This window comes from Monodelphis domestica, chromosome 2 (genome assembly GCF_027887165.1).
Source record: "Monodelphis domestica isolate mMonDom1 chromosome 2, mMonDom1.pri, whole genome shotgun sequence".
In the NCBI taxonomy this organism is placed as follows: domain Eukaryota; kingdom Metazoa; phylum Chordata; class Mammalia; order Didelphimorphia; family Didelphidae; genus Monodelphis; species Monodelphis domestica.
Window position 1 is genome coordinate 492,328,267 of NC_077228.1, and position 72,089 is coordinate 492,400,355.

Genomic DNA, 72,089 nt, shown 5'->3' on the forward strand with positions numbered 1-72,089 from the left:
TCACTTTGACACATGAGTGGAGGATGGACTAGAGGTAGGGAGACCCAGAAGCAGGCTATTGCAATAGTCCAGATGGGAAGTGATGGGGATCAGTACCAGAGTGGTAGCCACATCAGAGGAAAGATGTTACTTAAAATCAACAGGATATGGTGAGAGAAAATGAGGCATCTTCAAAAACATTTAGGTTTCTAGCATGGGTGACTGACAGGTTGGTGGTACCCTCAATTGTCATCTAGAATCTAGGAAGAGGAGAAAGTTTGGAGGGAAAGATGATAGTTTTAGAAATGTTGAATTTAAGATGTCTATTGGACACCCATTTCAAGATGTCTAATAGGCAGTTAAAGATGCTGAACTGGAGGTCAGCAAAGAAGCTAGAGGCTGAATAAATAAATAGAGAAGCATCAGTATAGAGATGATGATTAAATCTAAAGGAGCTTCCCTGGTCACCTGATTTGATATAGTCTCTTCCTCACTTCCCTATAAAAGACGTCCTGTCCTTCCTTCTGTTCTTTTCTGTGCATTAAACATGCTTCAAAGGGAAATCAAAGCTATTAATGATCACATTAAAAAATGTTTTAAATTCCTCTTGATTAGAGAAGAACAACTTTGAGGTACCACCTCACACTTATCGGATTGACCAATATGACAGTAAAAAAAATGATAAATGTTGGAGGACATGAGGCAAAATTGGTACACTAATGCATTGCTAGTGGAGCTGTTAACTGATCTAAAGGTTCTAGAGGGTGATTTGGACAATACCTAAAGGGCTATAAAGCAATGCATCTCCTCTGATCCAGTAATACCACTAGTAGGTCTGTATCCCAAAGAGATCAAAAAGAGGGGAAAAAAACCTACTTGTACAAAAATATTTATAGCTGCTCTTTTTGTGGTGGCAAAGAATTGGAAATTGAAGGGATGTCCATCAATTGAGAAATGGCTGAACAAATTGAAGTATATGATGGTGATGAAATATTATTGTGCTGTAAGAAGTGATGAACAGGATGATTTCAGAAAGAGCTGGAAAGACCTTCATGGACGGATGCAGAGTGAAATAGACCAAATGAGAAAAACATTGCACACAGTAACAACAATATTATGGAATGATCAACTGTGATAGACTTCGATACTCTCAGCAATACAAAGATCCAGGACAATTCTGAGGGACTTGGGACAAAGAATGCTATCTACCTCTAGTGAAAGAACTATTGGAATCAGAATGCAGATGAAACTATACAAATTTTCAATTATTTATTTGGGTCTATGTTTGGAGGTTTTGGTTTTACAATATTACTCACAAAAATGAGCAATATGAAAAAATTATATTAAAAAAATTATAAAAATGCCTAAAGGGGCAGGTAGGTGGCTCAGAGGACAGAGAATCAGGCCTAGAGATCAAATCTAGCCTCAGACACTTCCTAGCAATGGGATCCTGAGTAAGTCATTTAACCCCAGTTGCTTAGCCCTTACCATTCTTCTGCCTTAGAACAGATATGTAGTATTGATTATAAGATAGGAGGCAAGGGCTTTTTTTTTTTTAAATGCTTCAATAACTCCTTTTTTTCCTTGCCAACCCAATTGAAAATTTCCTCTCCTTGTCACTTCCCCCCAGTGAAAAGGAAAAATACAATCCTTTATAAAAAAATATACAGAGCAAAGCAAAACAAATTCACACATTGGGAGTATCCAAAAATAGATGTCTCATTCTTTACCCTCAATCTATTGCCTCTCTCAGGAAGTCGGCAGCCTATTTCATCATTTGCCCTCTGGAATTGTAGTTAGTCGTGGCAATGGTCAGAATTCTTAGATCTTTCAAAGTTGTTTTTCTTTTAAAACGTTATTATATTAATTGTTCTCCTGGCTCTGTTCCCTTCAAGCAGCTGCATCAGTTTCATATGAGTCTTTCCAGGTACTCTGATACTATCCAAAGGCAGGATCTCTAACAACAACCACATTTTTTGTGGTAGACTAGAAAAAAACAGCTGGATATATAGTAGGAAAACTGGGAGAGAGCAACATTACAGAAGCCCAAATGAGAAAAGCATATCGAGGAGGAATGGGTTTCCAAAGTAGTTGTTTAATGAATGTTTTAATTTAATCAGATTTGTTTGATTGAATTAAGTTGGCCAACAATGTCAAATATTTCGGGAAGGTTAAGGAGGATGGGGACCAAAAAAATTCCTTGAATCTGGCAGTAAGAAAATCATTAGTCATGACCTTGGAAAAAGGCTGCTTCAGTAGAGTGCTGGAGACAGAATCCAGACTGCAAAAGGTTGAGGAGTGGGTGGTGAGGAACTGCAGACACAGATGTGAAATATTCTTCCTGAAGTTTGGGAGTGAATGAGGAGGGAGGACGATACTTGAAAAGATTGCAGAGCCAAAAGAAAGTTTTTTCTTTCTTTTAACAAAGAACTAAACATATTTGAGTTGAGAGAAGGTCTATAGAAAGGGGATGATTGATGGAACAAGGTCTGAAGAAATGGGAGAGGTTGAAATAAGCAGAAGTATTAACCCTGATAAAGAGGAAGGCCACCTCCTCCTTAGTTGGGGGGATGTATAAGAACCAAAATGATTTTCCTAAAGTACTTGTAGACATTGAAATCTCCAACTCCCTGCTGGAGAACTTCCAATGACTTCCCATTACATCCAGGAACAAACATAAGCAATCCTTTGTCTCATGTTTAAAGCTCTTCACAACCTGCTCTTTTGCTACTTTTCTACTTTTCTTTCATTCTACACCACAGTTGCTAGTGCCATCCCTTCTTCCATCAACATTCTATTTATTTACTCTTTTATGTTCTGACCAATATAGGTTGTCTCCTCCAGGAGAATATGAACCTCTTGAGGACAGACTTTTTTCTTTTCCTTATTCCTTTCCTTTCCTTTTTCCTTTCCTTTCTTTTTACCTTTCCTTCCCTTCCCTTTCCTTTTTCCTTTCCTTTCCTTTTCCCTTTCCTTTCCTTCCCATTTCGTATCCCCAGGCTTAGCACAGTGTCTCCTAAACATAGTAAGGGCTTAATAAATGCTAGTGATTAATTGATTGGGGGCCATTATACTGGAACATAGTTAAGGTAGGTGAGTTGACAGCATTTATTCTCCTTCACCCTCTAAGCTTAGCCCCTAGTTACCAAGAATGGTTAAGACAAGAATCACCAGATGCTTTTCACCCTAGAGGAGCTTTCTCCTCCCCAAGTATGACCAACTGGTGGCTTCAGTCTTTCCTCAATTGAATTTGTCCTTAAAAAAGGATCTGAGGGTGTTTTTCCTGTTGCTCACATGTTTTGCGAAACTTGCCTTGACATGAAAAATGCTAGTTAAGATGAGAGAAGTGTTTGAGGAAACAAAAGTCTTTTTCTATCCATGCCATTACTAAAGTAGGGCTCTTGGGAAGAAAAAGAGAAGAGGAAGGGAAAAACTTTTGAACTTGAGAAAAAGGCTAAGTTTTGTAACAGGCATGGAAGTGAATCTGATAGAAAGTTCACCAGAGACAAATAACAGGTTAGCTTGCAGCTAAGGAGAGTCTGCTTTAATAGATCCTGAACTTCAAATCATGCTTTATGCAAGTGTCACCCGGTGGCAAGTCACAGTAACTTTTCTGCTCCTCAGATTTCTCATCTATAAAATGAGGGGGTCTAGACTCCAGGTGAGTGCCAGCTTTTAAAACATGATCTCAGGTTAGGTTGGCACTGTAAGACTTTGTGATTTATTCCATAAAAGTTTGATCACTCATAAAATATTTATTAAGCTCTTATGATGTGCCACTGTGCTAAGGACTGGAAAATACAAAGAAAGGTAAAAACAGAACAAAACATCATAGTCTCTGCTTTCAATTAAGTTCAGGGGAAGAAAGCATGTAGGAGGTGAAACATATGTGTTTGCATGTATATATGTGCATATGCATGAGTGTATGTACACACTAAGTGGGTGGGAGAGTGCTTCAGAGAAAGAACACGGTTTTTAAGGTCCCCATTAGATTCTGTGATTCATTCAGCAATCATACCTGTCTACTCACCCACCCTCCATTCTGTAGAAGGCACTCTGATTTTTCTTGGTTTCTATTCCTCTGAAAGGGTAGTAGGTCTATTTTTAGGGGTAAGACGTGTAGGGGCTGCCACAGTCGGGCACAGGAGGTCCCTCCGGATTCCAGCCCATCAGCACTCACAGCATACTTGCAAACGGCAAAGAAGACGTGAATGTCAGAAGGAAGAAGCCCGGAAACAATCCTGCCTCTGAGGTATAAAGGTGAGGACCCAGGAGATTCCCAACACTGATTAATCCCTCAAGTTCATTGCTTTAAAAAAAAAAAATTCTGCACGAAAGCCCCTGTGGGTCCTAAGGAAGGATTTCTGCGACTTGTAATAGAAAATAAAAAACTTGAACTCTAGTAATCAAACCTAAAAATAGCCCCACACCCAATTCCCAAATGCTACTCCCATCTTCCAGTCCCTTAAGAAAAAAAAAGATCCCTCCTGCACACTGCGACAAGCCCCGCAGCTTGACCCCCTCTAAGGTGCGCGGCCCTCCTGCGGAGAAGGGCTCAGGGAGTGGCTGGGGGTTGATGCATCCATCCCTGGGTCGTGCCGCAGAGGCGCGGACCCGAGCGCTGCGCTCCGCTCTAGAAGCGTGCGCGGGCGATGCCCCCGGGAGAAGGGGGATGCGGGGGCGTGGGGGGCTGCGGGCAGGAAGTCCCCGGGAACTACAAATTGAGGCATGCTGGGAGCATTCCCACGCCCCTCCCAGGAAATGTCCTTTGTCCAGCCGAACAGGAAGCCCCAGTGAGGAGCCAGCCCGCGGCGGCCGCTGCAGCCGCAGCACAAGGGCAGGATCGCCGCCGGGGCTGCCGGCACGGACGGGCTGCTGAGCCTGAGCCTCCTCCTCCCCGCCTCCTTCTTCCGCCGCTTTCCGCGCAGGTAAGTGCCTCACGGTCCCCGTGCCCAAGTGGGAGCCTTAGGAGCCCGCCACCCGCGGTGGGCACCGCAGCGATCCTGGTGAGGAGGGGGCGCGCGGAGGCTCCCGGCTTGCAGGGTACGGGAGGCGGGGCTGGGCTGAGCTAGGTTTGGGGGAGGGGACGAGCCCAGGAGAGATAGGGGGAGGAGAAGGGGGCACCGTGCCGCGGACCACCGAAGGGGGCATCCGAGACCCTCGGAAGAACCGAGCCCGGGGAGGAGCTTGGAGAATAAGGTGAAGGGCTTTGTGTGCGCGTAGCTGGAGATGGTTACTGGTTACGCTGCCCTTGCCTCACCTCCAGCGGGGCCGGGGACTGCGCTGAGGGCGCGAGCACCCAGGGAAAGGAAAGGTGGCTGCATTGCGGGGGGTCTTTTCTCAGTCCCACCCTCCCTGCGCTCTCCCCTTCGCCCTGCCGTGTTGCTTCGGCCACTTCCTCTATGTCTGCCTGTCTTTTCATTGTATTCTCCGCGTAGCACGGTACCTGGCACTCGGGAGACGCTTAATGAATACTAGCTGATTGTGGGTCTGGGGGAACCGTACGGTGGGCATCGGAACCTGGGCTGGGACTGGGGCCGAGGGGAGGGGCTGTCCCTCATTGCTGTCTTCCAGGTGGGCTTCTTCCCTCCCCGACAGTCGAGCGTGAGCCCTGGGCCAGAGTAGGGATCTTCACCTTGGAAGGAAGCTAGGGCTGGGGAGTTGGGAACTATGGGGGGAGGCCAGGGAAGGAGGCATTAACTTCTGCCCAACTCAACAAACGTTAACAAGTGAGTGTCTCCTCGGTGCCCCGGGACGATGAAGGAAGATGGGCGCAGCGACAGAGGACGCATTTTCCTTCCTTTTCCGCCCATGGTTTTATCTTAACCAACCTTTTGGAGAATTCTCTGCAGTTTTCCTTTAACTTATTCTCTAGATCTATGTTTTTTAAAAATTTATTTCGTTATCCTCGTTCGGGAAAATAAAGTCAGTGAGTGGAAGATTTAGGGAATGGAGGAGAGAAAGTTCTCTCCTCTTTTCCACTCCCAGTCCTTATTCATGGTCCTGATGGAAAAATAAAAGGTTCTGTACTGTGATTTGGGAAACATAGATGCTGTCCGACGTCTTGCCTCTGGGTTGAAAATGGATTTCAGGGAAATGCAGGATTTCTGAAGTTCTCCCTTTGCTGGGTTGGAGAGGAGTGCTATTTAGTCTAGAGAAGAGATTCTGTAGAGGTGAAAGAGGAGTAACTTCTTGGCTCATTTGGAGAGGATCTCTATTTCAAGATGAAAAAAAAATCAGGCTTATTCCTGCTCTATAGGAAAAGAGTTGCAAAAGGTAACCAAAAGTTCAGAGGGAAAAAATCCAATATGAAATTAATGGCCTCCGTTGTCTATGCAGAAATGCAGAAATAGTGAGTGATAAGCAAAATGAAGTAGGCTAATGCAAGAAGGTAAGGAGACTGAAAAACTTGAGGATGGGTTGTTCTGGGTGTGTGAATGAGAAACTGGAATGGAAGACTGGATGATAAAGGAAATTAATTACTGCCTAAGCTATATGATGTAAAATCCCCCAACAACAAACCTTTATTAAGGGCCTTACTCTGTACCAGGTATTTTGCCAAGTACAGGGAATACAAGAAGGCAAAAAAGTCTTAAAGAACTCAGTCTAATGGAGGAGACAATGTGCCAATAGCCAGGTATAAATAAATTCTATACAGGGAACCAACAGAGGGAAAGCCCTAGCATTAAGGGGGACGGGAAAAGTCTTGTCCAAAGATAGGATTTTAGCTGAGACTAAAGTCAGGGAAGCCAGGAGGTAGAGTTGAGGGGGAAAATGCCCCAGGGATAGTAAACTGCCAGAGGAAATGCCCAGTCTTAAAATAGTGGCTTGTAGGAGGAACAGCAAGGATGCCAGTGTTCCTAGATCACAGAGAAGATGGGGGGTGGATAAGGTGTTAGAACACTGGGAAGGTAGGAGGAGACCAAGTGAAGGACTTGGAATGCCACAAATGATTTGTTCTGGAGATAATAGGAAACCTCTGAAGTTTATTGAATGAAGGCAACTCATGGTCATAGCTGGATAGAATCTTAGAGGTCAGCTAGGCTAGAGACTATATTTGGCCATCAGATTAAGATGTGATTGGGAAGGGGGCAGTTAACATGGCTCAGGGGATGGAAAACCAGGCCTGGAGATCGGGAGGTCCTAGGTTCAAATTTGACCTCAGACACTTCCTAGCTAAAGGAGCAAGTCAATTTACTCCCATTACTTAGCCCTTCCTAACCTTAGCCATTCCGTCTTAGAACAAGTATTGATTCTAAGATAAAAGGTAAGAATTTGTTATTTTAAAAAGATGTAATCAGGAAATATTTAACAAGATAGATAAAAATACAGTGAAACATAGATAATATTAATATGTGGTTTTTTAAGTCAGTATGCAGCCTTCTGGGTTCCTTAGGTATGATTTTGCAAATGTAATTTTTGTCTCCAGCTAGGATTGCTTTCTTGTAAATAGTTAATATCCTTCAGGGTTTTCTACTCCCTATAGTAAAGGTTTTTTTTTTTTTAATTGAAAGTGCTGACTTGAAGATTTTTCTAATGTTTGAGGGATTATAAGCTTCTAGGGACAGGGACCTTGTCCATGACTTAGATTCTAGATGGACTATTCTGTAATACTTGATATTTGTTCTTGAGGATTCACTAGGTAAGGGTAGGGGGTGAGGTGAGGAGAATGGAATTTTTTTTTCCCAAAAGCCATTAGATGATAAGCAGAAAAGAACCCTGCTCTCTTTCACCTTCCCCCTATCCACAGGATAAATCACAGGTTGTTGGGGGGCAGAGGATAGGGAAGTCACCAAGACTTTCTTTATTTTCAGATACTTTTCTTTGTCTTTAAAGATCTTCTAACCTTCTATGAATTACAGGAATCTTCCTACCTTCAGCCCCTTTCTCCACCCCAATAATAATTAGCATCCCTTGGTGGGGAAAGTAAATCCATGATCTGCCAGCATTTATCCTCTACTAAGTTTGTCATTTGAACCATTCCTTAGTAGGATGGGAAGATAATCATTTCCTTTCTGGAGCCGGAGTTATTTTTAGCAACAAATGAGGGACTTCCATTTCCCCCAACACCCCCTCAGTCTAGCTGGTAGTTGTATGAGAAACTCTACTGACCCTTTGTAACTGTAAGGGATGGGCAGCTGTCTGGTGCTGTCAGGAAACAGAAAGCAGTAGGTGGCCTTAAATCCTTGGGATTGGGAGTGAGAGACATGATCAGGCTGGAAAAAAAACAGATGGTTCCGTTAAAAGCTGCTACGGATGACATCCGTCGATGCTGTATGACTAAAACTGGTAGAATTTCATCTTTTCCACCATTTCCCTTTTCCCCCTTAAAAAATATTTCTTAAGAATCTCAAATGTATAAGAAAAGGGAATAAATCCTGGCAAGAGAAAACTAGCTGGACAGACAAGTTGAAGTGAATTATGGTTCTCTCTCCTTCCCCACTGTTCTGAGGAAATTACTTGTATTTAATGTTTAGATAGATTTCCTACTTCCCTACAATAGACCATAAGCTCTCTGAGGTCAGAGATTGTGTTCTCATCCTTTGAAAAATTTGGTCAACTTTGGCAATCTTAAAACTGCAAGGTGGGACTTGAAAGTTAGACTCAGATTTAGCAACTACTAGGTGATAAAGTGAGTGATAAAATTGGTGAGGAAGACTTGAGTATTAAATGAATCCCCTGGGCAAGTCACTTCACCCTGTTTGCCTCAGTTTCCTTATCTGTAAAATGAGCTGGAGAAGGAAATGGCAAACCACTGGTATCTTTGTCCAGAAAACTGAAAATGGTGGCATAGAGTCATCTGAACTACAACAAAGCTGTGACTCTGGGCAGGTCACAACCTATTTCTGTCTCCTTATCTGGAAAAAGAGGAGAATAGAGAGCACTTGCCCCAAAGGATCCCATCAATTACTTGAGGACCTGGGCAGTTTTTACTTTTTATTTATATTCTTAGTGTAGCCACAGTCCTTAAGTACTTATTGATTGATTGACTGACTAATTGGCAAAAGGTTTCATAAACCTTGAAAACCTCTAGGAATAGCTGTTATTAGAGCTGGATAAGACTTTCAGCAAACATCTTTTACCTTTTTCCTTTTTTTTTTTTGCCAATGACACTGAAGCCCCCGAGACTGGAGTAACTTGCCCCTGGTCACAGAAATAGTAGAACTGCAATTCTTTGGATCTGGGTTCTTTTGTCTTCAAACTGGTTACTCTTTCCACCATTCCATGAGGAAGAACAAAGCTATTATCTTTCTCTTCTTATTCCCAGAGCTTTGGTTTTATTCTGAGCTAGAAAGCCAACTCTGTGGTGATTCCAAGAAGGCATTTTGGTGAATGCATTCTAATTGCTGGCCCTTTGAACATTCATTTTTGCTTCTCTGTAAAATTAAGAGCTAGGACTAGATGATCCTCAAAAGTGCTTTTTTTTTTTTTAGCTCTTTAATAATGTGAGAATCAGACAAATGCCTTCCTAATTGAGAGTAAACTGCAGTAGGCTTTTAGCATGATGTTGGAATGTCAATCAGGACCCCTGGTAATCTGGTGTGAATATTTAGGAAATGCAATCATTTTACATCCAGCCAGTGAAAAAATGTGTTCTGTGGTGTCTGGTGCAACTCACACAAAGGTAGTAGGGGAGCCAAGCCTTTTTTGGGCTCGGAATTCAGGTGAATTGGAATTTCTAGCTTCTTTTCTTTTCTATCTACCTGGTTTCCCAAGTGGGCCAGGCTAGTCCTTTCTGGAAATCACCCTGAATTATTCCACCAAGGTTTTATCTCTTGAATAACATGATCAGGGAGCTTTAATGGGAAGTTTCTGTAATCTAGATAGGGCTTTCATGTAGTTCTTTTTCACAAATTGCAGTTATATTCTTCTGCCATTTATTCCAGGAAAGTCCTCTTTGAATTGTGCCTGACAAGGAGGGGAGGCTTTTCTCTGACCCTTCAAGTGTGGGGGTTTTAAACAACAGGGATGGGGAGAGCCTGAGAGAGGAAGGGGAACATCATGATGTTTTTCTCTGTGAGCAATAGTGAGAAAGGCAGCTTCTCTGGCTTTTGTCCTGGCTTTAATTGCGGTCATGTCATGGCAGAGGGCTTTGGGGGAATGGTACAAAGATCTGTGCTTGCTTTGGACCTTCAATCAATTAACCAATCAACCATCAAGCAAGGAAAGAAATAGGCTCTACTGGCAAGGAGTGTAGGGGCAAAACATGCTTTCAGACTGCCAAGAGCTGCTAAGCCTTCTCTTTCTCCCTGCTGGCCCCAGCAGTCCTGATGGCCATTGTCAGTGCCATGTGGCCCTGAGCAGTGCTGACCTTTGAAGAGAAGAAAGGGGGATTCAAGGAGGCCTGCCCACAGGGCAGTGTGTTTCTTGAGCCACTGAACTACAGTAAAGTGGGGGGGGGGTGGTTACTAGTGGTACCCAAGACTTTAGATGTCCTTAAGTCACAGAATCTATTTTTATTGGGGATTAGGGCAGGCTCTGAGTATGTTTCAGACTTTAGTATTTGAAAGGGAGAGAATTTACTATTTTGGTAGTAATTCTATTTATTTATTTACATAGTCTTCAAAAAGTATCTATAAGATTAAATGAAGATATAAAGAACAAAAACCATCCTTTCTGGGATTTTAAGAGTACTCTCCATATTTCAGGTGTTTTGTGAATTTTTCTTGCTTATGATTTAAGGACAGAGGAGGTGGGGGGAGTGGGAAAATGGGAAAAAAAGACAAATTTTTCCCCTTTTGTATGTTTTTCACACATTGGTAGTTTACATGAATTTAATTGAGCAACTATTTTTGAGGGGGATAGTCAGTTAAAATGAACTAACATGCTAATATTTAAACATTTTTACTGAACTTGTACCTTTTTCCCTCAGAGATGGAAAGTGTTTTTTCCTTTTTAAAAAATTATTTTTATTTATTTTATTAAATATTTTCCAATTATAGGTTTTACATTTTTTAACAATCATTTAAAATTTTTTGAGTTAGAAATTCTCTTTCTTCTTCTGACATACCCCCTCAGAAGGCAAGCAATTCACTATCAATTATACATGTGAAGTCATGCAAAACTTTTCCATATTAGCCATGTTGCATAAGAAATATGGACTTAATGGTAAAAATAAAGTTTTATGTCTTACCTTTTTTTAATTTGAAACATTTTATTTAACTAATTAATTTGGAATATTTTTCCTTGGTTGCAAGATTCATGTTCTTTCCCTCCCCTTCCTCTACCCCCTCCTGTAGCGGACATGCAATTCCATTGGGTTTTACATGTGTTATTGATCAAGACTTATTTCTATATTATAAAGAAAGGTTTTCAAAGGATGCAGCATTCATCATTTCTCTGGAGGTGGATAGCATTTTTTTATTATAAATCCTTCAGAATTGTCTTGGATTATTGTATTCCTGAGAATAAAGCCATTCACAATTAATTATCATAAAATATTCCTTTTTCTTTGTAGTGTTCTCCTAGTTCTGCTCACTTCAATTTGCAACAGTTCATATAAGTCTTTCTAGGTTTTTCTGAAATCAGTCCTGATTATTTCTTTTAGCACAATAGTATTTCATCACAATCATGTAACTTGTTCAGTCATTCCTCAAATTATTCCTTCAATTTTTTCCATTTCTTTGCACCACAGAAAAAGCTGCGATAACTATTTTTGTACAAATAATTAGAATTTCTCTATCTCTTGCTGCTTGGTTTTGTTGATAATATTTAGAAATACTGATGATTTATGTGGGTTTATTTCATATCCTGCATCTTTGTTGAAGTTAATTGTTTCAGCTAGTTTTTTAGTTGATTCTCTAGGGTTCTTTAAGCATATTGTCATAGCACATGCAGAGAGTGATAGTTTTGTTTCTTTGTGACCTTTTTTATTCTTTCAATTTCTTTTTCTTATAGCTAACATTTCTAATACAATATGGAATAATTGTGATGATAACGGGCATCCTTACTTCACTCCTGACATTATTGGGAAGGCTTCAAGTTTATCCTCATTACAGATAATACTTGCTGATGGTTTTAGAGAGATACTATTTACCATTTTAAGAAAGAATCTACTGATTCCTATGCTTTCTAGTGTTTTTAATAGGAATGGGTATTATGTTTTGTCAAAAGTATTTTTGTATCTATTGAGATAACCATGTGGGATTTGTTATTTTTTGTTACTGATATGGTCAATGATGCTGATAAGTTTTCCTAATATTGAACCAGTCATCCATTCCCAGTATAAATCCCACCTGGATGTAGCATATGCTCTTCCTGATAATACTGCTGTAATCTCCTTGCTAGTATTTTATTTACAAATTTTGCACAGATATTCGTTGAGAAAATTGTTCTGCCATTTTCTTTGTTCTTGTTCTCCTTGGTTTAGTTATCAAAACCATATTTGTGCCACAAAAGGAATTTGGCAGGATTTTTCTTTTCCCAGTTTTTTCAAATATCTTATATATTATCGGGTGTAATTATACCTTAAATGTTAGGTAGAATTCACTTGTAAATCCATCTGTTCCTGTGGATTTTTTCTTAGGGAGTTCATTGATGGCTTATTCAATTTCTTTTCCCAAGATGGAGTTATTTATTCTATTTCCTCTTGTTAATGAGAAGCTTATATTTTTGCAAATATTCACCTACTTCACTTAGATTGCCAGTTCTACAGGCATATAATTGGTCAAAATAACTCCTTATAATTGATTTAATTTCATCATCATTTGGTGGCACATTCGGCCTTTTCATTTTTGGTACTTAAAAATTTGATTTTTATTTTTTTAAATCAAGTTTAACCATTTAATTGGTTTTTTCATAAAATCTGTTCCTAGTTTTTGAATTTATACTGTTAAAACTATTTTCTGTATTTCATTTCAGCAAGCATCTATTACATTCCTTCATTAATAGAGAGCATTGTGTGCTAGACTCTGAAGGAATGAAAAACATTTATTAAATGCTTACCAAGTACCAAGTACTATATGTCCCTTTAATGAATTTATAGTCTAGTAGTAGGAGACCACACAGAGGGGAGTGGTGGTCAGGGAACCAGCACAGATCCCTGAGACACTTTGATGGAGACCTTCTTCCAAGTTGATATTGAACATTAATAGACTAAAGTCAACCAACCAATCAATCAGCCAGTATTTATTAAATATATACCATGTGCCTGGGCTCTAGGAATCTAAGTGCAGAAAAAGTTAACAGTTTCTACTGTTAAGGATCGTACATTCTAATGGAGGAAGACACCCAAGGATCCACCTAATTGTACTGTAATCTAACCCATATTTCTCCATATTTTCCCAAAGAATAGCTTGGAGACTTATAAAATGCTTTCCCAAAAATCTAAAGAAACCACATCTAGAGAATTCCTCGTATCTACAAGTTTAGTTATCTTCTTAAACAAGGAAATGAGGCATGACCTCAATGAAGCCATGTTGGCTATTGGCAATCATTGTTTATTTTTCTAGATGATGATTTCTCATAGTCAAACTCACCAACCTGTAACGGAAAGATTTCATTCTCTGCTGTTTTTTAGAAAATTGGGAGATAGTTCCTTTTCTCCACTTTTTAGTAATGCTCTCATTTTCTACAAGCTTTCAGATTCTCAGGAGAGTGGTTCAGCTGTCACTTTCCGTACCCTGACCTGGAGTCCAACAAAGTCAAGGGACTTGAACTTACCAAGAATAGCCAGGGTTTTCTCTCTCTCTTACCTATTTTGGGTCTCAGCTCTCTCTTGGCTATTTTAATTTCCAGGCCGTCCAGTCCCAAGATCATTCTCCTTGATATACTATGTAAGCAGATTAAAATTTGAGCTGCTCTTCCTTCTAGTGACATGGTCCCATCCACTTGGAACAGATGGAACAGATGGAGCAGCTCCATCTTTTCTTAGATTTTTATCTACCAATATAAGTCAATTTGCTCTATATCTAATTAATATACTATGTATTATATGATTATATTATTATGTAATATATATTTTGTGTATGTGTGGAGAGAGAATGGATGGTTTTGTTGCAATATTGTGCCCAATTTTTATCAAATTTGTTCTCTAAGCTCCTTTTACTTATTAAATCTTCTTTCTGTGTCTTCAAAACATGAGTTGGTTGATGGAGCCACCTTGCTCCTTTTGACTACTTGCCTTTATTCTTCATCAGAATTCTCCTTTTATATTTTCTGAATATTATTCTTGAGGGTTTCTCATCCCTCTTGAGCTGTTTCCCCTGTTGAATCTTATTCTATGGCATCTTATCTCTCTCTGAACCATTTAAAATCTACTCCCCTATGAACTGTGGGAGTAGAAACACAGAAGGAAAATATATGATTTATCACTTGTTTATATGGGTATAGGATTTGGGGTTTTGGTTTTTTAAAAGATTACTCTATTACAGAAATGAATAACATGGAAATGGGTATCAAGTGATAACACATGTTTAACCCAGTGGAATTGCTTGTTAGCTATGGGAGTGGAGATGGAAGAGGGGAGGGAGAGAAAATGAATCATGTAACCATGGAAAAATATTTTAAAATAAATAAAAATTTAAAAGGATAATAATAAAAAAATAAAATCTACTCTCCTTAACTCATAGGCTATGCCAGACCATGTGTAGTTTTCCACTCCTGTCACAAATTCTAAGATAATTACTTTTCTCCAAAGTTCCTACCGTTTCTTTCTGGGTTTATCCAAATCAAGTTTAGAATAGCAGTTTCCCTCTGTCTTTTTTTTTTAACCTCTTACTTTCTATCTTAGTAACAACTCTAAGGCAGAAGGGATTATGGAATTAACTGACTTATTCAGGATCACACTGCTTAGGGAAGTATCTGAGACCAGATTTGAATCCTGGACTTCTAGACTCCAAGCCTGCCACTCTATCCACTGTGCTGCCTCACTGACCCTTCTCTGTCATTTTAAGAGTGAAAGAATCATCAAGGAAAAATGATTTCTTCATCTACATCTATTTCTGGCAAAAAGAGCACCAGCAGATACATGGTGGGAAAAAATGAAGAAAAGATAGATAACCTTCAGTACACCAAGTTCTCTTGGGTCCCTCCTGTTTCCTGCAGGAAGGAGCAGGTGCTTGGGCATTTGTACTGGGGGAAGGGCCTTGGAGAAGCTGGCGGGTCTTGTTGGAGGGAGCAGGACTGAGTCAGGATAGCAAGGAGGGAGAAGAAATCTTGAAGGGCCATCTCCGGTGGAAGTGCCAGCTAGCAAACCTTTCCTCGGTTCCCCATCTCTGATTTATCCTGTCTATGTCTGCCTTGTACATTTCATTTACATGTTGTCCCATTGTAGGAAGACCTTTTAAAGAGCAAAGACAGTCCACTGCTCCTTTTTTGGTGTCTTCCCTTAGTGCAATCTGGCACATAGTAGGCTTTTTGAATCAATACTGAGGATTGGTTCCAATGCAGAAGATTGGTAAGGGCTAGGCAATTGGGTGCTAAGTGACTTGTTTAGGATCACACAGCTAGGAAATGTCTGAGGTCACATTTGAACCCAAGATCTTCAGTCTCCAAGCCTGGCTCTCTATATTCACTGCATAATTGGCTCCTAAATCCTCTTTGTCTGACTTCTTGACAATGTCATTATCTTAATGTGCCATTAACAGCATTCTTGGGAACAAATGGCATCTTGTATCTTTTCCCTGTATAGAATATCATCTCCTTTTAGGGCAGGAACACTTTGATTTATTTAGTTAGTTTTAAGACCTTATATTCTCAGTTCCTCAAAAACACAGCCCAGGATGGGTGCTATCTGTGGGTGCACACCACCCCCAATATCCAACCCAGAGCCTTGCCTAGAGCACCTGCATAATAGATGCTAAATTAAGTGAACTGGCTGACTCCAGACTATAGGATTCCCCTGACATCCTGCTCAGCTCACTTTCCAAAATAGCAAACACAAGCCACTAGGAGAGCATTCTTGGCTGCAGAATTAAATTTGGGGGATCCATTTCCACCATACCTTTAGTTCATTTGTTCTGTTAGTTATTCATTATAAAATATTTTATTATAATTATAAATGAATATATATTTAGTAAATGAACATGAATATAGTAATGTGGCCCAGAGGCAAAGGAGAATGTGCTAAGTGACCTGAGGAATAGAGAGGGAGAGATTCATTCCTAAGCTGCTTCTTCCTAGCCCGGAAAGACCAAACTTTCTATAAGGGTTCTACCACCCTGCAGTAATGTGATTTCTGATTCTGTCTAAGTCCTTCTTTTCAGAAGATTAGGAGGATTCTGGGTGGCGGGTGGCACACTTGTTCCAGGACATCATGACTTCTTTATCCCCTCTCTTCCTACTCTTCCAAAAAAGGGGAGGACAGAAAAGGTTGAGACCCCCTGGATTATATTTAAAATGTGGCAGCCCAGAGGTTAGAGGAGATGATACAAAAGGAATCTTTGGAAGAAAGATTTCCAAAATCCATCCAAAATGGCACAGAGTAGGGTGGCTCGGTGGTACTGTAGAGTGTTGGGCCTGGAGTCAGGAAGACTCGTCATCTTATGTGAGTTCAAATTGGGCCTCAGACACTTCCTAACTATGTGTCCCTGGGCAAGTCACTTTATCCTGTTTGCCTCAGTTTCTTCATCTGTAAAATGAACTGGAGAAGAAAATGGCAAACTGCTCCAGTATCTTTGTTCAAAAAAGCCTCATGAAGAATCAGACACAACTGAAAAGTGAGTGAACAACAACAAAAAAACTAATGAACCCAAGATGTGTTTCATACAAGGAATCTTTACTAAGAGACTAATATATCTCCCTGTTGAAAGAGAATAATAATAATCCCTCACATATATAGTACTTTATGGTTTGCAGAGTATCTGATCAGTACTCTATGAGAATTGCACCCTACATGTGCAAATGTTGTTATTGGCCTTTTTTTTTAAACCTTCCCCTTCCATATTGGAATCAGTACTGTGTAAAAGAAGAGAGCAATGAGGGCTAGGTAAGGGGAGGTTAAGTAACTTGCCCACGGTCATACAGTTAGGAAATGTCTGAGGCAGACTGGAACCCAAGACCTCCCATCTCCAAGCCTGATATCCACTGAGCCATCTAGCTGCCCATGTTAGCTCTTTAAAGATGAAGAAACTGGAGCCTGGAGATGTCACATGACTATTTTCTGTGTTCCATGTTCCTTTTCTGGCCCCTGTAACTTTTTAGAACCATGCCTAGAATCAGTCCCCAAAAGTATTTGTTACATACCTCCCAAATATCATGCCATGTCCTGAAAGATGGCGGTAGAAAAGAAGGTGAAAACAGTCCCTGATCTCAAGGAATTCACATTTTAGTGGGGAAAAACTTGTCAGTCCCTTGGATTATAAAAGATCCGGATGGAGGAGATGGGAGGTAGTCTGAGGGGCAGGCACCAGCTCAGTGCCTCTATTCTTCACCTCTTTGGCCTGGAAAGCCCAGTTTCCTTAAAGACCTTCTTCAAGTGTCATTTCCAACAATGTGATGATATTGTTTGGTGGTTTCCGGTTGTTTTTCTTTTTTCTTTTTCATTTTATATGAAATCATAATTTTCAAAATACATTTTCAGAAATTAAAACATCTAAACCATCTTCTTCCCTCCCCCCACTGTGAGATGGTAAGCAAATTGATCTGGGCAGTACGTATATTGTCATGCAAAACATACTTCCACACTGGTCATTGTTGTAAGAGTGAGCGCACTCATACAAAACCAAATAAAACCATAAATACACTGATGTGAAAAATAATATGCTTTGATCTCCATCCATTAGACTCAATAATTCTTTCCCTAGAGAGTGGTTTTCAAGGTATCTGACCCTACTGTGACCCCCTTTTAGAGTTTTCTCAGCCAAGACACTGGAATGGCTTGCCATTTCCTTACAGATGAGGAAACTGAGACAAACGAGGTTAGGTGACTTGCCCAAGGTAAGCTAGTTAGTATAGGAGTCCACATTTGAAATCCAGACCTGACTCCAGAGCTGGCAATGGTTCTACTAATTCCCCTGACTGTCTGCCCTTTATCCCCCTGTTTTTTTTTTTTTATGTACTCCTCTAGGGCTCTCTCCTCTTGCTTGGGCCCCATAAACTCCTTGAAGACAGGGAAAGACCATTTTTTGTGTCTGTATTTGTACCTTCAGTGCCTGGCACATAGTAAGAGATACATAAATGGTCTTAATCATCATCATTCTAGGCCTCTTGACTTTTAAGTGGCCATCTGTGCTATCATACTTCCTCTCATTGTTTTGTGCGACAAAACAGTGAATTCCACTGGAAAATGGAGATAATAACAGCACCTTACCTTGCAGGGTTGTTAGGAGAATCAAAGGAGAAAACATTGTAGTCCCACTCCTAGTCAGCATTATAGAAATGCTTCTCCCCCCCCCCCCAAAGAAGAGTTGAATTCTTTCCATCATTGTGTGCCCCTTGGTAAGGTACTGGACATGTATCAACCTCTCACCTTAACCCTGAAATGGGGAGGATAGTACCACATTCTCATCAGCTTGAATGAAGTTTTGTGTGAGTGAAATTGGTCAGTAGCATCAGCTCCTCTGAAAGGGGCTCCGTATGAGTAAAGACATTTGACTTAGTTGATGCATTTATAGTTGTTCTTTTCTGTTTCTTCTTTGTAATGTGGAAATTACATCATCACAAATGACTATTGCAATGAGAGAGACAGACAGACAGACAGACAGACAGCGAGCACAAAACAGTGCTATACTCCCTTTTCCCCATCACCCACTTTCCATTGCTTTGGGATATCATTTTAGGGGGAGATCTATTAGTAATATTTCTATATGGACTCTTCTATCAATTTGTTAGTTTGATTGTGCCACAAATACAGCATTAATGCCATGGCAATAAAAGTTTAAAATGGAATTAAATGGAAATCTTCATTTTGAGATGAAAAAATCTGGAAAGGGAACTTTAGAGATCATCATGTCCCATCCACCTCATTTTATAGGTGAGGGAAACTGAGCCCCAGAGAGGAGTGGTTTTGCTTAACATTATTATATATCTACTGATCCTCAGAACTTAAACATAGAGAAGAAAATTCAAGAAATTGGTGACAATAACATTTTTTAAAATTCTAGTTTTCTGACAGTGGTATACTCTTGACCATACTATCTATAGAGAGGGATCACTTACCCATTGCTGGAATGCATTGGGCTGGAACATATTTGCCATTCTTCTTCAATAAGACTCTGTAGTTATTTTAAGCAGGGAATTGGAAGAGCACTTTCTCCAATTGAAATTAGTGAGGAAGCTAGGTTAGTCAAATATATTTATATATATATATATATATATATATATATATGAATCATCTCCTCTGTTTCCCTTATTTATTCTCCTCCAATATCATAAGAAAACAAGTTGCACATGTATTTCTATCCTACCCTCCTTGATGATGTTTCTTCTCCTATCCTCCCTCCCCAACTCCTGAAAATTGTCTGTGGAAGCCAATCATTACAATGGAAATCTCGTCCCAGAATAATTGACACCAGAAGAGATTTGATTCCCAAATTATTCCAAAACAAGGTGGTTTATTAAGGATTATTCAAAGAAACCTCCTTGGTAACAATCTTCATGACCCCATTTAGGGGTTTTCTTGACAAAAGGTACTGGAGTGATTTTCATTTCCTTCTCCATCTCATTTTACAGATAAGGAAACTGAGGAAAATAGGGTGAGGTGACTTGTCTAGGATCACACAGCTAGTAAGAATCTGAGACCAGATTTGAATCCAGGTCCTGCTGGTTTCCAAGCCCAGCACTCTATCCACTGTGCCAATTATTATGATTTTTACTTTGAAATAAAAATGTTCATTCTTCTATCTGTATTTTCTTTGCCTTATAGATAAGAAAATTAGCACATTAATTAAAATAGCTTGATCCTTGGAGATATTCTTAAATTCTGGGCCTTTTAGAACACAGGACAACTGTCCATGTATACCAGCAATGGATGAGATCCACCATGTTGCAGAAGAAATAAATATCGTAAGAGCAAAGATTCTCTTGTTTATTGGTCTGTTGTTTCCAATCCTACTGACTCTTCATGAACCCATTTGGGCTTTTCTTGGCAAAGATATTGGAGTGCTTTGTTGTTCCCTTCCATCTTATTTTACAGATGAGGAAACTGAGACCAACAAGGTGAAGTGACTTGCCATGGGGACACACAGCTAGGATGTATCTGAGTCTGATTTGAACTCAGTCTTCCTGACTCCAGGCTCCAGCACTCTATCCATCCTTCTTGGACTCTTAAAATCTAGGATATTCAGCCCAGTTAAAACTTCCCTGTGCTCAGTAGGTACCAAGTGTGGCTGAGTTAAATGGTAGAAGTGAGTATGTGCTTATGTGTTTTCCTGGGAAAGCCCATGATGTTACAGTTCCTCTTTTTAAGTGAGGGAGTAGATCCAGAAATGTGGGCCCCTGGGGAGATGGTGGGTGGACTGGCTGGGGCTTCAGGCCAAACTGGAGGGGGGGGGGGGCTTAACCCAACCCATCTGACAGGAAATGCCTTATCCTCAAGGGCATTATTGCAATTCTAGACCAGAGGCACTTGGAAAACTAAGAAAAGCCAGTGACCAGTTAAGGTATAAATTGAGTTTGCTGTTGCTGTGGATTTGAGTTTTCCCTTTTGCTAAGTATCTGTTTCTATCCTTGGGTAAATGAGGGAAAACCACCAAGAGAAGGAACATCTAAAAATAGTCGTTTTCTGGGCCTAGAGTTTGGTAAACATCTGGCTGTAGTAAAATGACCCTGAGTGGTCCTACATTCACTTTAGTATCCTATAATCATACCTTTAATGCCTGTAGAATCATCAGTGGCTGACCAGAGACGGATGCCCAGTTGTAAATCAGTTGCCCTTCCTGGAGCACTGATCAGTCCAATCAATAAACATATTTTAAGCACCTACTATGGGCCTGGAACCCTGGAGGTACAAAAAGAGACAAAAGGCAGTGTCAGCTCTCTGGGAGCTCATCATCTATGGGAGAAACAGCATGCAAGCAAATATATACAAACAAGCTAGATGCAGGATGAATAAGAGAGAATTAACAGAGGGAAGACACCTGCAAAAACAAATGTGGCCAGTGAATGTCCAGGCTTGCACAGAAGATAAATCAAAGTTTGCTATTGCTGTATGCAAGCATTTTCCATTTTATGGAAAGAAATCTTTTCAAGATAAGGATTTTGCGATGTAATTAAAATATGACCTGATTTATTAAAAAAAAAATTGCATTCAGCTCTTTGAGAAATGTGCCTATTGTACACCATGAGGCATACTGGCTTTTTTCTGTCAACACCTTAAACTGATACCACCTTGCATGGAATTCTCACATATCTACCCCATGTGCCAGCCCAGGGGAAGTTACATTTGAAGAGAAAGCTACGGTGGAAAGAGCATTGAGGGAAAAAATAATTTTTTGATCCCCTTTCTGACCTAAATCTTTACAGATAGGGAAGCCAAGGCTGTTTTTGTTTGTTTGGTTGGTTGGTTTTTTAACCTTTCTGTCTTAGTATCTATTCTAAAAGAAGAGTGGCAAGGGCTTGGCAATAGGGGTTTAGTGACTCACCCAGAGTCACAGCTGTATTTGAACCCAGGTTCTCTCAATTCTAGGCCTTTCCTAGTTAGGCTGCCCTAACTATGCTCATCTTTTGGAAAATAGATTAAGAAACTGAGTCTCAAAGGTGGTACTAGACTGGGATTCCAAAGGCATCCCTCTTTGTACCAATCTCAGTGTCTCCCTGTGAAATGTCCCGATGAAACCACTATTATGAACCTATTTACCTCTGAGAAAACTGAGGCTTTACAAACATATTTTACTGAATGGATCACAGCTAAGATTTGAATCTCTACTTTCCCCACTCCAGTCCAGAAGCCTTTAACAAGTAGACTCATTTCATGAAGCATTTAAAAATATGAGGGGGCAGCTGGGTGGCTCAGTGGATGGAGAGCCAGACCCAGAGATGGGAGGTCTTGGGTTCAAATCTGTCCTTAGACACTTCCTAGCTGGGTGACCCTGGTCCAGTCACTTAATTCCCATTGCCTAGCCTTTACCACTTTTCTGTCATGGAATCAATATACAGTTTTGATTCTAAGATGGAAGGTGAAGATATTTTGTATAAAGAGGTAGGTAGGTGGATGGATGGATGAATGGGTGGATGGGTGGATGGTTTTTTATTTTTATGTTCTTTTGATTGAAGAGGAGGCATCTCTTTTCCTAAATTCAAGGAGCTGTACCTAAATTCACCTAAATAAGTATATTCCTGTTTTCCCCCTACTAAGCAAGGTGGGGGAGTCCTTCAGCAAAACTGACCCCGTACCCATTGAGTCCAGCTGTGTAAGTTTTCTATATCCAAGGTTCCTCACCTTGGGAAGAGATGGAACAGGCAGGGTATGAAGGGAGCATTTGCATGGCACTGAAGGCCCCATTGAGTAGGAAGCAAAGAGGCCCTCAGAGTCTCTAGGAGGGATCATTGGGGATCTTGGGGTCCATCCCTTAGAGGGCAAAGAGCAGGTAAGGTAGGGTAAAGGCCAGACTTGGAGCTGGGGCTCCCAGACAGGAAAGGAGCCAAGCTCTGGAGATAGAGGAGGAGCTGGTTTTGGATGGCTGCCCAGAGCTGCTTCCTTCCCCTGACAGCACGACTCCCTTGGCCCTGGGCCATCATCCAAGATTCTTTTCCTGACTCCCGCCATATGCAGGGGCAGGAAGGGTGTGGGGATGTCACACTCAGTGTCTGGATATATGGAAGCATTCTCTCCGACCTCTTGCCTGGGTCCCGTGTCCTTGTCTCTTCTCCCATCAGGTAGAGTTGTAATGGATCCTTCCATTTGTGCCCTGCCTTCTCCCCCAATTCCTCCTGTCTCCACCTCGCCCAGCCCTCATCCAAGGACCACACAGATTTAGAGCCAAAGGGGCCTTACAAATCAGGTGGTCCAAACCCATTTTATGAACGAGGAGGCTCACAGTTAGGTCACACCAAGCTGGAATTTCAGCCCAGTCCTTCGATGAGAACCCAGGACTGTTTCCACCAGGCCACACTGCCTGGTCTGCTCTTACGGACTTGAGGGGTTCACAGAGGGAGTTCCCACTGACTACCCCAATATGAAAGGAGGCATTCTTTATTTAGGGACATCTTAACTTGCTCCAGAGCCATGAGACAAAAGAAGGATCCTCATTATCTGGTCCAGAAGTGTGGATTCCTGGCTGGTGTGTCTTCTTTGCCATCAAAAGGAAGAGTGGTTTTATCTCTCCTTTTCTGCTTATGCTTCCCATACACCTGAACCAACCGAGAGCAGGAGAACCTTTTAAGTGCTTCTAAGCCGGGATGGATTTGACCCAGTTGTCAGGTATCCAATACCGCCTAGTATGCACTCCTCACATTTTGAACCTGGAAACTGTAATGAACAAATGATGAAATGGCCGAGGAAACAAAGGTTTGGTCTTCTGCGTCTATCGACTTATTAAATAATGCTTTCCATGTTCTTAACAAATCACTGTCAAGGCCCACCCTTCCTTAGTTTAGTTTGGACCTGAATACAAAGAAAACAAACTTTCTTACATTAAAACAACCAAATAAGACCAATTAATTAAGAGGAAACGACACAACATTAGGCAATCTGATTTCTTTTGAAAATTCATATTGTTCCTTGGCTCTAAGGCAGTAATCTGATTTCTAAATAGAGGAAAGATTAGGGACTTTCCAAATGGGGGAGAGGGTGAATTTTGGTGCAATTCCCTGTATTTAGGAAAAGAGATGCTCCCTCTTCCTCAAGTTATCTGTAAATAATCAAAGGAACATGAAAATAATAACTGATTTTTCAGTGTGAGGCCAGTTTTCATATGAGACATTTGGGTTGCTTGAAATGTACATTGTGGGGACACTCCTAACATGAGTCTTAGGATCTGACAGCCTTTCTAGTCCTTGGCTAAGGGTCTCTACACAGCAGGTATAGGTGATCCAGTTTCCAAGCCACACAGGGTTAGGCACAAACAATGCAATAGTTTTTTTCCCCATTTCCCATAATCGAATAAACTTTTCTTACAAGATATAACCGAATAGAAAGAGAACTGAGCTAACTCCTGAATTGATGCAAAAAAGGGTTCACTCTCCTCCCAAAGTGAACCTCTTGCTATCCCAATCCCTTCAGTTTGTCACAGTTTTCACTTAGAGGAGTCAGAGGCTGTTTGTAAACAGGCAAATGGCCAGATAGATGTTCCTTGGGGGTTACTTTAAACCATTGAATGCTGTCACCATGTGGGATAAGTATTCTTCCTACTGCTCCCAGACCCTTTTGAAGTAGTGGGGTCAGTCGGTGGATCAGTAACATATTTAGAAAGCAGGAGAGACAACTAAAAGACTCTCAGATTCGAAAGGAGTAATTGGAGTAGATTGTGATGCCCCTTTGACCTGCAAAATGCCATCACAATTTTCCATGGTCTTTTGGAATAAGTAGTGTCAGTCCAAGGATTATTCCTCTAATTCCAAGCCTCCACCCAGCACATCCAGTTCTGCTGTACTATCTTAGCCTATTGTTGGTACCAACCCAGGAGAGGTATCTTTTTGACTAGCCTAAGATGGAGTTGGGTCTTTCACCGTGGAGATTCCTTTTCTGTATGAGTTGAACCCAGTGACCTCTGGGCTTTCTTCTAGATCACACTTATTCACTCTATAATCCTATTATCTCTATTTTGGGATCCTACCAGTCCTCCAGCCCTAGCTAGGTTGCTACTTTCTCCATAAACATCTTAACTCTTTCTGGGACTCCATAGAGCAAGTACTTGTTTTATATGTCTCCTACACTTGTCATATATGATTTTGTATGACACTTATTTGTGTGGAAGCCACATCCCCAACTAGATTGTAAGCCCCGGGGTGGCACTTGATACATATTAAAATTGAACCTCTTGTTCACTTGCTACAGTGGGTGGGTCTTGCTTGTCATGTATGCCTAGCCAAACCAAGGCCATTTTGGAGCTACCACCATCCAAGAAAGAAGGGAAAGGTATGGTGGATGGTTCTCAGAACCTAGCAAGTCATTCCCTCTAACAGGCAAAAAGTGACATGCCCACTGTTAGCCAATTCATGATTAAAAATAAGTCAGATTAGAATAAAATAAAGGGGAAAAATATTTTAAATAAGTCAGAGGGTCAGCTAGGTACCTCAGTGGATAGAGCCAAGCCTTGAGGCCAGATATCCTGGCTTCAAACGTGGCCTGAGACACTTCCTACCTTTGTGCCCCTGGCCAAGTCCTTTAATCCCCACTGCCTAGCCCTACCACTCTTTTGGCTTGGAACCAGTCCTTGTATTGATTCTAAGACAGAATGTAAGGGCTTTTTAAATTTTTTAAGTGAATCAAAGAGGTGTTCAGTCTAATATCTCCTTGGTGCACATAGAATATGCTTTCCTTGATTTCACCACGTTCTGTTGGTTTTAGGCTTTCTACATCCCGGCTTCTCAAGGTCTCTTTGACCTGGTTCTTTCTGCTTTTCAGCTGCCTTTATCTATTCCCGAGTATCCACTTAAGATTAAAATCCTTCATTTGTTTTATTTTCACCATAATGGTTCTCTTTTCTAGTCTCTTAGTTATCTGACAACTAATATGTATTGAGAAACCCAGACCTGGACAGGGTACTGGTTGCTGGATCTCAGTGGTTTAGGCTTCCTGTCCGTAAGTTAAATTTCTGACCTCCTCAAAAGAAGCATGAAGTTCATAGAGATCTCAGGCTCTGGGGGTGGATGGATAGGTTGAGCAGGGTTAACTGATGGAAGTTGTGGCCATCGGTTCTGGCTCTTCACAATCTGCCTCAAGAGTTTTAGAAATTTAAGTCATCTCTTTGTGCCTTGAATTCCCTTTTTCTAAAATAGAATTGGTAGTGATTTGTTCTTTGCCCTTAGAGGGGAAGGGAATAAACATTTATACAGCACCTACTGTGTGGTGAGGATCCTCACAACAACCCTAGAAAGTAGGTGCTATTATTATGTCCATTTTACAGTTGAGGAAACTTGAGGCAAACGGAGATTAAGTGACTTGCCCTGGTACTACTGAATTCCAGACCCAGAGCTCAACAGACAATACTCACACAGTAGATAATTAATAAATGTTTTATCAGCACTTCCACAGGTCTACCCCCAGGCAATGGGGATGAGACTTGGTAGCTGGTGCTAAAAGTAAAATCCCTTGGTTGCTTTCTTGCCCTTGCTATGCCTGTGGCAACAGTGACTTGTGGGAACAGTAGGGGGGAAAATGTTTTGTTAAATTAAATGTAAGTTAAAGTTCATGAGGCCCTGATGCTCTTGAAAATCTTCTTGCAGCTAAGAGTTTACAGAATCATTTCATCATATAAAGCTACATATCTTTTAAAGAAAAGCAGTCATTGTTCTCTGCCACTAGCTTCTTTCCCCCTTTTGAACCTAGTCCTTTCATTTAAAGAGAAAAAAAAAGTTGATGAGATTTGTTATTTGATAGTCTTATTGGGGCCTTAAAAACATCATAATTCTTTCTCTATTCAATAAATCCTCTCCAGTCTTAGAAGACATCTGGGCATAACACTCAGGGACTTTTAGACCAAGCACTATATCATATTCATTTTGGGGGGTATATGAGATATTGTTTTTATTTGAGAGGAAGTAGTAGTTGAGGGATGAGGGGGAAGGAGAAAGCTAGAAAAGGGCCAGAAGTTGTATATTGTCCCTGAAAATGTACTTGTGTACTGAACGTTTTTAAAAAGATATTTTATTTTGCCAATTACATGTAATAACAATTTTCCATATAAGTTTTCTAAAGTTATATGGTCTAAATTGTCTCTGTTCCTTTCCTCCCCCTTCCTTGAGCTGATACACAATTTGATATGAGTTATTCATGTATTATTATGCAAAACATCTCCATATTGTTCAGTGTTGTAACAGAATACTCATGTAAAACCAAAACCAAAATAAAAACCCAAATAAACTAAAATGAAAAACCGTATGCTTTGATCTGCATTCTGACTCCAGCTCTGGAGGTGGAGAGCATTCTTTGTTATAAGTTCCTTAGAATTATTCTGGATCATTGTATTGCTGAGAGTAGCGAAGTCTTTCCCAGTTGATAACTCCACAATATTGCTGTTACTGTGTACAGTGTTCTGGTTCTGCTTATTTTATTCTGCATCATTTCATGTAGGTTTTTCTAATTCTTTCTGAAATCTTCCTGTTCACCATTCATTTCTTATAGCTCAATAGCATTCCATCACCATCACATATCACAATTTGTTCCCTCATTCCCCAATGGATGGGCATTCCTTTAATTTCCAATTCTTTGCCACCACAAAAAGAACAGTTATAAATAACTTTGTTATTTATAACCCCTCCCCAACACCTTTTTTTAAAAATCTCTTTGGGATACAGATCTAGTAGTACTATTACTGGATCAAAGGGTATGTGCAGTTTTATAGACCTTTGGGCATAGTTCCAAACTACTCTCCAGAATGTTTAGATCAGGTCACAAGTCCGCCTACAATGCATGTGTCCCAATTTTGCCACACCCCCTTCAGCATTTATCACTTTGTTTACCATCATGCAGACCAATCTGATAGGTATGAGGTGATAGTTCAGAGTTGTTTTAATATGTATTTCTCTAATCAAGAGTAATTTCGAGCATTTTTTTCATATGACTATAGATATCTTTGATTTCATCATCTGAAAACTGCATATTCATATTCTTTAATAAGGGGATTCTCCCTTGGTGTATTTGAGAAATGAATTCTCTTTATCAGAGAAATATGTTATAAAAAATTTCCCCAGTTTCCCTTCTAATCTTGGTTACATTGGTATTGTTTGTACAAAAACTTTTAAATTTAATATAGTCAGAATTATTCATTTTACATCTTCTAATGTTCTCTGTCTCTTGTTTGGTGGTCTGAACTTTCAGACATGTGCTTAGCCTGCCTTGTCGTGGTAGGGTAGATCTGTTCTTCTAAGGAGATAAGCATGTTGCCTGTGTAGGCATATTCCTATTGACCAGCTCTCATCAGTCAGTCAACAGTTGTTTGTTTTTAAATATTCTTCCATGTTTACATGATTCATTTTCTTTCCCTCCCCCTTCCCAGAGCCAACAAGCAATTCCACTGGGTTATACAAATGTTATCACTTGATACCTATTTCCATATTATTCATTTTTGCTATAGAGCGATCTTTTAAAGCCAAAACCCCAAATCACATACCCATATATACAGGTGATAAGTGATGTCATGTCTTTTGCTTTTGCATTTCTACTCCCATAGTTCTTTCTCTCAATTTGTTTAGCATTCCTTCCCATAAGTCCTTCTGGACTGTCCTGGCTTGTTGCATTGCTGCTGGCAGCAAAGTCCATTACATTGGATTTTTCCACAGTGTTTTACTTTCTGTGTACAGTGTTCTCCTAGTTCTGTTCATTTCACTCTGCATGAGTTCACTGAGGTTCTCCCAGTACATATAGAACTCTTCCAGATCATGCCTCCTTACAGCACAGTAGTATTCCATCACCATCATATACTACAATTTGTTCAGCTATTCCCCAATCAAGGAACAGCCCTTCATTTTCCAATTTTTTGCCACCACAAAGAGTGCAACTGTGATTATTTTTGTACAAGTATTTTTCCTTATTATCTCTTTGGTCAGCAAGTATTTTTAAAGCATCTTTTATTTACTTAACACAGTGTCTGGCCAATAATAATAGGTACTTACAAAGCCAAGAGTGAGACAGCCCCTGCTCTCATGGAACTTACATTCTAACTGTGTCCATTGGAATTTCTGTTGTATTAGTAAATTGCCTTTTGTATTTTTGTATTTCTTTTAGTTCTATTTTATTGAAACCTGGTTTTCTTTTTCAGAATTCTAATTTCCCAGGCAACCCTGACCAACATTATTGGCCATGCCATGGCTTGTTTTGCCTTCCTAGTGTTCCTTCAGATCTGTTTCTGTAACATCCCTCTCCTCCTTTAGAATTTGTCATTCTAATAAACTACAATATCCAGATCATTGTTGATGTGATCTATTGACCTATGATGCTCTTTCCCACTTCCCTCAAAGATTTTGGCTTCTACTCTATAGTCCTCCATGCCATCTCTTCCCCTTGCCCCAACATCTTTGGAAATTTCCATATCTACTTTGATGACCCTTCTAAATTCTACTTTCATCTCCATGGACACTATTTCACTCATCCAAGATTTTTATAATTATTTCAAAAATGCTCCAAGGTTTTGAACTCTGAAATGTCCTTTTCCAGCAATAAGCCAAGTCCAACCTTCAACCTCACTCTTCCCAATCTTGTTCTGAATCCTTATGACTTTTGATTCCTATGTTTCTCTTTGAGTATTTTATTCCCTTAGAACAGGGGTACCCAAACTTTTTACAAAGGGGGCCAGTTCACTGTCCCTCAGACCATTGGAGGGCCAGACTATTAAAAAAAAAAACCTATGAACAAATCCCAATGCACACTGCACATATCTTTTTTTTTTTAAGTAAAAAAACAAGATGGGAACAAATACAATATTTAAAATAAAGAACAAGTAAATTTAAATCAACAAACTGACCAGTATTTCAATGGAAACTATGGGCCTGCTTTTGGCTAATGAGATGGTCCATGTCTAGTTCCATATTTGTCACTGCTAGCCATAACAAGTGATGCAAGTGTGCAACAGTTAGTCTAAATCTGGTTGGAAATTTCAGATGTTTCATTCTGGAAAAAGTCTGTTCACAGACATAAGTGCTGCCAAAGATGGTTGCCATCTTGAGTACATGGTTCTTGAGATTAGGATATGTCTCAGAGGGGAGAGATGCATAGAAATTAGACAAGCTGCTTGACTTGAATGCATCTTTCAGAGAGTCACAATTCTGCAGTTCAGCCAGTTCCATTTGGTAAATTGTATTCACATGTTCAATGTCAATAGAAAATGGGTTACAGAAAAGCTGTATGTCCTGTTCATGGAGATGAAGCTCTTTAAATCTGAATTGGAATTCCTTTTGCAAATCTTCCAGTGAATCCACACATGTTTCTTTTGGGAATGTAATCAAGGGTTTTTCCGCTAACAGATTTTGAGTTAAGGGGAGATGGCAGAAATTTTCCTCCTTCACTTGTTTGATAAGGAGGCCTAATTTTACTTCAAATGCTTTCACATGTGATTGCATATTACAGATGAGCTTCCCTTTTCCTTGAAGTTGCACATTGAAACTGCTGAGTAGCTCTGTTACAGCTGTCATAAAGGCGAGGTGCCATTTCCATTCTGCATCATTGAGCTCTGGTACTTCTTTGTTTTTTGAAAGCATAAAAGCTGTAATCTGTGGAAGTAAGTCATAGAAATGTCTCAAAACTCCCTCGACTCAGCCAATGGACTTCTGTGTGGTACAGAACATCTTCCTAGGCAACATTTAGCTCAGACAGAAATTCCTGAAATTGTCTGTGGTTTATTGCATTAGCTCTAATGAAGTTAACACAAGATACCACAATTTTCATAACAGAGTCCCACTTCAGTGATTTACTACATAGTAGTGCTTGTTGGTGGATGAGGCTGTGTATGGCTATTGGATGAGAATGGTTACGTTTGTCCATGTCATGATTAATGTGAGCAATTACTCCTTTCTTAGACCCCACCATGCTAGAAGCACCATTAGTCACACTGGCTAGTTTAGCCCAGTCCGGCTCCAAATCCTTCACAGTTTGGGAAACCTTTTCATAGATATCCTCTCCTGTAGTTGTTCCTTTGATGCTTTGCAGTGCAGCAAGTTCTTCTGTGACTTCAAAATTGTCATTCATCCCACAAATAAAAAAGAAGAATCACGAACATTATTGCTCTCATTGAGTGCCAAGGAAAAATAGGAAAGTTTCCTCGCGGAGTTTTGCAAATGCTGATGCAAATTGTCTCCCATTTCTTCAATCCTTCTGTAATTGTAGATGCTGAAAGACTAACTGTACTAAATAAGTCTGCTTTTTCTGGACACATCTCTTTGGCAACAGAAAGAAGGCACTCTTTAACAAATTCTCCCTCCACGAATGGTCTGCCAGTGCACACTATTAGCTTGGCAACTTGAAAACTTGCTTGCAGTGATGAAATATTTAGTTGCTTCTAATTCACAAAAGAATTTTGCTGAGTTGTCAATGTAGTTTTCAGTTTTAATATTTATCTTCTCTCACATCTCCAACCAATCATATTTATCTTTATGTTCAGTTTGATAGTGTCAACGCAAATTTTATTCTTTGAACACAGACACTATATTCTGACATATCAGACACACAGCTCTTTCCTTGTACTGCATGAAAAAGTAATCATAAGTCCACTGTTCTTTGACTATCCCACACTCTGAGTCAGTTTTACTCTTTCTTGACATCATTGATTCCTAGGGATTCCAAATTGCTATTAGTAAAATATAAATTTTGCCCACACAGAGGCATACAGACTGCACTGCCCATCAATGAAGTCTGATCTGTGTCCATCAATGCAGCCTTCCCAGTCCACATCATTTCAGCCTCACCAGTGGCCATATTGGTGGAACTCCACTTTTACCTCAGGCTCACACTGGTGCGGTGCGGGAACCGGCATGATTACAGAGCCAGTTCCTCCACCACCTTTCCAGTTCACACTACCCTGTGCAAACCTCACTGTGATCTGTGAACTCACAGAAGAATCTGATCACATGGGTACCCATGTGATCAGATTCCACGGCAGGAAAAAAGAAGGCATGACACTGGTGTGTGTCTTTTTGAGGTCCATATTTATGGATCTGTAATTATAGACCGTAATACAAAAAACACATGCCTCACTTCCCCCACATAGTACAATGGCAACCATACTCCCCCAGATGCACAACATAATGGCCCCTATTATAGGGGCCACGCTTTGCAGCGCTGCCACATACAGTACTCCAGGAGCACAGGGCTGCAATTTTGAGGGTGTACTTTAGTTTTCTAGGCCATCTAGTCTAACCCCTTCATTATAAGGAAACTGAGGCACAGGATTGTTAGGTGACTTTGAAGTAGTCCCAAAAAGGGAAGATATAAAATTGAAAAAGATAAAGCAGATCAATCCCTTCCTGCATTTTTAGGGAACAGACCCAGCTCCCCTGCACCCAGGAGGTCAAACAGCTTATGCAGGTTCAGACTAGACTCTAATTAGCCTAAGGATGAGAATTAGGAAGGTCAGGAAACAAAGGAACTTCAAGAATATCGAAGAGGTGAGGATGGAATGCAAGATAACTTATAGCTAACTAGGGATAAGTGATTAAGTACATGTGAAAGTAAACAAGCCCTGAATAACCTGAGGATTGTCCACTCATCACTGACCGCACATACCTGTGTTTGTGATATGGTTTGTTTGATTGTCAAATAAGAACCTGTGTGTGAAAGGAAATAACTTTGTATCTTGTACCCTATATAAGCTATCTTGTAATGTCAGTCTGAGGCAGCTTCTACTAGGGAAGTCTGTCCCAGCTGGTAGATTCTTTATTAATCAATAAATAATGGTTCCAATAATTGAATTTTTGGGTGTTTGGACTCATTTTATGAAGTGCTCCACTTCAACTTGTCCTAGGCAGGATTTGAATCTAGATTTTCCGACAACAGAATCAGTACCTTTTTATTATTCTGTTCTACCACATTACTCCTCCCTAAGGGGCCTTTTTCTCTATTCCTTGAGATTAGTCTTTGTTCTCAATCACCCTCTCATATTTATTTCTACTTCATCCAAAAGATGAAAAGAAGAGCCTTTGCCAGGGCTGAACCTTCCACCTAAAACTAGGAATGGACTCATCTCCTTCATGATCTCATTCCCCAACAGCGCCTCTCCCATATATCATTTTCCCCCTTTAATTCATACCTTCTGTCTTAAAATAGATATTAAGCATTAGGTTCCAAGGCAGAAGAAAGCAGCATGGGTTAGATAATTGGGGCTAGGTGACTTGCCCAGGGTCACACAGCTAGGAAGTGTCTGAGGTCGATGTGAACACAGCATCTGTCATCTCCAGTCTTGGCTCTCAATCCACTGAACCACCTAGCTGCTTCTCATATATCTTTAATGTCCAGCTTTCTCTTTCCCCCAGCATTGCTGTCTGTCTGCAAACATCTCATCTATCCTCAGAGGGGGATAAAACCTTTTCCTTGACCTTGCTACCCATCCAAATTTCACCTTTCCTCCATACTTCTGCTGTCAAAACATATAGAAAAAGTAGTCTTCATCACTGCTATTGTTTCCTTCATTCACCACCCACTCCTTAATTTATTACAAACAATTGATTCCTACCAGTTTATTGAAATTTTCCTCCAAGATTTTTGTTGACTTTACTGCTAGTTCCACTGGGTTTTTCTCATCTCTTATCTAAAAACATTGGACACTTAAACATTGGTTCCTTCTTTTTTTTGAAATTCTAGTCTTCATTTTCCTCTTTAATATCAATTTTTCAACCCCTTTAGCCGCTCCCTTTTGGTTATTTGTTGGCCTGCAAACCTCTTCTTGCCCCCTAATTATGAGTGTCCCTCAAAGTTCTGTCCTTGGTTGTTTGCTTTTTCTGCTTTCTTTTACTCTGTCTTTCATTATCACTTCTAAATTTCTATCACTCCTGTTTTCCCTCTAACTTCTTCCTTGAGTTCTAGCCCCCATATTTCTAATATCCTGTGGTTGTGTATATTTATATATATACATATGAATGCACATGCACACACATATAAAAATTTTATTTGTTTGTTTGTTTTTTTTATCTTACTTTCAGTCTTAGTAACAACTCTAAGGCAAGGTCCAGGCAAACAGGGTTAAGCAACATCCCAGCGTCACACAACTAGGAAGTGTTAGGCCAGATTTGAACAATGGGGCTATCTTGTCAATGCTTTCAACTCCCCAATTTCTCTTACATGTGAACTCTCCCTTCCGTTCCCAGTGTAGGCTACCCTCGTTCAGGACCTTATTCGCCTTCTACTGAATAATTTGTAACACTACCCCCAACTGGCTTTCTTGCTTTCATTCTACCATTTCTCTATTCCATCCTTCACATCGCTACCAAAGTAACTTTTTCTAAGGGCCTACTGTTGGACTAGATTGCTTCAGAATTCCCTTTCAGCTTCAGAGGGGTCCCCGTGCCTGCAACAGACTTTGGCACTTCCATCTTTCAGTTGTGGTTCCTTACCTTAAAGTGATCCTTTCCTCTTCAGCTTTCTCCCCTAGCACCTTAGCTGGGATTCTATTGCATTTTTCAAATATTACTTTGCATTATAATTGTGTATCTGCATCTCTTGAGATGCAAAGTTGCTTAAAAATGGTGACTGGGTCTTATTTGTGGAATTTTAACAGCACATATCCAGCCCCATTTAGATCAAATGTGATGCTTTTATGGGTGAGTGGTTGGTTTCATTGGGGCCAAGGGCTTTTGTAGTTTCAACTTGCATCAAGCTTCCCTTCTTAATGTTATCTCCAGCCAAGTCGTCCATCCTATTTGACCATCGTGCTTTTATTCAGTTCCTTTTTAACCCTTCCTTTCTGTCTTGGAATCAGTACTGTGTATTGGTTCCAAGGCAGAATAGCAACAAAGGCTAGGCAATGGGGATTGTGTGACTTGCAGCTTCTAGTCCACTTCCAATAATGTATGTAGTTTCCGAGTAAAAATCCAGGTTTTGACCTATATTATGTCATATCTGACCTATGTGGTTTGGTGTGCTAAGTTGGCCACAAAACTAACTCTTCCCGCTAATTTACTTTCCAATAGAACTGCTGCGTTGGGCAGACGATGAACCATTATTACCCCATTCTTGGTCCTTGCCTTTGTGATTTACCCATTAATTTCTGCTTTATGATCAGTAAAATGTCTGCCGTAATTGGTGAGTCCGACTCCAGCTTCCCCTGCCATTTTCCTTCTTTCATCAAGGACAGATGTAAAGAGCTCAAAGAATAAACCATTTTCCAAGGAAAATATGAGAGCAATGGCTCCTGGCTTTATCTCCTGAGATTCACCAAGTAGCCAGGCTTTTGTTCTGATCTTTCTTCACTTGCCTGGAACACCCCCTGTGCTGCTAATGATTATTCACTTTATTGCTGACAAATCACTTAACCTTCCAGCAACCCTATTAGTTAAGAAGTAGACATTGTCATCCTCTTTATTTACAAAAGAGAAATCTGAGACCCAGAAAAGTTAAATAGCTTGCCTGTGACCATAGCTAATAAGTGCCCTAGGATAGGCCGTGCCATCTAAAAAGGACTCAAGTGCTAGCTGCTCCCATTTCCTTCTGTGAGCTATATGGATGTCCAAGGAAGACTGGTTCCTTTGGGGCGAGGGCTTGCTGAGCCTTTTTCAGGGCTGCTTTCCTGCGTCAAGGTGCGCCTGCCACCTCACTCTCAGCCGTGCCTCCAAGAAGCTGTAGTATGTACAATGGCCAGTAAACCACCAGGATCCAACAGGTCTCAAGCCCATCAGTGCATTAAGGGATGGCTTCCCCAAGTGTATGAAGGCTTCCCCTGGCCAAAGGGATGGATGAGAACAATCTGTTCCAACTGCCGTGAAGGTAGCGAAAGCAGGACCAGTTAGTGGAATGCTTAGAGCTTGGTTAGATATCAGAGAAGTCAAGATAATCTGCTGCATCCTGTACCATCACCAGTGGTCCTTATTTTGGCTTGCCACTGGATTTTGATGACTGTGGAGGAGAGTGAGGCTGACTTTGTGCAACTCTGCTTCATTTAAGTCCAATTAATGCAAGAGTCCAGGACATCACCATTGATGTCATTATGGACCTCTAAGTCTAGAACCTTGACCTAATTGGGGATTGCCTGTGGATTGCAGCAGTCCATGGCTTTCCACATTGTGCATCTTATTCTGCTGTTCTAATCACCATTTTGTTATCCTGGTTTGGTTTGGTTTGGTTTGGTTTGGTTTGGTTTGGTTTGGTTTGGTTTGGTTTGGTTTGATTTGGTTTGGTTTGGTTTGGTTTGGTTTGGTTTGGTGTGGGGAGCCCAGGAGCTTTCTAGTTCTTATTAGTTTGCCATTATACTAAATCTTATTTTCTGTTTTGGGGTCGTGTTTGGGGGGGTGTTGATTCATCTGAATATAAATCCATTATTTTGTTGAACTTAACTTTGCTTGACAAAATTCATTGGCTATATTTTATGTACCTGTGCTTATCCCTTAGCTTGGAAGCTTATTGAGGCTTTCTTCCCCCCCCCCCCTTTTTTTTTCTCTTTTTAATGCAGCTTCTGAAAAAGATTCTCATCTCCCAGAAAGTAGACTTGCTGCAAGCATTAGCAAATCCAAGGAATCACTCTTTGTTTCTAAAAGTGGCGGACACAGGTAAGCATATGCTGAGTAAAATTGATTCTGGGTCATGGGTGCGTTTACAATAACCTGTAAAATTCATGTGGGCCCATATGGAGATGAAGTTACATTGTAATGGAAAGACCATTGGATTGGGAGTCAGAGAATGGTCACTGGACCAAAAATTAGTTAATTTGTGTGGCCTTCAAGAAGTCAGAGAGAGAGACAGAGGTTAGATTGGAGGAGTTACATAACAAAAGTCAAATTCTTTAATCCTATGAGAGATTTTAAGTTTTTAAAACTGTAAGTCTTAACAAAATATAAATGTACTCAGTTTCTGGCAGTGTTATTAAGTGGATTATTAAACTTGATTTATAAGCACTTTAAAAAGTATGTTTTGAAAAAAAAGAAAAGAAAAAAGAAAAAAAAAGCAAAATTTAAAAAAAAAGTATGTTTTGAGCCAGCAAGGGGTTTACTAAAGAGAAAGTTAGATGAAAATAGTCTCTTTTCCTAATTTATATGGTTATTAGATTCATTCAAGGGAATGCTACTGACTTAGTATATCTATAGCTTCAGGACTCATTCTGGCAGAATCCTCACAATGCTATTGTGAAGCAGGGGAGAGAAGAGGCCTGGGTAGTGGCAGACTTAATTGAATTAGTAACTACTCAGAGACCAAGACTTGGGAACATTAATAGATCCATGATGCCAGCCCGGAGTAATGTCTTCAGTGGTTTTCTTGTGTTGGATACTGGATGGCCCTCTACTGTTCAGCCCTTAAATCTACAATTTAAATGTTGTTTTCAATGATTCACATAAAGGATGAGAAGATTTATACATTTTAAAGAATTTTCTAAATAATGACAACTTATAAATTTATACATGGCATGACTCTTGGAAAAATGGCTAGTCTAAAATGGTCCGTGATAATATGGAGAGGAAATTTAATAAGCATCAGTGTTAAATTATAGAGTTAGGAAGGGACTTTAAGGATAATTTAGTCTAAGCCCCTCGTTTCATTTTGTTTGTGGATAAAGCAAAACCTAAGAAGAATATCTTGACCAGAGTTTGGGCCCTGTGAAGGTCAGGTCCCACGGAAGAGTATGGTGTTCTCCTTTGAGTGCTTTTAAAAGGGACTTTGTCAACCAGAGCATGTCCAGAGAACAGCTCGAGACCATAAGAGGGTACAGGAAGAATCCTTGAAGTTCTAGAGATGATGACGTGTGATTTGCTATATTTAAATCTATGGAAGATTTTCATGTGGAGGCTAATCATTAAGCACTTACTGAGAGCCTTCTAAGGCTGGGGCCTACAAAAATGAAACAGATTTTGCCTTCTGTTCTACTGAGCAGATGAGTAAATTTAAAGTAATTTCCAGAAGGGTGTATTAACAGCTGAAAACTGTGGGAACGAAGAAAGGCTTTACTTGGGAGGTAGTATTTTCAAGCAAGCAAGAAATTCTCTGTAGCAGGGAAGAGGAGGAAATATGTGCCTGGGGCAAAGAAGTGAGTGATGTAGGATGCCATGGTCAAGCTCTTAGTTCAGACTAGTTTGGTTAGAATGGCTTGAACATGCAAAGAGGAATAATTTTAAATAGCACTGAAATTTAGAAAGAAACAAGATTGTAGAGGACTTTGTCATTGTTGAGTCGTTTTTCAGTCACTTCTAGCTCTTTGTGACCCCATTTAGGGTTTTCTTGGCAAAGATACTGCAGTAGTTTACCATTTCATTTTCCAGCTTATTTTACAGGGTTAAGTGACTTGTCCAGAGTCACACAGCTAGGAAGTTTCTGAGGCCAGATTTGAACTCAGGAAGATGAATCTTCTGGACTCCAGTCCTGGCACTCTATCCCACTGTGCCTCCTAGGTGCCATGTCAAGGATTTTAAGTACCGGCCTCAGAAATTTATAATTTTTCCTTGAGGCAGGAAGAGCCATTGAACATTTTTGAACAGGAAGCATGATGTGTTCCAGGATATAGTCAGATGTGTTCCAGGAATATTTATTAATTTGGCAGCCATAGAGGGTGGATTTCAGTTTTGAGAAACCACAACTGAGAAGACCTTTTAGTTTGCTACTAAGCTAGTCCAGGGTGAAAGGTGATGAGAATCTGCATTAAATTCTGGGTGAAAAGCGGTTAGAATCTGCATTAGGGTTTGGTTCTGTTAAAGGAGAGAGTGTAGAGGCTGACTCAACAAAACTTGGCAAGTGATTGCCTGGGAAGGAATAATGAAGACTGGTGGGTTGTTCCTGGCTCTCGACATTGCACATTCTATTTTGCTGTTCCAGCCACCATTTTGTTGTTGCTATTATTGTGGTTTGGTGGTAGTGGGGCAGCCGGAGGTGGGGGAGGGGGGGACTTTCTGGTTCTTGTTAGCTTGCTATTATACTCAAAATCTTATTTATTGTCTTGGGGGAACAGAGGAGGGGGTAGTATCGGTTCATTGACTGCAGTTTCAAATCTGGAACAATGGTGAATATTCTCCAGGGCTTAGCAGAGTACCTGGCACACAGTAGTCACTTAATAAATGTCTATTGAACTGAATTGAATTGAAGAATAGGTAAGTGTTTGGGACATGTTGAGTTTGATGTCAACAAGATATCCAAATGGAGAAGACTTCTTTGGGAAACTGATATAGGACTGGAATTCAGGAAAGAGATTAGATCAGGATCTACACAGGTGGAAGTAACTTATACGTAGATAATAATAATTGAATCCATGAAAACTGGTGAGATATCAAAGAAAGTGTGTAAAGGAGGGACAGAGAAGGATTTAGTATTATAAAACAGTTGTTAGTTAATTGATTAGGTGTGAGACAGACAGGGCTAGGGAAGAGTGTGGGGAAGACATAGGTGGGAGAGAAGGAGATTTTTCTCAGCGAACTTTTGAACTGAGATTTTGCCCACCAAAACATTAGGGAAGAACTGATGAACAGTGAAAAAAATATTTTCTTAATTTTATTTTTTCAGTTACAGACATAATTTTTGACAGTTTTTAATGACATTTTATAATTTAGATTCTCTCCCTCTTCCCTGAGGCAATAAATAGTCCCATAAAATGGTTAATGTCTAGTGAGATGACCAAGCCCCAGATCAGTATAGGGTAGCTGGATCAGCTTCCCAGGCTGATCAATTCAGATACAAAGGAGCCCATGGCTAGAAGTCAGATATTTAACCAGCACCTGGGTCAGGGAATAAATGGTTCAACTACTCTTGGTGTAAGAGAAAGAACATCTTTTTAGTCTATGTTTTCCAAGGCAGAAAGTAGGGGCATTGGCAGGTTATAGAGACAGAGGTAGGGGGGCAGCCAGGTGGCTCAGTGGATAGAGAGCCAGACCTGGAGCCAGGAGGTCCTGGGTTCAATCTAGCTTCAGATACTATTTAGTTGTATGGCTTGGCCAAGCCATCTAGTCCCCATTGTCCCCATTGCCTAGCTCTTACACCCGATTGCCTTGCCCTTGTGGGCTCTTCTGTCAGTGTATTAATAGTACCTCTGGAAGGAAGGGTTTAAAAAAATACACCAAAGTGGGCCCATCTCTGGGAATGGCTCCCCTTGCTTGTTGGCTCGTAGACCTGCCATTTAGCTCTGTCCTTCCTCTCCCAGTTAGGGGCAAATGAGGCCCTGCAGTGTGTCTCACAAGCCATAGCGGGAGAACCGTGGCCATGTGTGAGGAGGAACAGGTGGCAGAAACGTATTATTTTTGTCCACTGCTGGGCAGCGTTGGCACCAAGCCGTGTCTTTGAAATGTCAGGCTGGGGGCAACTCTAAAAGCTTGGGAAGCTGTGATGTTGCCGGAGTGTGCTGGAGGCATTTTCCTTGTGGGGAATGCAAAGGAAATGGGGCCCAGCCTGATCCAGAGAGTAGAAAACTTGAAGAAGGAAAAATTATATTTTACTTAAAGTTACCCAAAACAATGAAGAAATATGAATATGGAACATATATGCATCAAATGGCAAAACATGAAAAGTTTTAAAGGGAAAGTTAAATGAGTTTCAGGAGTAAAGAGGGAATAAAACTACTGCTGGGATTCCTGAATCTCTCACTGAAAACGAAATCATTCTAACCATTATAGTCAATGAAAGACTGTGAACGGCAGATTAAAAATGAATTAGAAACTAAATAATCTAATCCTAAAGAATGAGTCAGTCAAAAATAACAAGTCATAGAAACAACAGATAAGTACTTTAGGAGCCCCATCATCTAGGCTGTTAGTAACTGAACGACTCGCTGGTCTACTGCAGTCCAGTGGGAAGGTACAGAGCCACCGGGCATGCTGAAGATTCCTCTCGATGATGTTAGGTTTAAAATGCCATAGACCGAGCCTTAAAGTCCTCAATGAAGTGCACTGGACCCTAAATGACCTCAGTGCCGAGCCAACCTCAGACACTAGCTGTGTGACCCTGGGTGAGTCACTTACCCTCTATTTGCCTCAATTTCCTCAGCTGCAAGATGGGGATAGTAATAGCACCCACCTCCCAGGGTTGTTACGAGGAGCAGATGAGATCTAATTGCAAAATGCTCTATACAGTGCTTGGCACACTGTAGACGCTGTAGAAATGCTAGCCACTAGGATGATGATGGTCTATCCATCCTCCCTTTCCCCTTCCAAGGCTCTTCTGTGGAGATGAACTCAGATTCCCACAGAATGCTTTGAGTATGGGGGGGGTGGGGGGGTGCAGATTTCATAACCTAAGAAGCTAAGGGGCAGAGAGGTTTTTAGTGGCCCATGAGGCCTGACCCATCCAGCTTTCCCAATTGAGCTGTATTTATAGTCTCCATTTTTAGCACAGGGTAGAATACATAGTCAGTGCCTAATAAATGCTTATATTAAGCACCTACTATGTTATGTTCCAGGCCCTATGCTAAAGATTGAGGATACAGAGAAAGGCAAAAGACAGTCCCTGTTTTCGAGAAGCTCACAGGCTGAACGGGAGAGAAAACGAGCAAACAGCCATATCCAGTAATCCAGAGAGGAGGGCACTGGAATAAGAGGGAGCAGAAAGACTACCAGTAAAGCTGGGATAAAGTGAGCTGGCACTTGAAGAAAGCAAGGGAAGCTGGGAGACAGAGAGGGGGAGGGAAAGCCCAAAATACCAGAAGATGGGGTGTCTTATCTTATCTGAGGAGCACAAAGGAGCTGGCACAGCATCCTAGTGTATGGGAAGGGCAATAGGGACACCAAACTCACTACAGAGGGTCAGCAGAAAACTCCCAAGTGCAGCTGGAATCAAATCAAACTATAATTAAACTGGAAACTGAAATGTGTAACAAAATAGATAAAAATACAATTCAACCCAGACAATGTTAATTTGTGGTTTTCTACGTTCATAGGCCATCACTGGGGATCTGTTTCTGTTTAATTTGACACTGCCATATAGAATATAAGGTATAAGATTGGAAAGACGGGGAGAGGGGCAGATTAGAAGGGCTTTGAATGCCAGACAGAGGTAATAGGGAACCGCTGGGGCTTATGGGAGTGGGGCATGACAGGATCAGACCATTAGGTCTAGGGAGACTTTCACAGCTGAGTAAAGGATAGAGGAGTGAGAAGAGACTTGGAGGTAGCAGACCAGACAGTGAAATAGACCGACTACATACAAAGTAATGAGGATTTGCATCAAGACGGCTGACAGGGCCAGGATTTTTGTGGTTGTTCAGTCAGTCAGGCCTGACTCTTTGTGATTCCACTTGGGATTTTCTTGGCAGAGATACTGGAGTTTCCTTCTCCAGTTATTTTACAGATGAGGAAACTAAGGCCAACAAAGTGAAGTGATTTGCCCAGGATCACACAGCTAGTGTCTGAGGCCATATTTGAACTTGAGAAAAATAAGTCTTCTTGAGTACAGGCCTAGTACCCTATCCAGCATACCACCTAGCTTCCCCTATGTCAGAGGGTATAAGGAGGTGGATATTAGAGTTAAGAAAGTAGTCATTGAAAAGCCTTGGCAACAGTTTGAATATGGGGTAAGGGCTGTGTGGGAGGGAATGAGGGGATCAAAAACAATGCCTAAGCTTCCATTGGTGACTGACTGGATGGTGATAGGCTCAATAATGATAAGGAGTATGGGAAGAATTTTAGGGCAAAGATAATGATAATGCTGAGCTTAGGGTATCTACTGGACATCTAGAGATATCCAAGAGATAGTTGGAGATAAGAAACTAGAAATCAACAGAGTTTAGGGCTGGATATGTAGGGATGGAAGAGAAACATCAGTATAGAGATGGGAACAGAAAAAGACTTAGAACAGAGCCTGGGGCAACACTTAACCTTTTGTAGCTGTGACCTCACTAAAGATGTAGCAAGAGACATTGAGAAAGGGGACTGCTAGAAGACTCTCCTAGAGGCAGGACATCCTGGATTTAACTCTGGCCTCAGATACTTCCTAGCTGTATGACCATGGACAAGTCACTTAACCCCCCCCCACCACCACCACCACCACCACCCTCATCCCCCATTGCCTAGTCCTTACTGGCTCTCCTTGGTTCTAAAATAGAAGGAAGGTAAGGGTTGGTTTTTTGAGGGGTTTGTTTTTTAAGTTAAAAAAGTGAAACGGAGAAAGAGCTATCTAATATGTAGGAAGAAGATCAGGAGAGAATAATGTCATGAAACCCAAGAGAGAAGACAAGAAGATGATCCAACAGTGTCAGAGTTGGCCAAGAGGCCAAGAAGGTTGAAAATTGAGAAGAAAAAAAAAACATTAGATTGAGAATTAGGAAATTATTGGAAGTTTTGGAGAGAGTAGTTTGGGTTGAATAAAGTCAGCAGCCAGACTGTAAGGGGTTAAGAAGAAACTGAGCAGAAAAGAAGTAGAGGCACGCCTCTCATACCAAGGAATTTAGTTTCAAAAGAGTAAAGAGGAGACTCAGGAGCTAGTAGAGTTAGAGAATGATCAAGTGAAAGTTTTTTGAGAGTAGAGGAGACATAAGCACAATGGTAGAGGCATCAGGGAAGCAGCTGCTAAGGCTAGGAAGAGATTAAAGATAAATGAAAGTGGGGATGATAAAGGAGGCAGCCAGCCCCCTGGAGAAGATGGGACAAAGTGGGATCTTTGGTGTATGGAGAAGGCTTTACCTTGATTAGGAGAAGGGCTATCTCATTTGTGAGATAGATGAAGGAAGAAATAGTGGCAGAAGGTATTCAGTAGATGTGGAAAAGTGAAATTTGGTCATTTCTAGGTCTGCCACTGACTTGCATTTACTCTTGCTCAAGCAAGTAACTTCCCTTAGAAGTGACTGGTGTGGTTAATGTCTAGTGAGATATAAATTGATTTGCCAATCTGTATAAGTATCAATTATTATTAGTATTCTGTTTATGGTTTACCCTGAATTCCCTCCTCTACCAGATTCTCTTTGCTTTAAATCATTTAAATCTTTAAATCATGTCTTCTTTCTCTTCAGACCTTGCTTCTTTAATTAGAACTTACCTTCATATTGCACATTTACTTCCCCTTGCCAAAAAGATTTTCCTTGACTATTCTTTGCTCTCAAGTTATCATCTTGTATCTTTCTCCTCTCATTGATTGCCTAACTTGAAGTATTATTGCCCCTCTTTCCTTAGCCTCCTCAAATGTCTGACTAGTTAATTACTCTAGTGGTCTTTTTTTCTAACCTCATCTCCTTTATCCTCTCCACAGCACTTTTGTCACCCTGCTTTCTTTTGGTTTTTCTACCTCTGACTATTCCTCTGTCTCTCTTGTTGACTCTTCATCTGTACCCACTATCCTGGCTCTTACACACACTTAAACTCATCAAAGATTTTGACCTAGACACTCCTCTTTTCTCTCTTTACATTGTCTCTTGGTAATCTCATCTGCCAAGGCTTCAATTATTATCTCTGTATTTCAAATGACTGCTAGATAGTTTCTTATTGTTATTGTTTAGTTGTCTTTTCAGTTATGTCCATCTCTTATTGACCTCCACTTGGGATTTTCTTGGCAGAGATACTGGAATAGTTTGCCATTTCCTTCTCCATCTCATTTGACAGATGAGGAAACTAAAGCTAACAGGGTTAAGTGACTTGCCCAGGGTCACACAGCTTGAAAGTGTCTCAGGACACAGTTGAACTTTAGGCTTAGCATGCTATCCTCTAGCAGTTCTATTTTGATGTACTATAAATTCATTATGTCCAAAAGAAAGTTCATCATCTTCCCCTTGACTGTTTCTTAATTTCTCCACTTCTTTTAATGGTACCACTATCTCGCAGTACCTCAAGTTTGTAACCTTGGAGTTACATCTTTGATTATTAATTCCCTCTGTATCTCTCTCCCTCTCCCCCTTCTTTCCTCCTTCTGTCTCTATGACTTTCTCTGTGTCTGTCTCTCTTTCTCCATGTGTGCCTTTCCTCCCCCCAGTTTCAGAGCCATCTTAGTATGTTTCACATCCAATGTGGCACTCCAATCTCACTACAACCATACTTGCTTAGACCCTTGTCTATTTTCACAAAAAAAAAAAAAACTGTAATATCCTTCTTAAGTAGACCAATTAGTCTTTTCCCCTCCAATATATCCCTTCTCCAATCCATCCTCTGCCCAAATGCTTCCCAATTTCCCCCCTAAATATACTAGGGTTGTGTCCTTCAGCTACAGAAAAACCTAGGCATCTTGTTTTCCACTGAATAAAAGTGTAAACTCCTGACTAGAATCCAGTGCCTGCCATGATCTGTCGCTGACTTTATCTCAAACTATCCCTCTTGATGTAGCTGAACAGTTTTGCCAAACTGACCTTATTACACATCTGCATGGGCACTTGTTTATGCCTTTACCCACTGTTTCCCATGTCTAGAATGGACTTTTCTCTCCAGACCCCATCTTTATCTGCTTAGGGCCAAACCTGGATGCCACATCTTCCATGAAACTTTCCCTCACACTTCTCCATCTTTCTTTTGCCTAGAAAATGAACTCTTCCCCTTCAAATTCCTAGGACACTTTACCCACATATATCCTTTGCATTTTTCTCATCTCCCTTTATTTCATAATTATTTGCGTGCTTGGTCTCTTCCCCATCTTCCTTAATTTGTATAATCTTTGAGAGTAGGACCTATGTTCTATCATCATATCTCTAGCACAAGGTCTTGCCCATGCCTTTTTAAAAAGTTATTTTTCCAATTTCATGCAACAACAGTTTTTTACATTTGTTTTCTGCATCGAAATTGTCTCCCTTCCTTCCCTCTCTCCTCCTTGAGATGGTAAGCAATTTGATCTGTATTATAAATATACTGTCATGCAAAGCATTTTCATATTAGTCAAGTTGTGAGAGAATACTCATATAAAAACAGAACACCCAAATAAAATAAAGTGAAAAATAGTTTGTCTTGAACTGCATTCAGACTCTTTCAGTTCTTTCTCTGGAGTTGGATAGCACTCTTTATCATAAGTTCTTCAGAATTGTCTTAGATTTGGATCATTATATTGCTGAAAATAACTAAGTCACAGTTGATCATTGTGCAGTCTTGCTGTTACTGTGTACAATATCTCCTGGTTCTGCTTATTTCACTCAACATCAGTTCATCCTACTCATCATTTCTTATTTAAAGCTCAATAGTATTTCATCACAATCATATACCACAATTCGTTCAGCTATTCCACAATTGATAGACATCCCCATAATTTCCAATTCTTGCCACCACAAAAAAGATGCTATAAATATTTTTGTACCCATAAGTCTTTTTTTTCCCCTTAATTCTCTTTGGGATAGTTTTATAGCCCTTTGGAAATAGTTCTGAATTGCCCTCTATAATGACCAGATCCATTCATAACTCCACCAACAATGTATGTGTCCCAATTTTTCCACATTCCCTCCAACATTTATCGCTTTCATTCTGTCATATTGGCCAATCTGATAGGTGTGAGGCAGTACCTCAGAGTTGCATAATGGAGTTTTAATAAATGCTTGTTGAGTTGTTGAACCAAATTCCTCCCATGAGGTGATTTAACTTTTTATTTTTGTGTGTTTGTGTGTATTTTCGTTTGTGAGCAGGAATCTCTGGTCAATTCCTGGCCTGGTTTTCCCGGATGGAACAAGAGGAAGAACTGGGTGTGTCTGGACTTCAAGACTCAGGGGACAGGGGGATGGGCTCAGATATCGAGGACTCGGAGGAGAGGGGGATGGGTTCAGACCTGCAGTTCATGGATGAGAGAGAGGACGACTCCGAGGAGAGGGAGGTGGGCTCGGACCTGCTGGACAAGAAATACAGAGAGGAGAACTCAGAGGAGAGGGAGATGGTGACAGACATCTACACAGGTGAGGAGTGCATTATGTATAAAGCTGGAATTTCCGTTGAAGCTGCCCTGAGTAAGTTCAGTTCTAACTCCTCTAGTATTGTAACCAGCACTTGCATTAGGTGTTGAATGAGGCCTCTGGGGGAGACTGAGGCAATATGGGCTACAGTACTACCACCAACATGCTGTGGAGACCCAGCTTGGCATCTCCTTCCGTAACACCTGGATTCTTCGGTTTCCTAGCCCTTTCCAGTGTCGGGCCGAGAGTGGATCCTTATCCTCAATCCAGACCTGATTGAGGTGATGCTGGTAGGTATGTTGGGGAGAGACTTAAGTGGAAGGAAGCTGTGACTGCTTCCTAGATGGAAGGGGGTATGCTTTGCCTGCGTCTTCATAAGTTTGTATCTTAGAACATTGGCTGGCTTCGTTATACCTCTTGGATTCCCAGGGCATGGAAGTTTCCCAACGTTGGGATATTTATTAAGAGGATTTTCTTTTCTCTAACAAAAGCTCAGCCTCTTCTTCCAACCCCACCAAGGCAGAGAGGCATGCAGCTTTTCCTAACAGAGCAGCCTTGGGCTTTATTCTTGTAATACATTCTGCTTGAGAATAAGAGGCAAGAAGCTGGATGAAGTCTGGCATCTAAACTGGACCTTTAGCTCTGCTCTTTATATATTACTTTCTAGCTCTGTTCTTCCCTCCCAATGGATTTAGCATTTTGCAAAATATGCTTTGCAGTCATTTTTGGTTCTGTAATAATAATGAGATTAAATATGGGAAAGAGATAATGAGTGGCCTAAGGTAAAGTTGGTCAGCTCATTTCTCTCTCCCCCTCCTCATCTCTGGAAGTGAACAGTTAGAGGTGTAGAAGGGTAAAGTGACTTCACCCAAAGTCACCTCTTATGTGAATGGCCAAAGGCTGAAAACTTTTGGCTTTTCCATTCCCAGGCTCTTTGCTTGGTTCATCTGAGATATTATAGAGAACAGCTGAGTGTATTTTGCAAAGTGCTTGGTACTTCCTGTCGCTTATTCCTCTGTCGTGGCTGGGTAGGATAATCTTTATTTTCTGATCCTCAGTGTTGGGCCTATCTTGGTCCGGTGTGCAGAGGCTTTTTGAATGCCCAGCTCAGAGCCCTCTCTCCATAGCTGCCCCCAACATCACTGTGGAGGTAGCAGGGAATTTGGAGTGGCTACACCCAGCAGTTCTGCAGCATGTTGTCACTTTGACGATGAGAGCTGGGGAGAGGGCCTTCTTTGGGGCCTCATTGACTAAAGGCATGAGATTCCTCTTGTCTTCCCCCCCAAGCCCTTCCTCTGAGGTACTCCATGGGAGGTCCAAGTTGGGAATAGCACTCTGGGCACGGGGTTGAGATGGCCTATCATATTATATCCATTTTTGAAGATTAGGGTTTTTGCTTCATTTGGTTCTTCCCCTAAGTCCGAAGAAAAATAAATCCTACTCTGGTGCCTTTTGTTCCCCTGGCAGATGACAGGCTCCTCAGTGAGGAAGAAGAGGCAGCTCTCCGGGAAGAAAATGAAGATGACGTGGAAGACCCGGAGGTGGTGGAGATGGGGATGTTCTCGGGCTTGTCCGAGTCGGAGAGCATCCCCCAGAGTCCTCAGGAGGAGGAGGAAGAGGAGGAGACCACGAGCCTGCCCTGGAGGAGACGCCTGTCCCTGGGGAAGTGCCCGCGGGGGAGCAAGTCGGGCCAGCGGCGCTTCCATCATCTCCCTCATCCCATGGCCGTGGACTTCGGGGAACTCAACAGTTTGATGGCCAGCATCATGGAAGCCCCCACCATCTGCTCGGACTGTGGTGAAAGCTTCAGCCCCGGGACAGCCTTCCTTCAGCACCAGCGTATGCACCGCCTGGCTCAGGCTGCTGCCGGGGTCCCGCCTTACGGCTTTACCACAGAATGCGGGGGCGTGGTGGGCATGGTGGGGCTAGGCGGGGCGGGGCCCTTGGCTTCCGTGTTGCCCAGGACCCCAGGGGAGAAGCCCTACCGGTGCGGGGAGTGTGGGAAGGGGTTCAGCCGCAACACGTATCTGACCAACCACCTCCGCCTGCACACGGGCGAGCGCCCCAACCTGTGCTCCGACTGCGGCAAGAGCTTCAGCTGGCGCGCAGACCTACTCAAACACCGCCGCCTACACACCGGGGAGAAGCCCTACTCGTGCCCCGAGTGCGGGGAGGCCTTCAGCCTCAGCTCGCACCTGCTGAGCCACCGGCGGGCGCATGCCGCCGCCAGCGGGGCCGGGGCTGCGGCGCTGAGGCCCTTCGCCTGCGGGGAGTGCGGGAAGGGCTTCATGCGGCGCTCGCACCTGGCCAACCACCAGCGCATCCATACGGGCGAGAAGCCGCACGCCTGCGGGGACTGCGGCAAGCGCTTCAGCTGGCGCTCGGACCTGGTGAAGCACCAGCGCGTGCACACGGGCGAGAAGCCCTACATGTGCTCCGAGTGCGGCGAGACCTTCAGCGTCAGCTCCCACCTCTTCACGCACAAGCGCACGCATTCGGGCGAGCGCCCCTACGTGTGCGGCGAGTGCGGCAAGGGCTTCGGCCGGAACTCGCACCTGGTCAACCACCTCCGCGTGCACACGGGGGAGAAGCCCTTTGGCTGCGCGGACTGCGAGAAGCGCTTCAGCGACTTCTCCACCCTGACGCAGCACCAGCGCACACACACTGGCGAGAAGCCATACGCATGCGTCGAGTGCGGCAAGAGCTTCATTCAAAGCTCCCACCTCATCCGCCACCGCCGCATCCACACCGGGGACAAGCCTCACAAGTGCGGGGGCTGCGGCAAGGGCTTCCGCTACAAAACCCACCTGGCCCAGCACCAGAAGCTGCACCTGTGCTAGAGCTGTCCTGGGGGGCTCAGGTGGGGCGGGGACTTCGGGGCGTTCTGAGGAAAAGCGGAGGCTCTCCTGCGGACTTGGGGGAGAAGTACTGGGAGACTTTTCCAAGTAGTGTTATACGATTTCAGCGTGGAGGTTTGTCATCGCCGATTTTCCTTCCTCTCAGACAGGAATCGAGCCCTTTATTAAATAGGACCTTTACACTTGGCCATATAAGGGTCACCGAGAGGCAGGAGAGAGCCATGGGGAGGAAAGAGATCAACATTATAGGGAGGCTGGCTTAGGGTCTTAACTGATGCTCTAATTAGTGGTCCATCCCCTGCCCTCCCTGCAGCCACAAATCCTCCCCTTAAATGTTCGTTTCCTTTTGAGCCAAGGAAAGTGAAGTGACCCCTCAGGACTGAGAGAGAATGTATTTTCTCTGCCCATCCCGTTTTCTCTGGGACCTTTTTAGCTGCTATTTTAAGGCTACCAGAGAAACTGGGGTGAAAATCATCCTATTTCAGGGGAGAACTGCCCAGTGAAGGAACCGCTTCATTACTTGCCATCTGCTTCCACAGACCCTGGGCGGCCAGTTTTCTGGGATGCTCACCCTGTCCTTTTCAGAAGTCCTCCCCTCTCTCCCATGTACCAAAAATCCCATCTTCTGACTTGAAATTTGAGTACTAGGTCCAAGATTCGTGGTAGACCGCACATTTTTGACTTGGAATGGAAAGGAACTGGCTCTGGTCTGGAACTTTGGGGTGACTTCCCCTCGGTTCAGTGTTATACTTGCATTCCCCTAGAAATCTCAGTTAATCTTTGCATTGGAAATCCCAATGGCATTTTCCATTAACTTTGCGGGCCTCTTCTGAGGATTCCAGGAGAGCAGATAGATAAACTGAGTCATTGTCCTTTGGTTCCTGTGGCATTTTGCTTCTCATTTCCTGCCTTCCTCACTTAGGTGGTGAAGGAGAAACCCTGGGCTTCCGCCTCTCCATAATCCTTCTTTCTTCTATGGAGGGCACAGAAGAAATATGGAAAATGATTGATAAAAGACTTTGTTTATGGTACTCACAGTGGACAGTGGTTGAGGAAAGTATAAATGCAGACACCTAGCACCACCAATTCTGTATTGGTAGGTGCTAATAAGAATGCCAAATAGCACTTTCCTACTTAGAAAGGTGCATTATCATTTTTATTATTATAGCCATTCATCACATTGCTTGTGAGATCCATCAGGACCCCCACTAAAGCATCAGAAACTGGCCCCAGGAGAGGCTTGGGAGTGTCAAATAGATTTAATCTGGCCTCTGTGCTTTCTTTACATTTTGGTTGCTAGGACAATTAATCACTGCCTATTTTAAGGGTTTTTTTTCTAAATTCCTACTTGTTTGGAAAATTCTAGGGCTATTCTAGGAAGGACCAAGGATGGTATTCCTTATTGACAAGACTGGCCTGTTAGATGATTGTGGATCAGGGGTGCTGAGCTAGATTCCACCCTTCTTCCTCTCTCCCTCAGAGGAGCCTTTAGAATCAGAACAAGTGAGAAACAGAGTAGGGTGCTGTAGTGAGATTTCTTCATTAGTGATGGCCACCCTATGTCTACCACAGATTCTTTATGTTTGGGAATTCCAACCTGGAAGAAGGAAGCTCTAAGACTTATCGCAGTCAACAGTCTCAGAGATGATTGTCTAGGATTTCCTTGGAATTAATGTGGGTGGTTCTATCCTGGAAGAATTTGGAGGGAACCATAGGGGGAAAAGGCATATCTATAATGCCACCAAAAAAAAAATACCATCCACTTAAAAAGCATTTGATTATTAATCGAATTCTGGTGTGTTGCACATGCCCTGATGACTTTGTACCACTTAGGTCTCATAGACGTAAATGAATGTTTGAATTATGCATGTAGTTTTGGAAGGCATTTTTAAAAAATAAAACATGCTAGGGGTAATAAAAGCAAAACAGGTATCCAGTAATTATCTTGACCTGGTCTAAAGCTCAACATTTAGCTTTAAGGGGGGGGAGGGATTTTATTTTATGGAATTTCATTTATAGATTCCTCCCAGCCACATTGTCCATTCCTATTTAATAACAGCACCTCTTAATCATAGGCCATTTCTTCAGGTTGGAAATTAAACCAGTCTTTTGCTCCTCTGCATTATAGCATTTTATAGCATTAATATCTGTTTTAAAAGAGGCGATAAAGAGATCCACTTTGGTCATCCCCTTCCCCAGTAATTTTTTTATGGGAGTTTTGGGAGAAGGAATAAAGAAATTGGAACTACATCATTGAAATAAGTTGGGGGGAGGGAGGTTTTTTGGAGGGATCTCATTTACCTATACTTCTAATCTTATTCCTACAGAAAGAGTCAGCTGCACTTGAATACTGTTTTACCCTTATTTAAACAAATCATCTTGACCAAAAGGGGTGCACAGGAGATGAGGCAGGGCACAAAGGTGTGATAACTTAAAATTTGTTCAGATAGGCTTCTCTCCTGATTAACTCTGTTTTATGATTAATGGAATCTTTTAGGAACATATCTACACTAGCATATGCCTATATTTGGGCCTCCCAAAGTTTTTGCTTTTATGTCTTTAGTTTTCTTCTAGAATGTTCTTGAGCACACCCTCTCTGTGGGCACCCTGAAAGTGTTTAGAAGCGTTACAAAATAATTACTATTCATGCATCCATTTATCACCACAGAGAGTCAAATTTTGTATCATTTGGATTCCTTAGGAGTTTAGTCAAGTAGTTTTAACTGAGATTAAGTGGGTTTTCAAAGCTTGTGCATGGATTTGGAAACAAGATGAGAATTTCTGCCAGTACTCTAGGCCCGGAGCTGTTGCATAGCTCCCCCGTGGTATCTCTCCAGCTTCATAAGAGGCTATGCATGTGTCATAATTTCTTTTTTAGACAATCTGAACTGTTGTTTTTGAACTTGTGCACATTTGAATGCAGTGTAATTTGTGAAAAACGTTAATTTAAAGATCTTTAGGATAACAAGTTTTGTGTTGGGTGGGGTGGGGGTGGGCATGGAATTTCTTTGCTATTTTCAAGTTGTTTTTATTTAACAATGGTTTTCTGGACAATGTTCTGGTATCTGGCTACCAGTATAATATGTTGTTCATTAAATTCATAAGATGTCAATCCCAAGACTCTAGTTGCAGTATTTGTAGCCCAGATTGCTTGTTCTGATCAATTTAAATAGACGTATTCTAGGATTCTCAAGGGCCATCATTACTGCTTTGGAGGCTTCCAAAAATGGGTCTTTCGATGTCTCACTCTTGTCACAACACTGGAGGAAAGGACAATTGCTGACTTGAGTTCAGGTCAACAAATTCAATGCACATTTACCGACTCCCACATTCTACCCTTGTGCTTCAAGGATGTAAGTAATGTCCCTGCCTTCAGAACCTTCTATTCTTACAGAAGGTATAAATTGAATATTGAATGGCTGATGTCTATTTTTTAAACCTCTCTGCCTTTACCACAAGAATTGGCTGGGGCAAAAATGATCCCAGGAAAAGGAGGGCACATTGTGCTTTCTTTTCTTAACATGACGTACAGTGTGAATTTCTTGTTTCTGAATTAATTTCTCTTCCTCAAGCAGGCTGACTAAAAAAAAAAATCAGCAGCTATAGTTTTCTGGTAATAGAAATTCTCATAATCTAGAGAGAATGATTTCTTATTCAAGCTAATCTTGTGAGATTAGGTCTTCCTAAAGCAATCCAGTCCTTTAAATCAGATGGGACAAGCCAGGTGTTTGAGGGTGTCAAAGGGACATTTTCCTGTCAATGTCATGAAAACCCATGAAGAGTTTAGGGGGAGGATTGGGAGGGTTAAGAGTGAGAAAGGTGGTGGGAGCCACAATTTGGAAGTATGATATGTACTGTCTTCCTTTACTGGTATTTCCTTTATTGCTTAACATGAGACCTCCAAGAGGCTAGTGAGCACTTTTTGCTTAATTTTTTTAAGTAAAAATTTTTAATTAGTTTTATATAAATTTTAATGTGTTATTGATGCCCTTTTGTCTCTATGTCAGTCATTTCTAGATCCAGGTTGAAACCTCCTTTGTGACAGAAAAAAAAGCAATTCAGTGATTGTCTTTGTTAAAATCTTGGATACCTTCAGAATTTTACATTTGATCAACTTGATTCCATGAAGGCAGATTACAACCCCTTTGCTTTTTTCCCCTTCCAAAACAAAAACTGTTTGTTTAGGAGAGGGAGGGATGTCATGAGAGTTGAAAGATAGATGCTCCATTGTTGGAGATCTTCAGTGAGGGCATCTTGTAGAAGGGCATGTAGTGTGTTTGGAGGAGCATCCTCTAGCAAGAAAAGGACCAGAGGAGGTCACCACTGGTCACCAGAAAATTAATGATGCTGTATGTGACCCTACAGGTCATTGGCTGCTACCCAGCTAGATACTAAGCTGACTCTTGATATCCTAGATTTTCTCCTTCAAAGTCCAAAAAAAATGCTGTACTGTACCCCAATCCCCATTGACACTGGAAACCTGAAGTGTCTGCCACATCCAAGAGAGGTGTACCAGGCCCAACCTAGGTTGAGAGGCCTCTTTGACTGGTGCCCAGTGAGTCTCAAGAAGAGACTGACCTCTTTCTCTGATTAGCCCACAAAAATCCCCGAGTACCCTAGAGTGTTTGAAGTCTACCCCTTATTCTTTCAAGCACCAACAGGTGAGAACAGAGAGAATCTTCCCTCCTGCATCCTTTCCCCTGGAAAATATGGAAGAAAGGTTACAACAACCCCAGCCTTGGTTATTACTCAGACATTTACCCACCCCAAGTTCTCTCTTTCAAGCAGGAAGTGTGGATGTCAGTGACTTCCTGGATCCCTCCCTTAACATGAAGATAACATGAAGATATCACCAGAAGGTGGCTTTGGGCCTTCCCTTGGACCTCCATCCAAATTTGTGCCCTGCCTTTGATGCTTGCTTTACCTGAGATGTTCTTTGGTCTAGTGGTCTAAAAATGCTCTCTTAAAGCTACCAACATTTTCCTCTCTAGTAAGAATTTATTTTTTTTTTGATCCCACCACCTTCCCATTGGGGCAAAAGAAAGGAACAAAACTCTTGTAACAAGTAGGCATGATCAAATAAAACATTTTTGTCTCCCCTCTCCCCCCCAGAAGACAGGGAGACATTAAAAGTTTATTGTTGAAGAGGATTTTCAGATAAACTCTAGAATTTCTACAGTGCTTTAAGGTGTAAAAAACACCTTAAAAGAAAAAACTTAATTTCTGTCTTAGCAACAACTCCAAGATAGAAGGGCAAGAGTTGGGCAGTTGGGGTTTTCATTGATTTGCTCAAGGTCTCACAGCTAGCAAGTGTTTCAAAGCCAAATTTGAACCCAAGATCTCAATGCCAGGCGTGCATTCTGAGTACTTGCTTTTTAAGGGCAAGGAGGTTTCTTTTTATCTCTTCTGGTAACCCTGGGAAGTCGGTGCTATGATTATCTTCCCTTTTCACAAATGAGATAACAGACAAGTCAAGCAACTTGCCTAAAGTCAGAGTGAGTGGTCTCCAAAACAGTCTTTCTGACTGGATCCAGTGATGTGCCCACCATAGCAACACAGGTGGAGGCTCATTTAAGAGCATGACTTCGCCATTGTGTGGTTGATGGAGCAGAGGCTGATGAGCTCCCTATGATGTTTGGAGGAACCTTGCACTGGTAGAAAAGACTGAGCGATGGGAACTTGAGGTAGGAGGGATTTTCACCTGAGTACTGGCGAATGACCATAGTAAGGACTTGGATTTGGATTTGCCCATTTAAAGTGGGATTGGAACCCAAATTTCTTCTGATCTTCTGAGCCAATCCACAGTATTGATTCTAAGATGGAAGATAAGGATTTGCAAAAAAGAAAGGAACCCTAGCAAAAACCATAAGCAAAGGCCTTTAGACTTGGTGGTAGCATAATTTGTGGGCTAATTATTTTGTAAGGGAACTGGCAATGACAAAAGATAAAATAGATAACTGATTACTTGAAACTGAAAATTTTCTGCACCAAAACATTAAAACATCTAGGATAAGAAGTACTTGAATAGGAAAATCTGGATCAAATTTCTCTGAAAAAAGATTTAGTATACAAAAAATTCTCTTATATACATTTATGTGTATATAAAGTATATAAGAGAATTATATATATATATATATATATATATATATATATATATATATATATATATATATACAGAGAGAGAGAGAGACTAAGTCATTCCCTAAGATAAATGATCAAAAGATGTGGACAATTTATAGGAACTGCAAAGTATTCAAAACCACATTTAAAAAATGCTCCAAATCACTAATAGGAGAAATGAAAATCAAAACTCCAAGATTTTACCTCACATCCTGCAAATTGGAAAAAATGACAAAAAATGGCAATGGTCAATGTTGGAGGGGTGTGAAAAAAATATAGGCACACTAATCCATTGTTGGTAGAGCTATGAAATGTCACAACCCTTTTGAAAAGCAACGTGGAATTATATAAAGTGACTAAAATGTCTATACTCTGAACCAAAGACTTTATTACTGGACTTATACCCCACGTACATAATCACCAGAAGTCCTCCTATACTTCAAAATAGTTAGAGCAGCATTTTTCTTGAAAGCTAAGAATTGGAAACAAAGTAGGTGCCCGCTGATTAAAGAATGGCAAAACAAAGTGTGATACATGAATATAATGCAATACTACGGTGATGTATCTGATCAATATAGAGAATCATGGACTTACATGAAATGATACAGAGTGAACAGAGCCAAGAAAACAATATACACAGTAGCGATCATGTAAGTAAAATGACACACAAAATATCCAAAGCAAGTGTGATAAAATTACAAAGACCAAGTGGAACTTGAATGAGGAGATATGAGAAGATGCCCCCATCCCACCCTATTGGAGAAGAGAGGTCCAAAGATACTCTACATCCCACAGGTTTTAGTCTTTCTCAATGCATTAATCAGTTGTGATGACTTTTTTCCTCCTCCCACCAAAAAATACTAGTCCTAGTGTATGGTTCTTGGGGATACTGTGGTGATCTAAGAAACAGAAAGAATCAATAAAGATTATTTTAAAAGTTTGTTATATAAGGAATGTTTGTAGGCAGCAGCAAAGGAGCCAGTACATTAGGAGAGATTAGAGGGGATGGTAGTTGGAGTGATCTGCTGGAGAAGACAGAAAAGGACAAAATTGAAATTCATGCAGAGGGGTTGAAACTGGCATGGAACAGAAGCCCCTTTTAATCTGAGACTAGAACGAGGGTGATATGGAGACTTGGGAATGGTGTTAAGGGAGTGAGAAGAGAAGAAGGAGCTATATGGTGACGGTGAGCTCCTGAGCTGAGAGGGCAGAGGGAGGGAGTTCTCTGGGAGTCCTAAGAATAGGTCTGGAACAAGTGCTGTGGTGAGGGGAAGAGTGAGATAATTTTAAGATAGTGAAGACTCAGTTGAAATTAGAAAACATGAATATGCAGAGGTTTCAACATAGGTTCTTCATTTTCTTTGTCTTCAGCAGCATTTTAACGGTGAAGGAAGTGAATAGTGGGGCTATTAGATATTTTATATCCAATACTGGCATTTGACCAGGCATGATTAGTGTTAAAGGGATTTTTTAATCTCTCCCTCTGTCTAGCTTAAGAGGGGAGAGAGCAGGGTTTCTCGGTCAATCAGTAATAGAAAAAGGGGGCAAGAGAGGGATTGAAATTAGGGAGTAGATCAAAGCCTGTGTGGAGGTAATGTTCTGGGAAACTATGGCTGTGTGGTGAGATTGGGGGTAGCAATGAAAATACAATATAGGATTAGAGGTTGTAAGGCATAGGCAAAGGTGAAATGATTAAAAAAACAGATTAACATCAAATGAATTTAAGGGTTCATGAACGTAGAAGTAGAATAATTGTGGATGGAAAAAGCAAAGATATAACTATCCCTGAGTATAATAATTGAGACAGAGTAGAGGATTAAGTCCTTACCTCTCCATTTTAGAATCCTTACTTTCCTTCAAAACTCAGATCAAGTACTACTTTCTCCAATTTTCTCCCTAGCTCCTCAGCTTCTAGTGACATCCTAAATTACTTTGGATATATCTCAAATATATTTTGTATAAACTTATTTTAAATATACTTATCTGTGTTCTTTTTTCTCCTATAGAACACAAACTCTTGAGGTCAGGGACTTTGTCTTTGTTTTGCCATAACCAAACCTTCCCTAATACATAATAGAATAAAAATACACAATATAGGATACTACATAGAACAATTACTTGCTGATTTACTTGACACTGCAAAAGTCTAATTAGATGACAAATAATAGTGATGGATATATGAGTTAAGAGAAGGGGGTGGGTTAGAAAAATATTGTGACATCTGAGTAGTCACTGGAAAGGTATTGTCAAAGATGACTCAGAAGCTGTTACCTTGAGTCATGGAAGGATGGTGGGTGCCCTCAACAGAAGTAGAAGTTTAGAGAAGGGATGGATTTAGTGGGGGAAGATAATGACTCAGTTTAGTTTCTTCTTGGGCCTGCTATTGTTACAATTCTGCCTTCCACTCTTTGTCTAGAGTTTAGACAGAATGGGTCCAGCAGTGTGCAGAACTTTCATAACCTGATTAATCTCAGCAGAGATTCCAAAAGTTTAAAAAAAGTGACCCAGGATTAATTTCCCTGGATTCTCAGTATGGGGGTCTCTGACTTATCTTGTTATTCTTTTTCTATGGGAGTTATTAGACACATCACCTTATCTAAGCCTGTTTTCTCTGTAAGATGGCGATAATACTGTCATTAACTTTCTCAGTTCCATTCTGGAGACCAAATGATCTACTATGTATTCATTCCTTCAATAAACATTTATTTATTAAGGGTCTGTTAAGTTTCAGACACTGTGGTAATCCCCCAGGAGACCAAAAGAAGCAAAAGATAGTCTTTACCTTCAAGGAGCTTACAATCTGATGGAGACAACCTGCAAACAAATACACACAAAGCAAGCTACAGGCTAAATAGGAAATTACTAGCCGAGGCAAGGCTTTGGAATCAAGGGGGGTGAGGAGAGACTTAAATATAGAAACAGGATTTTAATTGGGGCTTAAAGGAGGCCAGTGTAAGGGGGGAAATGAGTTATTTTTTAAAAGGGTTGGATTTTATATTTTAAGAGTGTGGTCGCCAGGGATTTAATTAATTAAATCTCAAAGAGATTTTATTTACAATTTATTTACAAGATGTAGAAAGAGTGAAGCAATAAATCAGAGAGTTGATAAGGTAAAATATCTAGCCTGAGCACTAAGTAATTTACTCCCAGCCCCTCTGGGAAGGGAGAATTAGTTTCAGTCAGTCTCAACAAAGCCCAGGAACCAGGCAATTTCTCAAGAGGATAGGTCTTTCCTGAGGCTAGTCTCTTCAGAAAAAAGCCAGCAGTTAAAAGTCAGCTTTTTCACTCACCACATGTCAGTCCAGTCAGCAGATCCTTCTGTCCCTCTTCACCAGCCTCAACTCGAAAGCATGAAGAATTGAATTCCAGCAGAAGTGGAAGTCCAAGTTGAACTCAGCTCCAAGAATCCTCCACTCAGAGTGTAGCACTCTCTATTTTTAAAGGCATTTTCTCTTGCATCACTTCCTGTAATTTCACGTCTACCAATGCTCGGCTCTAGAACTGCCAGAAGGCAGTTAGTCAATTCTGATTCATTACCCATTATTGCACACTTGGGTCACAGACCTCCTACTTCATGATTAAGTGGAATATTTGTACTTTTTGTGATTAGATCTAAATGGGCAGATCTTCATACTTAACTTTTAAGTACTGTGTTGGCACTTTTTATGATCGAATCTAAAAATAGGAAGGTCTCCATACTTAACTTTTAAGTAGGGTATTTACACTTATGGGGATTAAAGTCTAAAAATAGACATGAGTTACAATTTAAATCTTCATAATAAGGGAAGAGCTAAGTACCTTCATTGTTACAATCAGGGGAGAGTCATATCCAATCTTCACACCAGTGAGGTCAGTAGTAGAGGAGAAGGGAGAGTATTCCAAGCTTGGGGAACAGCCAGAGAAAATAACACCCAGATCCTAGAAGATGGGATGTCTTGTCTGTGGACCATCCAGGAAATCAATGTCACTAGACTAAAGAGTATATGTTGGAGAGAAGAGTTCAAGAAAACTGGAATTGTAAGAGGGGGCTAGGTTATGAAGGGCTTTGGCCATACGGAGTACTTTAAATTTGATCCTATGGGGTGAAAGGAAACCACTGGATTGTGTTGAATGGTGAGGCCAACATGGTCAGACTGAGCTTTAGGAAAATCACTTTAGTGGCTGAATAAAGAATAGATTAGAGTGAAGAGAGACTTGGGACAGGCAGACCCACCAGAAGAATATTTCAAAAATCCAGATGTGAGGTGATGAGGACCTGAACAAGAGTGGGGGGATTGCCAGAGGATTGAAGGGTATCTATCCCAAAGATATTGCAAGCTTAAATATAGGAAGAGAGAACAAGGAATCCAGAATCACTCCTAAATTGCAAGGCTGAGTATCTGGGAGATTGTTGTTGCCCTTTACAGTACAGGGAAGGGAGGAGGAAGGGTGGAAATATAATGAGGTCTGTTTTGGACATTTTTGAATTTAAGATATCTACTGGACATCCAGTTGAAAGTATATGAAAGGCTGTTGGAAATGTGAGATTGCAGGTCCATGAAGATGGTAGGACAGGAAAAGTAGAATTGAGAAGTATCAGAATAGAAGTGGTAATTAAATCCATAGAAGATGATGAGATCAAGTGAAGTAGATGAAGAGGACAGATCTGAGTGACAGCTATAATTAGAGGGTGTGATCTGGAGAAGGATACAGCTGAGAAGCCTGGTAAGATAGGTAGGAGAAAAACCAGGAATGGGGGGGGGGGGGACAGTGTCCCAAAAACCTAGAGAGAAGAGAGTATCAAGGAGGAGAGCCTGACCAGTTGTGTCAAAGGATGCAGAGAGGGCAAGGAGAATGAGGAGTGAGGAAAGGCTCATCTTCTGACCAATTGTCTGACCCCCCTATCATTTGTGGGTTGAGAGCTTTGGAAGTTGCTGCTGCCAATTCAGTCATTCCCAAAGCTTGATGCTGGTTTGCCAGGGCACAGCCTCACTAGGCTACACTCTTCTGTCACCCCAATGAAGGCTAGAAAATTGTTTTGCCCCATCCTTTTGTTGGTTCTCCTACGACAGAATTCATTCTGAGAAATTATTTTAGGGTTGTTTGGAGGGGAATTTGGAAGAGCTCAAGCAAGTCTTTTTCTTTACTCTGCCATCTATGAAACTGGTTTCTTCAAAGTTATTAATAATCTGTTGGTTGCCAAATCTCGATTCTTGGATTTTAACAAAGCAAATGGAATCTCAACTATTCTTGGGGAAAAGACCAGAACTAAGTAGGAAATTTGATCAACAAGAACCATAAGAAAGTAAACATGAAAGACCTACTATACTAGATTCAACAAGATCAAGTTGTTTGCTTTTTATATGGAAAATGTTATCTATAACCCTTAAGAATGACATAATTACTTGAGTAATTTGAAAGTACATATCTGGATGGACAATTTGAGGTCAAGTTGAATATAAAATAATGAACTAAAAATAATAAAATGGGATCAGAAATGGTAAAATAGAACAATTATATAAACAAAGCATGAACTGAATAACTAACTGTTGGGCAAGGGAAGAGTAGAGGGTTAGTAGTTCTAAAATCCTATCCTCATTCAGAATGGGGTTAAAGAGGGAACAATATATACAACCAGAAGCATAAAAGTTTTCTTAATTTACAGAGAAACAGGAGGGTGAATGATAGGATAAGAGAGGGGCTAAGAGTGCCTGTAAGGGACTAAAGGACCAAAATGAGGGAGTTGTGATTAAAATGATCTTAAGAGACTGATTTGGGGTGAGAAATGTTTTACACACACACACGTATCAATTAATTGGTTAAGCCAATATCATAACTGATAAAGTGAAATATAGGTCAATGGCCCTCTCCAATGACCACCAACCTGGAAGAGATGGGTCAGGCAACTTAATAGTTTTAGGAGCTCATTATTCAGTTCCTACCTTGAACATCCCAAGACAATTCTAATTGGTGGATAGTTAATTAAGAGGGGGTCTATCAAATCACTTATCCTTCCCTTATACTAACATCATGGGGAACATGTATACAGGAAAAGAACCCTTGTCCCCTGTGCTTATTTACCAAATTTTGTTAAAAAGAAGAAGACATTCCTTGGGATTCCCAAGGCCAAAGAAAATGCAAAAAGGAGTAGACTAGATGGAATTTCTGACCCATATCCCAAATATAGGAATATACCATAATTTCCCCTAATATGGCAGTATATGAAAAATAAATTCTCACAATCTGCCCTATGCTTCTTGGGGGAATTCAATGGAAACTTAGCTTCCTCAGTGAAGTACCCCAAATATTATAGCTATACATTACAGAGAGGACCTAACTATGATACTTGGATGTTTTTCAATATGTTGTAAAAAATGACTGATAGACACATTGACAGAGAACCATTAGGAGGGCACTTCCTTTCTGGCACAAGGGTCTTACAGACAACCAAAATAACAGTGTATGGGAAAGACATGAAAGGAATAGGTAACCCCACCCCATTACCCAGCCCATTGTGTCCAAGATCTCAAAGTCTTATGATGCAGCAGTCTGATTTCTGGGGTCATTTGCTATTGCTGTCATCTTCAACCATCTAGAGTCTTGCTGGTCCTCAGAGCAGCTCCTCTGTCAGATCTGCTTTCTTTTGATCCAGGCTCACTGATAACATCTTTCCTAAAATTGCTTGAAAAATAGGTCTTAATTTAACACAGGCACTAAAATTCTGCACTGCCAAGTCAAGTCAGATGGTGAGAGTTAGCTCAGACCATATCATTCTAATTTTATTAATATGAAGAATATCTAGTTATGAACCTCTACAGTAAAGAATTTACATTTCCCATACATTTGTTATTCTTTACATCTGTCTGAATCAACTATCTGCTTTGGAAAACTGCCAATAACAAACTTAAAGGAAATTTTAAAAAATCTTTTGAGGAGTTAGCCTTTTAGAGCTAGCTTTTCTAAAAACAGTTTTTTATATATGCCCAATATTTTTTCAGCTTCGTAATAGAACATACTCAATGTCTTAGAAATAATTAGAAACAGACCTGACCTATTTATAAATCATCTGATATTTTCTACTTTCTTCAAAAACTTTCACTTCAATTGTTATCTCACTTCTATTGTTTTTTATGTTATTGTTTATTATTTGCTATTTACTTGGATCTCCAATTTTAATTCGCAATCCCCTCTCAGGAGGATGAGATTCAGATAAGGATCTTATCCTCCTGCAAGAGCCCAAGAGAACAAGCATGTGGCTTCTAGGTCTAAACTAGATGTTAACATATATAAATTCACCCTAAAGATATTTCTCCCTTTTGTTATAACAAAAGACTTGGGATAGGGGTCATGAAGACCTAGGCAAATTATGTTACATTGTGACAAACGAGTTATCAAACAATTGATTTCTGTGATCAAATTAACTAGATACCCTACTCACATAGAGTAAAATAAATAAATACAATGGTGGGATTATATCCTGGTTTAGATATTCACAAATCATTGTCTAATTGTCCTGTTCTTCCTATATCACTCTCAGATATTTGAAGGATTTTAAATTATGAACAATAGATAACAAAGCCAAATACTTGTCTATTTAATTTTGTCCAGAGGCATCAAAAGAATTACAATTTCAGGTTGAAGAGCTTTGATCTCCCACACAGATATTTCAGCTTTAGACTAAGAGATAAAGATTTAATATAATTTTCCTATATTTCACTAATCAAAGACCCCAATAAAGAGGAATTTGCTAGGAGAGTAAAAAGCAGTTCCATACAACATCTCACTTCCATTTTTAGGATTCCATAGCCAGTCAGGATTTAACCATCTCTGTTCACAATTGGAAAAAATGAGTCAAGGAAATCCCACCTTCACCTTCCTAGGGTTATTTCCTAAATGAAGCCCCAGTGGCAGTCCTCACACCCCAGAAGCACTTAATCAGTTCCATTTAAGGAAGAAGTGATGGCACTGATGGAAGTTTAGCCTTTTAAATCTAAAAATCTTAAAATAGGAGCATATTAAAAGTCCCAAAGTTTTTCTCCAAAACAAAATTATATTCTCAGTATCAATCAGAGCACACTACTATCAAAAGAATAATTACAAGCTAGACTTATAGAGTAAATAGATTTTAAAATGCAGTCCCACTATTTTCCAGTAATTAACAAACACAATTACATGATTTTCCAAATGATCTAAAATAAAAATTCACTTATCATATGATAACGTATTCATAAATTTCCTTACCTTAACAGGGAGAAAAACTCAGTTCTTTAGTATAATACTAAATATGCCACCAATGAAGATACGATTAAAGCAATTGTTAGGAATTCTTTTGTTCAATTTTATATTCAACAAATTTAACAATGTAAGTGAAATAGAAAAATACCAATAAAAATATAAACTATCTAAACTATCATAAGAGGTAATAGAATATAAATGAACCTGTTTTAGAAAAAGAAATTGAACAGGCCATAAATGAAGTTTCTTAAAAAAAAAAGCATCAGGACACCAGATGGATTTACAAGTGAATTCTAGCAAACATTTAATGAACTAATTCTAATACTAAATACATTATTTGAAATAAAAGGTAAAAAAAAAGGAATCTTTTACCAAATTTCTTTTATGAAACACTGCTAGTTTTTAAAATGGCTGAGAGAGAAAATAAGGAAGAAGTGGAAAAGATATGCATATCCAAGAATAAAGGGGAAAAACAGGTGAGTTTGAGCTCACAATCATTGCTGAAGAATTCACAGATTCTGAAATCATGATGATGCTAGGAGAAAATGGAACTGATAAAACTATTCATTGGGGGGCAGCTGGGTGGCTCAGTGGATTGAGAGTCAGGCCTAGAGATGGGAGGTCCTGGGTTCAAATCTAGCCTCAGACACTTCCCAGCTGTGTGACCCTGGGCAAGTCACTTGACCCCCATTGCCTAGCCCTTACCACTCTTCTGCCTTGGAGCCAATACACAGTATTGACTCCAAGACGGAAGGTAAGGGTTTAAAAAAAATAACTATTCATCAGAATGCTTGCTGGCTGGCTTGAACCTGCTGCTGGAGGAGAGGTACCAGTTCTAAATATTAGCTTTAAGCTACAGAAGATCAGTCCCAAATCAACAGTAGGTGCATACCAGTCATTACATGAGAAGATATGAGATGCTTCTACTTGCCCACAATTTGTCACTGATTTAATGAAGCCTCTCCAGGCTGAAAACACCATAGATTACGAGGTAAAGACACCATCTGGTTGATTTACACGTTGCTTTAGCTCTTTATCTGGGCAAACCTGCTGATGTCCATTTAATTGATGTCATCTGAAAATTTGGATTCTGAACAGTATCTAATGGCAGCTAGAGTTACCGAATATTTCATTCTCCATGCAAAAAAAAAAAAAAAAAGACCGCCTTTGTGATAGAACATATACTTGCAAAAAGTCCTCAAACTTTTTTGGTTGATATGAATAAATGTTTGTCTCAGCCTGAAATGGCTTTCAGAAGAGATTCAAACAACTACAGGCCAAGAATAAATAAACTGAATTTAATCAAAGATGCTGAACAAAAGAAGAGTAGAAACTACTTCTTCTTGGATGATTAAGCTAAGAATATTATTGATACATTTCTCTAACAAAATTATTGCTGTATAAAACTTTAAGCAGGTTTTAAATTATCCCATATAATCAGAGTTTGAAATATACTTTAACATCATAAGCTAGTAGCATTGTATTCTAAATATTAGACCCTACCACTTTTCTATACTTATTGAGAAAGCCATTCTTTGTGTGGTTTTCTAATATGAAAACATTTCAGGTTATATAAATTATCTAAAGATTTTCAAAACTTATAAGGAGATTTTCAATATAACTGTAATTTATTCACATACCAAACACTGACCAGTATTTCCAATTTTTAAAATCTTAAAGAACTGTTTTCTGTACAATGTGAGTTTGCCTGTGTATGTCAAGATATAGAAACTGTTTATACATAGCCACAGAATTAATCCTGGAAGAATAAACTGTGAATGTCATCTCCAGAAAGTGAACAAAAAAGTGAAATATGAACATTTAATTTATATGTGCATTTTGGCTACCTTGATGATATCTTTTGTGATGTGGGGAGGGTGAGAAGGGACCAGACACTAATGGATGGGGTTTATTATATAGATATGAAGAAAAGTAATCTAAACATATAGTAGATTTGAGTTTTTATTTGTGTATAATCTCCTTTTTCTTTGTATATAGAAATGCTTGTTTTATTTGGTCTTGTAAAATTTGGAATTAAAAAAGATATAAAAGCTACTCTTATTTTTTAAAGTCAGTCAAAGACAATCTTAAGGTGAGAATTTGATAATTAATTATCCATCAAAAAAATTTTTTAAAAGAAATCAATAAGAGAAGAGATAGAGATACCCATTTAAAATAAACACAGACAGAATAAAATTCCTGAGAGTATATCTGCCAAAACAAATCTAGGAACTATACATACACAATTAAAAAACACTTTTTACACAAATAGAGTCAGATTCAAATAATTAGAGAAATATTAATTGTTCATGAGTGGGCTGAGCCAATATAATTGAAATGACAAACCTACTAATCTACCTACTTATTTAATGCCATCCAAATTGTGTTTCCAAAAAGTTATTTTATTGTACTAGTAAAAATAATAACAAAATTAATTTGGAAGAACACAAGATCAATAATATCAAATGAATCTATGAAAAAAATGTAAAGGGGTTCTAGCATCACTAGATTTTTAAACTTTTTATAAAGCAGTGATTATCAAAACAACAAACAGTAATGAAAGATATTATTGGAACTTTGCATTTGACAAAAGTATAAATCTAAGTTTAGGGGATAAGAACACACTATTTGGTAAAAAATTTCTGGGATAATTGAAAAGTAGTAAGGCAGAAACTACATTGCACCATTCAATAAGATCAAAATGGATACATGACCTTGTCGTAAAAGGAGATATCATATGCAAATTAGAAGGATATGGAGCATACTACCTATCAAATACCTTCTATGGTGCAATGAAGGGAAGAAGGAATTGAGATATGTGGGGGGGAAACTTTATTAAATAAATACATCTTTTTTTAAAAAGGAAAAAATAAAACATCAAAAACAAACAAAAACAGAATAGGCCAAATGATAATACAGGTACAAAAACCTATGGAAGAGAAGAACTTCATAAAAAGTAGAATTGGCCAGATGGAAAAGGAGATACCAAAACTCCCTGAATACAATAATTTCTTAAAAACTAAAATTGGACAAGTAGAAACTAATAACTCCATGAAATATCAAGAAACAATAAAACAAAATAAAAAGAATGAAAAAAATAGAAGCTGTGAACTCTCTTATTGGAGAAACAACTGACCTAGAAAATAGATTAAGTAGAGATCATTCAAGAATAACTGGACTAACTAAATGATCAAAACATGAGTCCAGACATTATATTTTATGAAATTATCAAGAAAACTGCCCTCATATCCTAGAACCAGAAATTAAAATAGAAACTGAAAGGATCTACTGATCACCTCCTGAAAGAGATCCCAAAATAAAAATTACCCAGGAATATTATATCCAAATTCCAGAGTTACAGCTCAAAGAGAAAATATTGCAAGTAGTGAGAAAGAAATCATTCAAATATCATGGAGTCATAGTCAGAATAACACAAGATTTAGCAGCTTCTACATTAATAGATCAGCAGGCTTAGAATATGATATTCTGGAGTACAAAGAATTATAAACAAGAATCACCTATTCAGCAAAACGGCAAAATCCCTTCAGGGGAAAAATGCATATTGAATGAAACAGAGGACTTAAAGTTGTAATTTAAAGACCAGAACTAAATAGACAATTTGGCTTTTAAGTACAAGGCTGAAGAGAAACATTAAAAGGTAAACAGGAAAGAGAAATCATAAGGGATTCATCAAAATTAAGTTGTTTACATTCCTACATGGGAAAATGCTACTCATAACTACTAAGAACTTTATCATTATTATGGCAGTTAGAAGTATATACAAAGAAAGAGGGGATAGGTATGAGCTGACTATGATGTAAAAAAAAGTAAATAAAGAGATAAGAAACAGAGATGCACTGGGATAAGGGGAAGGGGAAGGAAGAATACGATATATTATTTCATGTAAAAGAGATGTAAGAGGAATGACTTTTACAGTGGAAGGAAAAATAAGGAGCGACAGACTTGGTTCAAAGAGGGAATAACATATACTCTCAGTTGGGTAGAGAAATCTATCTTGCCCAATAGGGAAGTAGGAGGGGAAGGAAATAAAGTGGGGAGGGAACTGATAGAAAAGAAGGCAGATTTGGGGAGGCAGTGGTCAGAAGTGTTAAAGTGTTATTCTATTTTCTATCTGTACTTCTCAAAATTAAACTAAGTGCTTTATCAAACTGCTCTTCTCACTTTTGTCAAACTCCTACCAATTAACCCTTACAGAAGCAAAATACCTGAGGACAGGGTGAGAGGAGAGAGAAAGATAAATGGGAGGAAGATAGGATGGATGGAAATACACAGAATTTATAACTGTGAAAATTTTTTACAAGTTTCTTAGATAAAGGCCTGTTTCTCTTCTATATAAAGAGCTGAGTCAAATTTATAAGAATATTGATAAATGGTTAAAGGAGACAGACCATTTTCAAATGAAGAAATCAAAGCTATCTATAAACATGAAAGCATGTTATAAATGACTGCTGAATCAGTGGAATGCAAATTAAAGCAACTCTGAAGTACTACTTCACACCTATCAAATTGGTCAATATGACAGAAAATGAAAATGCCAAATGTTGGAGGGTATGTGGAAAAATTGGTACACTAAAGCACTACTGGTGGACTTGGGAACTGAATCAACCATTTTGGGGAACAATTTGGAACTATGCCCAAAGAGCTATAAAACCATGCATATACCCTTTGTCCCAACAATACCACTTTTAGATCTGTAATCTCAAAAAGATAAAAAAGAAAAAAAGTTAAATAACCTATTCATTCAAAAATATTTATAGCAGTTCTTTTAGGGGTAGCAAAGTATTGGAAATTGAGGGGATGCCCATCAATTGGGCCATAATAAGTTGTGATATATGATTATGATTGTGCTATAAGAAATGCTGAACAGGATGATTTGAGAAAAACCTGGGAAGACATATATGAACTGATTCAAAGTGAAGTGAGCAGAATGAGAACAGTGGACACAGTAACAACAATATTGTACTATGATCAACTGTGAATGACTTGGCTATTCTCAGTAATACAATGATCCAAGCTAAAGGGCTTTTGAAGAAATGTACTATCTATCTCCAAAGAAAGAACGGATGGAGTCTAAATGCATATCGAAGCCCACTGTTTATTTTTCTTGTTTGTGTTTTTTTGGTGGTAGCTAATACAGAAATATGTTTTGCATTTAAGTATATATGTAACCTATATTAAGGTGCTTGCCTTCTCTTCTGAATGCTGGGAGATGAAGAAGAGGAGCGAAGAGGAGGCTCATGGTAAATAGCTTCAATTTTTTCCATAACATATGAGGCAGTGTTCTCCCATGAGAGAGTGGGGAGGAGAGGAGCCATAGGTGGTTTGAGGAGAGAGGAAAGGGTTTGGAAGAGCTGCTTTCAAGAATGGGATGGTAAGTTGATAAGGAATTGGGGGAAGGGGGTATTATAGCAGGATTGCCTAGTAGAAGTGAGGGTCTATGTAACATAAATTTGTAGTAGTATAAAATTTTAAATTATATCTCAAATAATAAAAATATATTTTAGGAGGTTTATTAATGATCATTAAAAATCAAGGAAAAAAGAGAATACAAAATAAAAACCACATGCCCATGGCTGATTGGCCATTTCAAAATCCCCACCTTACCACCATCACCACCGATTGCTACGTCATGCCAAAAAGGGCATGGGAGGAGTTACCACCAGTTAAATGCCAATAATATGATCTTGCCAATGTGAAGACGCGGGAGAAATTATAGGGAATTTGGGGAAATACTAAGAACTTCTGGGGAATGAAGTCAAAAGTTTAAAATCTCCATTTATACAGTAGACCCAGTCAGAATAGTTTTGTGAATTTTCTCCACTTTCATTCAGTGGCACATGTGTGTAGGGCTGAAGGCAATGAATAGTGGGAATGACCCAAGGCAAAGGCTGGGCTAGGCATAATTGTCCATATGATAAGAGGTCATCCAAGTATTCAAGAGAGCCAGAAAGTATAGAGTTGAAATGGTTTGCCAACAAGTCAAAATGGTGACACAAGACAAGAGTGATTCATGTAGGGGAGGTGACCTGGGAAAGGACTGGGAGAGAGAAGGAAAAGTAGGGTTAGGGGAAGGGAGAGGGAGAGGTGCAAAGCCAGTGGGGACCATCTTTGTGCATGGCTGAGGTGGGGTGGCAGTGAGTAGGTTGAGGAATTAAGTGCTTAGAATATTATAAAGTGTAAAATGCTACATTAAGGGGAGTTTTTAATATTATCATTACTCTCTTGGATGGTCTTTACCTCTGAAAAAGTTAGGTCACATGAGGACTAGCAATCAGGTCTATAAAGTGGTTGCCAAGCTAGTCAAGGAGAGAGCAACTAATCTCTGGGCAGGGCCATTTAATTCAATAAAAATTATGATATAATTCCATAGATTTCTACTACACTGCCTCCTATGAAGTACAATATATATTTCTAGGGGATACCACCCTCCTGGAGTCTGTCATTGTAATCATAGAACAGGATATTGAGGGAGACTAGATTAATTCTGTATTTCAAATTATAACACAACTATCACATTCTTTAGGAAGGCAGGCTGGAAGGAAACAACTGTTGGGCTTTGACGAGACAGACCATGGCACACATTTCTGCAGGCGACGTGACTTATAAATTACATTCATAAATTCACAGAGTTTGGGGATTCCTTACATTCAGAAACAATTAAAATGTTCATGTTCAGGAAATTAAAATGATGGAAAAGATATATGTGAATAAAACTAATAATGATTAACACAGAACTGTCATACTAAAAATTAATTAAATGATCTCATTACTTGGATGTAAATTATCTCATTTGATCCTCCCAACAGCCTTGGAGGGTAGCTACCTTAGATATTATGCCCATTTTACAGGCAAACATTATACGGAACTTTTTTCTTTTTATACTCTTTTCTTTGAAGGATAGAATTTTTTAACCCTTACCTTCCATTTCAGAATCAATAATGTGATTTGGTTCTCAGGCAGAAGAGCAGTAAGGGCTAGGCAAAGGGGGTTAAGTGACTTGCCCAGGGTCACACTGCTAGGAAATGTCTGAAGTCAGATTTGAACCCAGGCTCTAGGTCTGGCTCTCAATGTCCCTTAGATAGCACTTTTAAGACTTTTGCAAAGTGCTTTACAAATGCTATCTCATTTAATTCCCACATCCATTCTCGAAGGTAGTTGCTATTATCTCTACTTTATAGACAAGGAAACTGAGGCAAACAGGGTCAAGTGACTGGCCCAGGGTCACACAGCTACTTGTGTCTAAGGCTGAATATGAATTCAGGTCTCCCTGACTCCAGACCCAACACTCAATAATCCAACCCACCACCACCTAGCTGCCCTAGTCTCTCCCCACTCCAATTCACAAGCCAAAAAGCTGCCCAAGTGATCTTTGCCCCGCGTCACCCCTCCACAAAACTAGCCCTTGTTCATCACCCACAACCCTCCAGTTCCCATTGCTTTGCGCTGACTTTCTCTCTTACCTGAGTGCACTCCCACCTCACCTCCATCCCTTAGTCTCCCTTTAAAATATAGCTCCATCACCATCTACTCCATCCCCTGCCAAATGCTAGCTTCTTCCTTCCCAAACTATCTTCTAGTGACTTAATGTTATGCCATTATCTTTAGCTTACATTTATGCTGTTTGTGCTTTTATAAGTCCTTGTTACCTACACCTGGACAATAACAACTCAATGAGAGCAAGAGTTGCTTCACTCTTGGCATTTCTAGTCTCAGAAGGTAGCCCAGGAAGGCTCGAGTAGGAAACGCTTGCTAAACGATGCCAGGGCACTTAAATGTCAGTTGAAGTAAAATGGGACCAAGGTTTGGCAAGGGTCAAGCCATGGGCTCCAGTCAGCTTTGGTTTTGTTTCCTCTGCTCCCCTCCCGGACAACACTGCCATTCTTTAACAGTTCTAGCCTTGGAAGATAGGTTGGGTGTCATTCACTCCAACCCCGTCTTTTATAGACTAGGAAAGCGGAGCCTACCAAGGTCAGTTTGCCTTGCTCATCTCCCAGCTCCGAGCTCCAGCTTTGTTCATTAGACTGTGGAGAGAGAGTCTTCTGTTCGTATTGCTGCAAGCTCTCGACTGCAGTCTTGGTGATGACAGTTCTGCCTGAAATGTCCCTGAAAAGCCCTGCCAACTCCCTCTATCTCCGTGTTCAGAGTTTGGACAAATTCTCTTGCCTGTAAGAGAAGTTACGGGGCAGATAAAACCCTGAAGAAAAATATGCTAATCTCACGAGGGCAAAGGATCTTTATTTTCTGCTAAAATACATAAGCTAAGAAAACCTAGCTTTGTATGACATTCGTGGAGTTAATGGTCTTTCGGAGCGACGGTTTCAGGAGGAAGATTCCAGGCTTTCTTGTTTAGCCAACGCGGCTTTCTTTCTTTTTCATGCCTGGATGTTTTAATTTGGGGGGTGTTTTACCTGTCAGAAACCCTGATACAACTAGAGTTAAACACCGTGACAGAAAAACGGTCAAACGCATTGCA

General features: G+C 40.3%; 2 protein-coding genes across 2 annotated transcripts in view; one reads left to right on the top strand and one right to left on the bottom strand.

Annotated features, from left to right (window-relative positions):
- Nucleotides 1-4,631: 4,631 nt before the first annotated feature.
- On the top strand, nt 4,632-52,379 carry ZNF697 (zinc finger protein 697). The gene is made up of 4 exons (XM_007485297.3): nt 4,632-4,907; nt 36,108-36,204; nt 46,143-46,406; nt 47,871-52,379. The coding sequence occupies exons 1-4, from the start codon at nt 4,632-4,634 to the stop codon at nt 49,241-49,243; spliced, it is 2,010 nt and encodes a 669-aa protein (XP_007485359.2). The 3' UTR covers nt 49,244-52,379.
- A 19,452-nt stretch (nt 52,380-71,831) lies between these two features.
- Nucleotides 71,832-72,089, bottom strand: part of LOC103094249 (disintegrin and metalloproteinase domain-containing protein 30-like) — a 2,549-nt gene continuing 2,291 nt past the window's right edge. The window contains exon 1 of the mRNA XM_007485300.3: nt 71,832-72,089. This exon is cut by the window's right edge and continues 2,291 nt beyond it. Within this exon, the coding sequence (XP_007485362.1) occupies nt 71,963-72,089 (127 nt within the window). The 3' untranslated portion in view covers nt 71,832-71,962.

What these genes read in the sequence shown, in the direction of transcription:
- ZNF697 (XM_007485297.3), top strand. Translation starts at nt 4,632, where the DNA reads ATGCCCCCGGGAGAAGGGGGATGCGGGGGCGTGGGGGGCTGCGGGCAG. An exon ending in TTCCGCCGCTTTCCGCGCAG is followed by an intron (nt 4,908 to 36,107) that starts GTAAGTGCCTCA and finishes TTTTTAATGCAG; the next exon opens with CTTCTGAAAAAGATTCTCAT. An exon ending in GGTGACAGACATCTACACAG is followed by an intron (nt 46,407 to 47,870) that starts GTGAGGAGTGCA and finishes TTCCCCTGGCAG; the next exon opens with ATGACAGGCTCCTCAGTGAG.